The 71,716-nt window shown below is 39.0% G+C and overlaps 5 protein-coding genes and 1 long non-coding RNA gene across 10 annotated transcripts in view; 3 read left to right on the top strand and 3 right to left on the bottom strand.

Annotated features, from left to right (window-relative positions):
- fndc5b (fibronectin type III domain containing 5b) overlaps positions 1–23,277 on the top strand; it is a 30,167-nt gene extending 6,890 nt beyond the window's left edge. The window contains exons 2-7 of one of the 2 annotated variants that reach the window (XR_014534069.1): positions 7,971–8,086; positions 11,113–11,311; positions 13,513–13,602; positions 16,761–16,938; positions 18,585–22,539; positions 22,648–23,277. Coding sequence is in view for 1 of the 2 variants with exons in the window: in XM_083544435.1 (XP_083400561.1) it covers positions 7,971–8,086; positions 11,113–11,311; positions 13,513–13,602; positions 16,761–16,900 (545 nt within the window). In the remaining variant the exon portion in view is untranslated. Of the gene's footprint in view, positions 1–7,970; positions 8,087–11,112; positions 11,312–13,512; positions 13,603–16,760; positions 16,939–18,584 lie in introns of both variants that reach the window. The other variant, XM_083544435.1, reaches the window with a different exon arrangement.
- Positions 20,240–24,039, bottom strand: LOC310727714. Its single transcript, XR_014534079.1, has 2 exons — positions 22,661–24,039; positions 20,240–22,555 (listed from the first exon to the last, which is right to left on the bottom strand). It is a non-coding gene; the product is annotated as an uncharacterized lncRNA (long non-coding RNA).
- Positions 24,040–30,646: 6,607 nt separating this feature from the next.
- On the bottom strand, positions 30,647–39,833 carry ldlrap1a (low density lipoprotein receptor adaptor protein 1a). 4 transcript variants are annotated; one of them, XM_083544417.1, is made up of 10 exons: positions 39,696–39,833; positions 36,944–37,086; positions 36,484–36,596; positions 35,261–35,375; positions 34,476–34,548; positions 34,226–34,306; positions 33,184–33,287; positions 33,074–33,108; positions 32,764–32,795; positions 30,647–31,359 (listed from the first exon to the last, which is right to left on the bottom strand). In XM_083544417.1, the coding sequence occupies exons 1-10, from the start codon at positions 39,775–39,777 to the stop codon at positions 31,313–31,315; spliced, it is 825 nt and encodes a 274-aa protein (XP_083400543.1). In that variant the 5' UTR covers positions 39,778–39,833; the 3' UTR covers positions 30,647–31,312. The 4 variants fall into 4 exon arrangements, with proteins under 4 accessions (XP_083400543.1, XP_083400544.1, XP_083400541.1 ...); XM_083544418.1 differs by having other exon boundaries at positions 33,074–33,105; XM_083544415.1 differs by lacking the exon at positions 32,764–32,795.
- Positions 39,834–41,233: 1,400 nt separating this feature from the next.
- maco1a (macoilin 1a) lies at positions 41,234–53,366 on the bottom strand. The gene is made up of 11 exons (XM_083544280.1): positions 53,093–53,366; positions 52,212–52,353; positions 51,112–51,238; positions 50,054–50,177; positions 48,562–48,740; positions 47,602–48,055; positions 46,233–46,391; positions 45,918–46,100; positions 45,515–45,635; positions 44,873–45,047; positions 41,234–42,755 (listed from the first exon to the last, which is right to left on the bottom strand). Exons 1-11 carry the CDS (start codon positions 53,170–53,172, stop codon positions 42,553–42,555), a joined length of 1,947 nt encoding a protein of 648 aa, XP_083400406.1. The 5' UTR covers positions 53,173–53,366; the 3' UTR covers positions 41,234–42,552.
- Positions 53,367–53,397: 31 nt separating this feature from the next.
- On the top strand, positions 53,398–58,310 carry srfbp1 (serum response factor binding protein 1). The gene is made up of 3 exons (XM_083544279.1): positions 53,398–53,515; positions 54,818–55,448; positions 56,750–58,310. The coding sequence occupies exons 2-3, from the start codon at positions 54,843–54,845 to the stop codon at positions 58,130–58,132; spliced, it is 1,989 nt and encodes a 662-aa protein (XP_083400405.1). The 5' UTR covers positions 53,398–53,515; positions 54,818–54,842; the 3' UTR covers positions 58,133–58,310.
- A 3,327-nt stretch (positions 58,311–61,637) lies between these two features.
- On the top strand, positions 61,638–69,886 carry e2f3 (E2F transcription factor 3). Its single transcript, XM_083545383.1, has 7 exons — positions 61,638–62,138; positions 64,740–64,842; positions 66,805–67,024; positions 67,104–67,271; positions 68,104–68,218; positions 68,306–68,444; positions 69,176–69,886. Exons 1-7 carry the CDS (start codon positions 61,890–61,892, stop codon positions 69,421–69,423), a joined length of 1,242 nt encoding a protein of 413 aa, XP_083401509.1. The 5' UTR covers positions 61,638–61,889; the 3' UTR covers positions 69,424–69,886.
- The last annotated feature ends 1,830 nt before the right edge of the window (positions 69,887–71,716 follow it).

Below are 71,716 nucleotides of genomic sequence, written 5' to 3'. Positions count from 1 at the left end.
AAACCATCTCAATCTCACCTCCCTCACCTTGTCTCCAAAATATTCTACATGTGCTGTCCCTCTAATAAACTCGTTTCTAATCCTGTCCATCCTCATCACTCCCAACGAAAATTTCAACATTATAGAGCAATAGTGTAAAGAACTGGTGAATTATTTACATTATTACAATGTAAATAATAATAACAAACAAATATTATTATTGTTTTGTCTTTCCATGCTGCCAGTTGTGTCTATGTTTAGGTTTATTTAGTCTTTTGTTTAAAAGGTATAGTGTTTTAAATTTTTTTTGCTCTTAATACATGACACTAAATACATACAAAAAGATACAAAAACGTACCTTGTTTTGCTTTTGTTTGTTTTTTTTTATACAGTAAGATGCACTATACAGACAAACGTTTTTTACTTATCCAGCCATATCTGGATCTTCCCCAAACAGTTACCACAAAGTGTGGTACAAGTGTATGGGATGTCTTTAAAGGCAGTATAATTACATTTTCACTAAAATACGAGACCCAAACATATTCCAGCATGACAATGCCCCTGTGCCCAAAGCCAGCTCTTAAAAAAAGATATGCATTATCGAGGTTGGAGTGGAAGATCTTGAGTGGCCTGCTATACGGCTCTGACCTCAACCCTACTAAACACCTTTATGATGAATTTGAACACTGATTGCACCACAGGCCTCTTTTCCTACATCAGTACCTTACTTTATTAAGCCCTTATGGCTGAATGAGCACAAATCAGGTTATTCTCAGCACATTTCATGCTCAGTCAAACATTGCGCAAGTTATCTACAGTCACAGAAGTTGTCAAAGTTGGATATTTGCCTATTCTGAACACTCTCTCCACAGTAGCTGAGATAGATCAGGGCAGATACAGACACTTTGAAAAGATCCATAATTACATTTCACTCTCAGCATCTATTCAAGGCTCTCCATTTTGGGGCACATTCTCTGTATAGGAAGTAATTGGTTTCAGAATTTTTCTCTAGAAACTAACAACAAAGCTCATTTCTGTGACGATAATTTACATTCACCGCTGCTATTTTTAGGGTCCTGACCTTTCTCTTGATTTGGTAATATGTAATGGCTATTTCAAGGCTATTTTATTCATGTAGTTTCTTTTTTGTTAGCACAGCATTTATTATCCTATTTTCTGTCCCTTAAATTGTATATACAGATAATTCTACTTTAAAGCAAAATGTGTGCATTTATTACAAAGTACAACATGCCTTGATATACACTACACTGACATCTGCATCGCCTGCACTGACCTTTACATACACACATACAGACACACACACACACACACACACACACACACACACACACACACACACACACACACACACACACACACACACACACAATCGACATTCATTGTTTTAACACCACAGACATTAATCTGAGGGATGCAACTTTGTATATATTTTATTTTGATTGTAAAACAATGTATTTTTTTAAATCTATTAAATTAAATTGATTTCATTCCATAAAATCCAAAGATAGAAAGTAACTAATTACATTTACTCGTGCTACTGTAAAGGAGTAGTTGTAGTACTTCTACTTTTTAAAGTAGTTTTTAAAATTTGTAATTTTACTTTTAATTAAGAATGTTTAGTTTGATGTATTGTACTTAACTACATTTTATATCCTATCCGTAACATCCGCAGTTGAAAGTTGTTTAATGCTTTCGTTTACTGTCTGAATCTGAATTTGAGATTTGTCTCATTATCATAAATGACATTACAACAGGAGATCATTTCTTCTGCTGCGAAAGAAATGCACATTAGATTTGTCATTGTTTTTTTTTGGGGTTTTTTTTTTGCACGTTACAAAGTAAAGTGCAAAAAAAACAAAAAAAAAAAAACAATGACAAATCTAATGTGCATTCCTTTCGCAGCAGAAGAAATGATCTCCTGTTGTAATGTTTTTTACTTTTTACTTTACTGTTTTTACTTTTACTTGAGAAGATTTTCAGTCCAGTAACTTGAACTTAAGTACAATTTAATTGAATAACAGTACTGTTACTTGAGTAAAATATTTCATTACTCTTTCAACCTCTGATGAAATCAATATTCACAATCTAACATCTTGATTTGTGTAATATTGTAAATGTTATATTGCTGCAATTACACCCCAGGATACAGTGAATAACGAGGATGGACAGGATTAGAAATGAGTTTATTAGGGTGATGGAGCATGTAGGACGTTTTGGAGACAAGGTGAGGGAGGCGAGATTGAGATGGTTTGGACATGTGCAGAGGAGGAACATGGGGTAAATCGGTAGGAGAATGCTGAGGATGGAGCCGCCAGGAAGGAGGAAAAGAGGAAGACCAAGGAGGAGGTTTATGGATGTGGTGAGGGAAGACATGCAGGTAGTTGGGGTGAAAAAGGCAGATGTAGTGGACAGAGGGTATGGAGACGGATGATCCGCTGTGTTCCATCTTTACTGTGCACAAATGCTAATAACAGTGAGTTGACGAGATGTGATTGTATCCACTAATCAGGCAGGTCTGCTCCCTCTCACGTCATCCTCTTGTGGCTGATTGTTCCGTAGCATTGTGAAAAGCTGTCTGCAATCACGTTTTGACGCACGAACAATGCAACATTGTGCTATACTGAATGATTAACTTTGACACGCTGCCTATACATTTTGTGAAACTTCCACATGCTTGTTTTTTCACTTGGCAAGAGCCTTTTGATTGAGGTTTTTTTTTTGCAAAATAGCACTAAGATCTCAACACGTTCTGTGTTAGTGGGTTTTGATGCAGTAAAAATACCACCATTTGGCTTCACAGGCCAAAGAAATATAACATTTGGATGCATATTTACAAGACCTAGCACTGCCAAGGGCTCAGGAGGAGGAAGTCGATCCATGCCAGGAGCCTGAGCTTTCAGTCCTTGCAGAATAAATCACTGCAGCAGGCTCAGGTGGTGAAATGGTGACCTGGCCATGTATCATCACCCAATCACACTTACACACACACACATACAGTACTGCTGAAAAACTGGGGGGAAGGAAGCAGAAGATGAAACTGTATGAAACTGTGGAAAAAGGTCTTGGCATGCTTTCGAACTGACCATATGTGTAACTTTTAGTGTGAAAACGGACACCCTGTAAAAATTCAACGAGGTCAGTAGGTGAGTGCAGAGTTTATCCCAGAGATGATATTAGTGTGAAACTTGGTAGTATATCCAGGGTTTTAAATTTAAGACCTGGTGCTGCTGCTATACTCCAGTTGTATTACCAATATTTATAGCAGGGGTCACCAACTTTTTAGAAACTGAGAGCTACTTCTTGGGTACTGATTGATGTGAAGGGCTACAGGTTTGATACACACAGTTTTCAGTTTGATCTGAAATAACACATTTTTTCAATTTACCTTTTATTATATGTTATTATTAATAATTCATGATATTCATCTATGTGAAAACACTGATCATGTTAATTATGTCTCATAAAAATTATCAAATATGATTTAACAAAGTAGGAAACAGCTATATTTTAGAAAACGTGGGCTACTCATGTGGTCCTTGCGGGGCCACATTGGCATTGTTGCCATCATCTAAATTCTAACAACAATTTGTGGCGTTCCACAATGTTGCAGGCACCTGTGTGACCCCAAAATCTGCTAAATACACCATTAATCAGATTACTCTCAGTGTACATTGTTTATCTCTGTAACCTCTACACAGAAAGGGAAAAATCTGGGCTCTCATAATTAACAAAACACAACACAATGCACAACAACCCCCACCCAAAAAACAAAAAGAAGAAATTGTTTTGTAGTTAGCACATCGGTATAAATGTAATTGTCTTTTGACGTAACCAGGAAACCAACATGATGAAGAACATGATGGATTAAACATGATATAAACAAAAGTTTGTGGCCACTCACCCATAAGATTTGTGTATTTTTTTAATATTACTATCGACAAATTGAATAATTAAATACAACATTGTGCAACAAAAAGTGTTATTTTTAGCTAGGGCTGTCAATCGATTCAAATATTTGATTGCGAATAATCGCGTGATGTCATGAGTTACAGTAACTCACGATTAATCGCAACTTATTCATACATTTTTATCTGTTTTAAATGTACATTAAATTAATACTTATCAAGTTTTTAATTAATCAAAATGGGCATAAACAAATATAGATGATTTATGCAAATGTATGCTTATTATTAGTGAAACCGTACGCAACATAGAGCATGAATAAATATTTTTGTAAATGTTTTAAAGTAATAGTGTTGTTTTAAATTAAGTAAATCATCAGGACACAACACGGACAGTTTTAATTGCCGAATGTGTGCACCATGGTGGTTTTGGGTGCTTGATTTGAGACTAAACAAATGTTTATTAATTACAAAATGTTTTTCGGTGGAGTTTAAAAAAAAAAAATTTGGAGTAAAGAACAAATCTGTTGCGTTGAAGGTTTAAATTTCGCCTCTTTTATATTTATTTATTTATATTTTTAATAAAAACGGTCAATCAGAAATTCGCACGCATTAATCCAGCGCTAATAAAATGTGTGCCGTTTAAATTCATTTGCGTTAACATGTTAGTTTTAACATATTGTGTATGTTTATTGTACTTTGCTCATTTTAATGCATGTTATTTAAGAAAATATTACCCACAGTCAGAAACCAATAGTAAATGTTTAGAGTCCTACAAAAGAGCACTACAATTGAAAGCATTTAAGTAGTGTTAAGGCTAATACTTACAACCTCACTAATTCTACCAGTGAAGCTCCCAGTAATTCAAATGTATAAGTATAGGAAAATATCAAATACAATAAAAAACGCATTAGGTTTAGAAACAGTCCATTACAGTTTGCTTAAGTACAATGTGTACTCACCGGGGGGTATACATTGACCACCCATAAACATCGACTGAGACAATGAAACTGTGTTAATTAAATGCACTTTATATTATTCAAGTCTTAAATGAACAACAAAGGACAGGAAGTATTGTCGCTCAGCACTTGATTTTATAGAAACTTTATTGCCATGTCATAAACTTTAATTGCCAGGCAATAATCTATTTGGTAGAAATGGCTTTGTGTTACAAACTGGACAGCCTTAATTTCTAATAAATCAAACAGTCATATAGTTGCAATTAATGAGGATTTTCTTTTTTGCATTATTTTATGTTTTTCAGTAAAACTGTACTGGGTATTATTGCTAAAACTCTCAAAATCTTTTGAAATCTTCGAAGAACAAATTTAGACATTGTGCTGAAACAAGGTACAAAGCAGGCAACATTACATCCTTAAAGGTCAAGAATCCTCATCATTACAGCTGTAATTGTCAACTTCTTTTAACTCTCATTATTAACGTTTTCCACTATATAATGGAGACACCTTGCTTTCCAGCCATATGTGATTCTTCCCCAAACATAATTCAAGCATAAAAATGCCTCTGTGCACAAAGTGAACATCATAAAGATATAGTTTATATGGGTCACATCATTAGCAGCCTGCTATAGAGCTCTGACCTCAACCCTTAAGACCTTAAGATGAATTGGAAAACTGACTGCACCCCAGGCTTCCTCACCTCACCTACATCAGTACTTGACTTTACTAATGCCCTGTGGTTAAATGAGCACAAATCTCCACAATCACACTCCACAATCGAATCTTCCCAGAAGAGTGGAGGCTATTAGAACAGGAAATGGAGACCAAATGTGGAATGGGATGTTCAAAAAGCACACATGATCTTATAGACACATAAGCTATATAGATACAAAGCCTAGAAATGGCTTTGTAACCGTTTACAGACTGATACATGTTAATGTTGTTTCTCATCTGTTCTTAAATTTCTCTAGATTGTGGCATGATATGTTGCTTTTTGAGATCTTCTAGTGTGCTTTACTTTGTCAGACAGGTTCTATTTAAGTGACTTCTTTATTCAATATGTCTGGCATTAACCAGGCCTGGGTGTGGCAAGTTAAACTTAGATTTCCGAAAAATTTGGTTAATCACCGTTAGTAAATGATTTAGCAGGTAGGGGGGCAATTACTTTTTTTTTTTTTACATAGGGGTAGGCAGGTAAAAACAGCTTTTATTCCCTTTAAAAAATTAATTATGGTTTTAAAATAACATTTTGTATTTACTTGGATTATCTTTGTATAATTAAAAATGTTTTATAAACTTTATAATGTGTGTCACAAATTTACACAAAAAAGAAATCAGCAAATTCTTTCATACACACATGCTATATAGATAAAGATATATGTATATAAATATACATATACACAATAGGGCCTCACCAATTTACATTTATTTTTATATAATTATTACTAGATGTGCTATACTTTTATTATTTTGAAATTGACCAATGATATGTGACCATTATTTTCTATGCAGCTTGATTTCTCCTCACTCAACTGTTTCTCAAACGCTTTCTCTCAGCACCACTGCAGCTACGTAAATATGACAATAAATGGCAACACTACAGAGACCGAGGCGTTTCCTCCGAGTTACATAATATTACTGATATAGAATATAGACTGTCTGGTTTAAATATAATTTTTGTTTGTTTGGTTGTTTTGCACTACAGAAGCCTGTTTGTGAAAGGGTCATGCATTAGAAGTCTGAAGGCACTTAAGTAAATGTATGATTTGCTGTCTGTCTGATTCAAAACAATTAAAGTGAGCTATCTGTACCATACTGAATTTACATAGCATCAAAACATCATTGCATCCAAACACATAAAGTTGGAATCAAATTATGCATCATAATAGGGGTGAATTGTATTGCGTCTTATCGGTAGCACGTCCCTAGTATCTATCTATCTATCTATCTATCTATCTATCTATCTATCTATCTATCTATCTATCTATCTATCTATCTATCTATCTATCTATCTATCTATCTATCTATCTATCTATCTATCTATCTATCTATCTATCTATCTATCTATCTATCTATCTATCTAAATATCTAAATATAAATTAATATTTTGAATATTGAAACCAATTAAATTTTCTTTGTTGGCATTGAAGTTTTTTCCTCAGTATTTTCAGGTGTATTGTAATATTACTGTATTATAATATAAAAAATATTGTGCATCTTGCATTTGGCCAATAAAGGATTTTGATTATTTTGGCCAATAAAGGATTTTGATTATGTTACGGAAATAGCATATGCATTCCCCACAGCATGAAAGCAGAAAGTCTGAATTTTGGCAAAAACAACAGTGTTTGTGTGTGTGTGTGTGTGTGTGTGTGTGTGTGTGTGTGTGTGTGTGTGTGTGTGTGTGTGTGTGTGTGTGTGTGTGAGTCTCTGTGAAGCTTCTTAATGCAGAGGACACATCTTCAAGCTGGTCCCTTTTCATTTTATCATTAATTATTTTTTCGTCCATATTTTAATAGATGTGAATTTAGGATGGTTTTATGAATTATGCAGCGCTGCCTATTAATGCACTGAGAACTTTAGAGATAACTAGGTGTCAACAGCAGTGATTTATTTATCACTGCATTATTATGCAGACAAGCAACACACACACACACACACACACACACAAATTCATAAGAATGCAAAGCCTTTTCTCTGCATGATGCCTTTTCTGTGCATACAGACAAAATGTACCGCCAAAAAGAAAAAAAAATGTCTGTGCGCCTTTTATTTGCAGACTGTTTAACACTCGAAGGCACTTTCAGATATCAATCGAAGAGCTCCCACATGAGTAAATAAAAGTGGAGTGTAATGGAACTATCGATTGACCGTGACCTCAAGACCAGGTGGAGCAGTGGAGTGTTTTCCACAATCTAAAGCTCACACACTCAAATGCACACACTATTTAATTTGTTGATAGAAATGAGGGAAGAGAAAGTAGTTCCAAAAAGAAGTTATATATATTTCCAGCTTTTACTTTTACTGTTGTCAGTCAAAGCTGTGGAAAGGTATAAGAAAACTTTTTTTAACACCTTTCCATGTCTGCTTTTCTGATTTTTGCTTTCAGACAGCCTATCCGCCCCACTGAATGTGACCATCAAGACCTTAGAGGGCAATGCGGCTTTGGTCACATGGGACATCCTCGAGGGAGATCCGGTCATCGGGTTTGCCATCACACAGCAGGTATTGATGTACTGTATATCGACAAAAGTTTGTAGACACCTGTTCAATTTAATTCAATTTCAATTCATTTTTATTTGTATAGCGCTTTTAACAATGAACATTGTCTCAAAGCAGCTTTACACAGATAATGTGGTGATTAAAAGTAAATATGTTCTTTGTAAGTATGTTTGTCCCTGATGAGCAACTGTGGCAAGGAAAAACTCCCAGAGATGGCATAAGGAAGAAACCTTGAGAGGAACCAGACTCAAGAGGGAACCCATGCTCATCTGGGTTGCACCAAATGTCTATTTGAAGCAGATATACAATGTTGCGGGGTACAGTGATAGTGATCAGAAGCGAACTGTAGTCCTGAGTCAGTGTAGGAGACTGTTGACATTAACTACAGTCCAATCTATCCTCAAAGCACCCGTTCTACTCCGGAATTACATGGAACCACCCAAGGTGTTGATGAGAGACCGTCCCAAGCTGCACAGAAGTGTGAAGATCCACGGAGGGGAGAGGGGCAGGAACAGTGGTCACTGGAGCCTCAGGAGCATGTTTAACTCGACCGAGAGAGAGAGAGAGAGAGAGAGAGAGAGAGAGAGAGATAGAGAGAGAGAGAGAGAGAGAGAGAGAGAGAGAGAGAGAGAGAGAGAGACAGAAGACGGTGATGGGCAGAGAAGGATATGGATTATTAAGTGTCCCTATTGGTGTTAAAGTTAATGTCACTGTGCAGTTTGGACTCCAGCAAGACTCGCTATGGCAGCATAACTAAAAGGGAGAACCAGAAGGTAACACAGACATGAGGGATATCTGGGATAAGAGACGACCCACCACACCACCGTTAACAAACCCGAGTGAACGTGTGAATGTGAGGGGACGACAGCATACAAATATCCCAGTTCACCAAACACTCTATATCCATGATACCTCCAGATCTGAGCCTTTACCTAAGAAAAATCTACTGATAAACGACTTGACTAAATAAATACGTTTTCAACCTCGACTTGAACACTGAGACTGTGTCTGAGTCCCGAACACTGTTTGGAAGGCTGTTCCATAACTGTGGGGCTTTATAAGAGAAAGATCTGCCCAAGATCTGTACATAAGATATGCATGCACTTTGAACATACCATTCCATGTTTAATCTCCAGTTACTGTTATAATAACCTCCAATCCTCTGGGAAGATGTTGACTAGATGTTGGAGTGTGGAGATTTGTGCTCATTTAGCAACAGGGGTATTAGTAAAGTCAGGTAATCATGTAGATGAGGTGAAGAGGTCTGGGTTGCAGTCAGCATTCCAGTTTCTCTTAAGGGTGTTCAGCAAGGTTGATGTCAGAACTCTATAGCAGGGCACTTCTTCATTGAGTTGGCTTTGTGCACACAGGCATTGTCATATTAGAACAGGTTTGGATCTCCTAGTTCAAGTAAGGGGAAACATTTAATGCTACCATATTCAAAGACATACCGACAGGGATCCAAGGTTGGATGGGCACAGCTAGGTCTAAGAACAGAGGGGCTAGGAGTGGCACTCCTGCATGGTTGGTGATGCAGCTCGAGTTTCTGAAAGGGAACTGCTTACAGCTGGAAGTATCAGGTGTCCCAATTCTGTTGTTCATAGTTTATGTTGAACGTGTTTTAGTTAATTTTTGTATGTAGATACAGTGCACAGTGCTTTTGCAGTATATATGTGCTGGAAATATTTTAGACACCATGGCGAATTGCAGGCTTGTGAGTGTATATGTGATCTGCGGAAATGTGCTGTAACTCTGTGTCCCCCAGTAATGGAGAGTAGAATCACCATCTGTTGGAGCACAAAGTCATTACAGCCTTGTCACCAAAGTCCCTGACCAAACGCTATCCCTGAGTTTCAATAACAAGCCAACAATGGCCTGTTCTATTTCCTTTCATTCTGGTTTGCTTTTTACAACAGTGGTGTTTTCCCAATCGGTTCATTACTTGGCTGAGTGCTAACCGCAAAGTCATCACCTTATTACATAACCACACATTTGCAGCCTATGAAAGACACTTTCTATGTCACTCTTGTTCATTCTCACATTCTTTTATTCCTCAAGAAATTGTATTTAAAAAGCCTGAATCTTGTTTTTTGCTAAATTCCATATTTTAAATATATTCCTTGTCAGTCCATAAATGTATATCTAATTTTCCATGACCGTGTCCTGGATTTTCCACAAATGTAATGTATGTACAGATTCATGACATTAAATCCTAATCGAGTATAGTTCAGTTCCAGTTTGGAACACTACACAATGCGGAAAAGATTGAGAGGGTAAATATTTATGACTGCAATGTAATACAAATTCCCAACAGCTAAAACTTCCTTTTTAAATCTCTGTTCTGTGTTATACCAAATGCCTGTTTTCTTTTGGGTTGCCACTGTTATTGGATATACATATTTTTGAGTTGTTGAGGGGATTTATTTTCAAAATGGTACTGAATTACATACAGATCAGGCATAAAATCATGACTGGTAAAGTAAATAACACTGATTATCTCTTCATCATGGCACTTGTTAGTGGGTGTGATATATTAGGTCTCAAAGTTGTTGTGTTAGAAGCAGGAAAAATGGGCACGTGTAAGAATCTGAGTGAGTTTGATAAAAGCCAAATTGTGATGGCCAGACAACTGGGTCAAAGCACCTCCAAAACTGCAGCATTTGTGGGCTGTTACTGGTCAGTATCTATTAAAAGTAGTCCAAGGAAGGAACAGTGGTGAACCGGTGACAGGGTCACGGGCGTCCAAGGCTCGTTGATGCATGTGGTGAGTGAAGGCTGCCCTATTTGGTCCAATCCATCAGACGAGATACTGTAGTTCAAACTGCTGAAGAAGTTAATGCTTAATATATATTTAATTTATTAAATTCCACAATTCCCCTCAATAGATTTTTTTAAAATAACATATAAAAGACATATAATTGAATGCACACGTGACGTACATAGACCTGTTGTGATTTTCTAAAGAAATATTTTAAGCGACACTTTGGTACTGATAACTATTTGTCGTCTTCCCATCTTGTGTATTTCAGAAGAAGGATGTGCGCATGATGCGCTTCATCCAGGAAGTCAACACTACCACTCGCTCCTGTGCATTATGGGATTTAGAGGCTGATACAGAGTATATTGTCCACGTGCAGTCCATCAGCATGAGTGGCACGAGTCCACCTAGTGACCCCGTCCTCTTCCGCACACCAAAGGAGTCAGAGAAAATGGCTTCCAAAAGCCCTGGTAAGTCAAAGAGAAACTGTCCCTGTGTTAATATATATAATTGTATACAGTATATATTGTCTAAATCTGCTACTTTATTAGAACTTATCTAATGGCAAAGACAACAAGGTTAAGGAGCCACTTAGGGTCGAAGAAGAAATATATATCGCACATAGACCAATAAATACAGTATATTAGTCTACTATCACTGTTATGCTGACTGTCCAAAAATTCACATCCTTTTTAACTAAAGGACTAATTTCATATTGTGAATAAGGTTTAGAAATTAATGTAAATGTTATATCCCTAACTTAGGTTTCCTTTATGTTCTCTAGTTTCATCCCACCTCCTCCCAAATAAGATCCCAAATCATAGCAAATATCAATTTGTTTTGAAGTAAATGATGTAAGTAGGCCTGGAGTGCAATCAATGTTACGATTTATCCCAAAGGTGTTCAATAGGGTTGAGGTCAGGGCTCTATATCTTCCACTCAAGATCTTCCACTTTAATTAATAAAAACAATATATTTATCAAGCTGGCTTTGTGCAAAGGGATGCTGGAACAAAGACATCCTATATAATTGTGGGCCACTGACTTTGTGCTAATATCATGGATAAGAATGATATATGGCTGAAAAGTAAGGTGTCCTAATACCTTTGTCTTTATAGTGTATAGATACAAAAATTTGTTCTCTATTATTTCTCCAAGATGTTAGACCTTAGATTTTGACCAGCTAAATGAAAAACTGGGTCAAAATACAAAGAAAAGCTGGCTGTAATAAGTTTGCAGTCGGATCATTAATGTTGATTCATGCATTAACGCAGCAGGGTTGCCGTTATACAGCAACTCTAAAAATACACTAATTCGAAGTGAAAATGTCAGCAGGACAGACCGCCCTGTCTACACAACCCGTAATATTTCCACGTTTATGTTTGAAAAATCCGTTTAGTGACCCACATATTTAGATATTCAACATTGCTCCAGAGAATGATGCAAAACCATTATAGAAAGGTGAAAATATGGAAATGTTGCCAGACACCTTTTAACCGTGTAAAGCCAGAGAATGTGCCAGGTTTCTTCTCACTCCCACATTCATTTCTAAGAATGGTCCAGTGATGTTTTCTTTTACTGTGAGTCATACAAAGTGGCTTAGGCTTCAGGAGAACTTCTCAAGTAAAAAAAAAAAAAAAAAAAGCAGAACATTTCCTGTAGGCAGTTTGATAGATGAACAAGTGATGTGTCAATCGCTTCTTTTAAAATTAATTACAAAGCTGAGTGTGCACATAAGCAGCTGTGTTGTCTTGATCATAATGAGTTAAGTCATTAGCATTTGCATTTATAACAGTTAAGATGTAAATTTCAAACTTGTTGCTTTTCTCGACTAAAACAGACAATGTACGCAGAATTATAACGAAATGAGAGTAAACCGAGGTCAATTCCAGGCTGGTTTACACTAGGTTGATGCAATACGTCAGCGGCGACAGGCAGGCGTTCCCTGAAAAACATTGTTTGATAATCAGCCATTAGCACTCGAGTTGCTCTCCAGTTAATCAAGCAAGCGGTCTTCCGCTTCACTTCATTTCAAATAGCTCGAGGGTGGCTAATGAGTGCAGACAGTTAATCTTTTTCACCATACGCCTCCTGTTTCAAGGTGAAGTGGCTTTACGTTGCTTTTCTGTTCTGGACTTATGACATGTATCCGCATTGACAGGCAGAGTTAAAAATTTTACAAAAAATCACATCGCAAAATGACAACTTTTCAGCTATAGCAGAACTAGATAAGAGAGTTCCTTCGTTACGAGCCGCTCCATAAGTCCAGCCGGCCTGTCCTTCAGCGCTCATCAGAGGCTAACACAAATAGGGAATTCACAAATGATCTTAATTACCACCAGGCGCGTTGCATCTGCTACCAAGAAGGATGGTCTCGTTGTAGGAAACAGGACTTTAAAGACAGGAAGGAAAGAGGTATAAAGTGGAAGAATTTTCAGTGCCTGATCAAAGTCTTCTGCTTCCTTTGAGTCATCATAGCTACCACTTCACATCTGGATACAAAAATAGGCACTTATAGTGAAAACTACACTGTAGGAGAAAAAAAAAACATTCTTAGAGAAGGATTGGAATGTGGCCATATTATGTGTCATGTTCGCTGTCATAGTACCAGAGGTGATTTCTTGTGTAGTTTTTCTTTATATGCATGTCTATGTGTTTGTGTATCTTGACAGATGAGGTGACAATGAAGGAGGTTGGCCAGGCTGCCCAGTTGAGGGCTGGAGAGCTGATCATCATAGTAGTGGTCCTGATCATGTGGGCAGGTAATACATTAATGTCAAGAGTGTTCTTGCGATAGCAAAACTAGTAGTAATAATAGTTGTCGTAACAATCGTTGTAAAAGTAGCCATATTAAGAGCAATAGTAGTTGTTAGGAAGTTTTCCTCTCTAGCTCGAAGGACCATATAAGGATTTTCACTATCTAGGTGCGCTGATTAGGGGATTGTACTCGCCCCAGAGTGTCAGTAAAAACACGGTACAGGATTCAGAACACTCAACTTTACTGGGTATAGAATAGATCGTATATGAGAAGATTCTTGCTGTCTTCTGTTAGCTGCTGTTCGGTAGGTTGCGTGATGCATGCTGAAAGGTTACTGCTGAATGGTCAGTGCTGAGTGACAGGTTGCACGATGTCGAATGGCCACTGGTCAATGACGACTGCTGCTCGGTGTAGCTTGTCATTGCTTGGTAAACTGTATGTCTGCCTCTAGTGGTGAAGTGTGAAAATACAACTAAATAGGAATCCTTTCTTACAGTAGTAGTAATGAAGAAAGAAAGAGGGTTCCCCTTTTGAGTCTGGTTCCTCTCAAGGTTTCTTCCTCATAACATCTAAGGGAGTTTTACCATGTCACAGTCGCCATGGCTGCTCATCAGAGATAAATACACATCGTTCACCTTAACTGTTAATTTCTGTAAAGCTGCTTTGAGACAATGTCTGTTGTCAAAAGCGCTGTAGAAATAAACTTGACTTGACTTGACTTTTACTTCACCGTGAAAATCTTTCAATTAGTTGCTAAATGTTTCTACAATGGTTTAATTTGAATAACACTTTTTGATGTTCTATTGTAAAGTATACAGTATTGGTTTATGAGGTTTGCAAATCGTTGCATTCTGTTTTTATTTATATTTTACACAGTGTCCTAACTTTTTTGGAATTGGCGTTGTTGTAATATTATTATTATTATTAGTAGTAGTAGTAGTAGTAGTAGAAGTACCTTGCTCTAATCTTTGAAGTCAGAGACCCTCTGTAGTCTCCACCAGGTCACAACCATTACTTCTCATTGTATTGCAAACAGAAACAGCACACACAAACTATGAAAAAAGGTTTTTTCTTAGATATCAGTAAGAGTGGAAAATTGTGACTTTTCCTTCACAGTTTATTTAAATTGACATGGAAAAATAATGTACTGTATAAAGATGAAATGAAATCAACACTGCATGGGTGCATTTAAGGAAAACGTTGTGCCAGTTCTTCCCAGTTAGTGTAGTAGTATTTGGTAGTGTAAGGTAGTATACAGAATTTAACAGTTAAGATGCACGATGTGTATTTATCCCTGATGAGCAGCAATGGTGACTGTGGCAGGGAAAAACTCCCTTAGATGTTATGAGGAAGAAACCTTGAGAGGAACCAGACTCAAAAGGGAACCCAATGTACCCAAGAAAAGAGAATACAAATAATTTTTTTAAGTGGCCCTAAAACCCCATTGTAATTTCTCACATATATACACATGTATATTCAAAGCATCTTTCCAGCCAGTTTGATTAAATTAATGCTTTTGACCTACTCGTTTCAAGCCTTTTACTGTAGGAGTTTGATTTCGGATCATAATTTACCTTCATCATCACAATGACATTCAATCTAAATGTAATTCAATAGGAAGGAAAGCCGCTGATCGTGAGATTGTTTAGACAGGCCGCTGTGGGATTGTGCAGTATTGTGTTTTTAAATCATTATTGCAGTATTGCAGTTTGTATTTCTGAATTCTTCTGAGAATTTAATTCATGAACAGGCCCACTAACCCACATATGTCCTGGGCTAAATGGTATGTAAGAGATACAGATAGAAAGGAAAAGAGAGAGAGAGAGAGAGAGAGAGAGAGAGAGAGAGAGAGAGAGAGAGAGAGAGAGAGAGAGAGAGTGAAAGAGAGTGGAGTGTCTGAGTTTCTTCTGTCTAATTGAACCACGGGGGTTTTCCATTCTCTGTGCAGTCCATATCATGCAGGACAAAAGAACCGGATTAGTGTTTCCCAGGCATTCAAAATGAATAAGCTTCTTGTTGTGCTGTGTGTTAGTCTCTTCCCTGCTCTACCACCTGACTCAGCTCTGGATTATTGGCAAGCTCTTCAGTCACGTGGATAAAACATGCGCAGGATGAAAACCCAAAAATGACATTTGCTCTACAACGAAAAAACGCAAAACCTATGCTTACACTTCTAGAGTTTTATTCATAATCGGTTTGTAAGGTTTGCCCAAATGTAAAGCGATCCATCTTCGGATTCTCTATTATCTTCGTTCTCCTTCTGACATCAACCCATCCATCACTATCCCTGACTCCCACTCTTTCCACCTCAGCTTTTCCCCTGAAGCCCAGGATTTCCAATAACTATTTCCTCTTGAGCAAACTCCCGATCGCCATTGTAACGGGAATGAATGAATAGATGAGTGTTGGATGAAGGATGAAGACTTCAGGAGGAGACATTTTCCCAGAAACCACTTTAGTCTTATGTCTTTTTCCTTTAAAAAGCACCAGATTCTTATAGTGATAATTTTCATATTTCTATTGTATTGTCACTGAATGTGATGTTCAGAAAACCAGGCATAGTATTCTCTTTATTTAATGTATCGAACCTGGGTCTTATGATGCCGTAAAAGAATATCATACCTGATTGGCTAGTTAAGCTTAGCTAGCGTTGGCTAGGTAGCATGCTAGCTCTTTAGACATTGACCCTGTGCCCATATTTAAAGTAAACTGCTGCATAATAACATGATTTATCATATGAAGGTCAATTTATAAGTAATGCGTTGCTACTTTTATAACATTCTAAAAGCCCCAAAAAAAAAAACATTGCCATTTAGATTGACAGCATTTAGCTTCTGTTCTATTAGAAATATATCTTCATGCTAGTTCTAGCAGAAGCACCTAATAAACATGACTCAGTAGAAATTTGAAGAGCAAAAAGATCCTCAAGGTGTTGAACATCAAACAAGGCTATGAAACCAAGCAATGAAATGGCTTAAACAGTCACATGTTGGGGTCTGTTGAATGAAAGGAAGGGGTCTCAAACTTAGGAAAGCTTTAGAACCCCCTGCCATTGATAACAACACACATGCCCAGTCTTAGTTTCTCTTTTTGTTAGGTGAGGCGCTGTGACCACGACTGAACTTGAGACTATTTAAATTTGAGCTTTCTCTTTTTTTTTAGGCGTAATAGCGCTCTTCTGCCGTCAGTATGACATCATTAAAGACAACGAGCCCAACAACAACAAGGACAAAGCCAAGAACTCGTCGGAGTGCAGCACCCCCGAGCATCCTACAGGGGGCCTGCTGCGCAGCAAGGTCTAACCAACCACAGGCAATAAAAGGCTTCAGCCTCAGGACATGTACGTTTATTCAACCTTATATTCTTATTTTTATAATTATCATTATTATTATTATTATTATTATTATTATTATTATTATTATTATTATATGAAGTGAATGAACCATTGACTTAAAAAATAAGACAGAATTCTGTCTATTTTTTTGGATCTAGCTGCAATTTATAAACTGAATTTTACTATAATTGTTAATGCGTATATACGGTGATGTTATACAGCAAAATCAGATGTAGCTGCAAAGATCAGTGGCAACACATAAAACAGAAACTAGACACGGGGGGTGGGGGGATGGGTGATTGGAAAACAGTGTAACAAAGTTTACCCAAAAATCCCAAAACTAGGAACAATAGTAAAACACTGGTAAAAAAAAAAAAAAAAAAAAAAAAAGGGCCAATAAAGAAAGCCTTGTCAGGTGTCAGGTATGAAAACAGTCTGGTGACTATGAGTGTGACATTGACAGTGCAAGCTGAGAGTCGAGGTCCACGACAGCCATCTTTGAAAGGTGGGACATTATGGGAATTGGTGTCATTCTGCCATTTGTTTGACAAGCAAGCACTTTAACCTCTGTGGTTTACCTGGTAATACCTGACTAGATACAAAACAATAATATTCATGCAGAATATCTTTATTTTTTGAGGTGATAAAACTTTTTTTTTAGGAATGGGCACGGTGAAATTTCATGGCATATGACCACCATAATCCGATTTTGATTAGCTTGAAATCCATAAAAGTCCCTCTGGAAACATGCGATTGCTAAATGGACGGATATTAAGGCCCATTTAAAACCACTTTAAGCCAGTCATGATACACCTGTTCTGCATGACTGCAATGAGATTCATCTCATTTAGATGCTGAATGAGCAAGGAAAAAAAATAAATTGTGAAGAATGCTTGAGAGGAACCAAATTCAAAATAGTGATATTGGGCGAACCAGAATTCCACATAGTGGGATTACAGAAGATTACTTAATACCAGGGGTCCCTAAATATGGCTCCCAGATTTGTAACGGCCCTCTGAACAATGCTATAGACATTTTGTACAAATACATTTTGAATATATGCTTTAATATTAAATTATGCTGAGTTATTAATAGAATTCGAGTCACCGATAGTTGATTGCTGAAACAATCGGCTAATGGCAAAAATCCATACTGATAGTTTTTCCGGCTTCCAGGTCAGTCATTAAGAGAGCGACCTCTAGAGGCAAATTAATGATGCCACGTGCTGTTTGTTCTTATAGGCAGACTGTGTGCTGCACAGAGGTTAATTTATTAATTACATAATTGTATTTATGAATGAATATATTCATATTTCCTTTAGCACATTTTTGTGATTCAGTACTTAATTTTTTTTGTAGAAAAGTAGAAAACTATTTTACATGTAGTTATGTTTTTTTTTTTTTTTTTTTTTTATATCCATTATCGATTGATTGGTTATCGGAAAGTATGAGCCAACATAGATATCGGTATCTGTAAAATCCACTATCGGTCGATCTCTAGTTATTAACATAGCCTAATTTTTTGTTAGATTTACCCCCCCAACCATATGCATAAGAAAGTAAATGTTTTGATTTAAATACAGTAGCAATGAATATATATATATATATATATAGCTTTTCTTGGCTTCTTACTGTTGTTGCGTCCTCCCACAGAGCTGAGACATACCCAGAAAGCCATCAAATGACATTATTGTGAAGCAAGAGTGTCCATCTTCATTTGAAAAGGACTCGTTATTAATATCGCATCCTATCATGGAATACGGACCCCCTTTTCTGTTGCTTGTCAACGAAAGTACACAAAGACAATGGCACACTCGAGCACATTCGACGAGATCACTTGAGCACACTGGACGACTGAAGTGAAGACCTGCTAATTAAAGAAGCGTATGGCTGGGTGTTCCCTCGGGTCTGGCTCCAAACAGAGACATTCCCTAAGCTCTGAGAAGAGAGAGCTAGAAATCCCAGGACACTCTGCCTCTAGCGCCGCCTCGTTCAGATAAGCAAAATGTGTCACCACCTTTGAGGGAAGACGATAATAAACCTTGCTATGAATGAAGGGGAACAATCTCCCCCTCATATATATATATATATATATATACACACACACACACACACACACACACACACACACACACACACACACACACACCCAAGCTTTCTCTTCTTATCATTGCTGCAAAAGGATCATATAAGGAAGGAGATAAACTGAAGCTATTTCACATATCGCTCTGTCTCTCTCTCTCTCTGCATATTATCTCTTTTTTTTATCTCGATGCTATTTTATGGCAATTGGTTCCTCTATTTTCCGTCATACTCCCCCCTTTTCTTTCCATCCATTTTTTCTTGCTCAAAGGTTCCTTTTTCACCGTGAAAAGGAGTCACTGCTGTAAATGTGATAATGTGTATTGGTGCAGTGCAATCTGCATCTCTCTCTCTTTCTCTTTTCTCCATAAGCACTCTCTCGCTCTCAGGGCATCCGAGTTCAAATCCCGAGGATGAATAATACAGTGGCTCCACCGAACCTCGTCCGTCACGCCATCCTCCACACCAGTCCCATCGCCACCTACAGACGATATATTCGAATATTATATTAATACAGTGAGAACCTATTTAATCACTCGTGCGTCTTGAGTAACTCAACAGCTTGCCTTCCATGATGAGTATGTAGAATATAAGTCGGTTTTTTTTTTGCTCCTCATTAAACTCTAATCGGTCATGTTCTATGAGTCCTGCTATAATTATGCTTCTTACTGTGACGTATGGCTCCATTAGAGACTCCGGTGCCTTTCCCACTAAAAAGCTTGTCACGTCCCCTTTCAAGACCTTCAGCTCCCTCATAGCTCGTCTCATTCTCGTGCAGTAAATTTTTTCCTTTGACAGTTTAAGTGAAGTATGCGAGATGAGGGAGCAGCTTGACAGCACGTTATTGGACTGTCAGGACAGATGGACTTGTCACTTACAGCATGGGCGCTGACGTGGACGTCGTCCTACTGGGACGAACTCAACAAGTCGACGCTTTGCGGCAAACAATATAAACATGCTTAATGGGGGCCCGAGGTCCTGAAACAATCCATTGTAGGACATGCAAATATACAGTAGTATCACATGACCATAAAACGGGGATTTATTTCATTTTCAGACCCATTTGTATGCTGTAGAATAAGGACCAAACTATTAATCGAAAAAAAATAATAATGCTTTTTTCGTAATCGGTGTTACTTATCAAATCATGCTGATTAACTCTATGTGAGCCGATATTTGTTAGGAAATATGGCCTACCATTTTTGGGCCAAATTTGAGTGTGTAGCTTTTTATTTTGGGGGGGGTACCAATTTCAAAATGCCTGAACTTAGTATTGAATAAAATCAGGGATGTCAGGGAATATTTCTTTTAGCTCTGCTTATGTTTCTGTTTTATATAGAGGCCATGAAAAGCACACATACATGTGTTTGCGGTAACTTTTTCCGCTAGACTTGTTCATTTTAAATAGCCTGCGTTAGCTAGCTAGTTACTACAGACCCCGTTGGAATCGTAGTGCCAAGTCGTTGTTTGGAAAAAGCACTCATGTACGGCTGCAACTGAAGTGCGTCTTACATCCAAGTCCTTTGTTGCTGATATGTGATCGAAAAAAAAGAACAACCTACTGGGTAAGTGCTGCTATTTTCACCTAGCCACTGAACTCTTCAGGCTGGCTTTTATGTTCAAGCAATCTGTTTGTTTTTTTTAGGTTATATTGCAGGAATATGTTGTATATGTTGTAGCTCCTTTTCACAGAGCACAGCTTGAAGTCTGCTTGGATTAATATCGTTAATCAGATCTCTATCGTTTCCTGTTGTCTGTTCATTTGCGTAACAACCTACACTCTGCTCACGTCCCATAATATCACGTGGTACCGGATGTGGCTATTAGAGCAATTTATGAATATGAATTTGAATAAATGAGCATGCTATACCAGCATTGGGTAGCGTTCCTAATCATTATAATTATTCTAATTTGTATGCATGATGTACTTATTAGCAATGATAATATTGCTACATACCAACATTGAGATCTTCCCTGTAATAGGGTTCAATCCTGAGGAAAGATTTTTCTTAGACTTCGTAGTAATCAGGATAAGAGCACATTGGTGGCATGCTCAAGGGCTCGTTTATTTATTTATGGCGTATTTCAGCCGTCGGAGATATCAGTGTGTCAAATATCCCATATTGATATATATCATTTGTGGAACTCCATCACGACCTTCTCCGGCAACAATTTGCATTTGCTTCTCTGATTGATGGCGATGTTAATCAAGTCGGTTGAAGGGTACATGAAGGAGTCACACTGCATTAAAACACCCCCCCCCCCCTTCATTACCCCCAAAACCCTGTCCAGACATACAGCCATTACATTATCATGGCGGCAGTCTAACAGACCGTCCCCTCGCTCCGACGAGTCGCCTGTTCCTTCATTTTTCATGCCATTCCCTCCCACTGCCAGCAGAAGAAACTCAATACTTCTCCTCTAATGACTGCTAATTAACCTTGGCCGTGGGGAGAAAGCAGGAGAGCTGCTGGGTGAAAAATGGCTGGCATCAATGTCATGTCTGGGCAGCTTACATAAGGCAGAAAGGATTATGTTTTTCCTTCTGCAGATCGTCACTTTCCTACTGCTAGTTTCTCTTCCAGCACATCTAATGAGAGACGGTGAAAAAGAACGAGGCCACACTGTTCCTAAAAGCAAAGTTCTGCTGTGCTGACCAGAGACGATATTCCACTCAAAATCAAAGAGGCAAACTGTCCTTTCGCTTCCAAAACTGTGTTACAATCAGTAATGGATTTGTTATAGGCATTTACTCTGTCTAACCTTTCAAACCGTCTGGCTCTTTAAATTTAAAATCAATTCCGTTATAAGTAGCGTTTGGGATTCTTAACGTGATGCATTGTAAGCAGTGTTTAGAACATAACATTGTTCGGAAAGTATACTAGGTGCACTGATTAAATACATGGTTTTGTGTAAAATACACTGTGGACAAAAGTATGTGGACATCTGACCGATCTATTATGGTTATTATTTACTATTATAATAACCTTCACTCCTCTTGGAAGATGTTCCACTAGATTTTGGAGTGCGATTTGTGTTCATTCATCTACAAGGGTGTTAGTAAAGTCAGATGGTGATGTCGGCATTCCAATTTATCCAAAAGGTGTTTATTATGGTTGAGGTCAAACTCGATAGCAGGAGATCTTTTACTCTAACTCCATATCTTTACGGATCTGGCTTTGTGCACAGGAGCAATGTCATGCTGGAACAGGTTTGGGTCTCCTAGATTAAGTGAGGGGAAACCATAGCGTGCTTCCAGCTTTGTGTCCTAATACTTTTGGTGATATAATATTATCTATCTATCTGTCTGTCTGTCTGTCTGTCTGTCTGTCTGTCTGTCGAAACCACTTGCCGTTATTGGAAAAAGCTCACACTTCTCCTCACTGATGCGTTTTCTATAACGGCATGCCACAATGTGTTTTATTTCTAACCCATAAACCCGAATTGTGTTTACAGCAGTGCCTATGAAAAATCTAGCAGCACAGCCGAATGTAAAGATGCCGTAGAACTGTAACAATTTGCATATGTGGGAAAGGTTTTTTCTGTAAAATACATATTAAGATTCAATTCGATCAAATTTATCACTGTTATACAAGTACATGAGTTTTTTTTTTTTTAAACTTGTAACAAGAAGGTGATGAGGTCACATACACTGCCTCCCAGTGAGCTACTGATGGACACTCGAAAGAACAAGATCATTATCCAGCATCTGCTCATTCCTGTGCTTAGACTGTAAACTGTTTGTAAGTAACTTATACATCTGAAAGGAAAACAATGGTAAAGCTTTGATTTAAAAAAAAAAGAAATACGGTTTAATAGGTGTTATATTATGTACGCTGGATGTAGACAATATATTTGTTGCCACACTGATCTCCATCATGCCTTTAAGGTGTTAATGATTTTAAAAACACACTTCTTGTACATTTAGCCGTGTCGTGGCTACTTCTTTAGCATTCCCATCTGTGAGATCAGAGCCCAAGCCTTAAAGCACTTAATAGACAGCGAGAGAGACGCTAATAATGTGAAGGTGAAAACTGGCATTATGTTGCATTGTAATTTAAACCGAACCGAGACGGTCACTGAGATCATTCGTCCCACATATTTACTCTGACGCATGGGCTTCAAAACAGGATGAACGTTCAGTGTAAACCCACAGAGTCTGTGTTACTTGATGTTCATTAAAAACAAATGCTTCATGAGGGCTAGCATGTTTCTGCAGTGCTATACAAACTTATACAATTTATATGGATTAAAGAAAAATAAACTATTACATGTCTACTTATGTACTGCCACAAAAATAATAAAGTATTAAATATTTTCAAACAGGCTGCAGTGCATTTATTCTGTTTACTACAAAGATCTAGGCTAGTTTATAACATTCTTTTGGAAATACACTCTTTACCACTGCTAAAACCACATGAGTATTGATTGAGTAAAATGTATTCGCGAACTAATGATTTGGGATTTTCTGAGGTAACAATTTACAATTTAACAATCTGGATGTAGAATAACTGATCAACCATCAGAGCATTATCCATCAGTGGCTTTAGTGAACGTTCTGTCTTCACTCCAAGAAGTTCATATGCATCACTCACTGAATTTCAATAGGCAAAAACAGAACAACATCCCTTTCTTATTATGTTATGCCGTGTCTAAATCTTGAGACATTTATTGCAAAACAACCCCCCAACACCGTCCCCTGCCCTGCCCTGCCCTGCCCTCCCCCATGTTCTACTACATTTTCTGCAAACTCTGTATATGTTGCTCTGGTTTGTATCATATTATTCATCATTTGTGCCAATGTCTCCAGAGTGGACATTTAAGAAATGACAATAAAATGAAATCCATTGCTTTCAATAAATGAATTATAATAAAAAATGAATCGTTATCGTGGTATTGTAATTCACATTTTGTTTTTTAGTTGAGAATCAAAAAAACAAATTAACACAATATACACTGATCAGGCATAACATTATGACCACCTGCCTAATATTGTGTTGGTCCTCCTTTTGCTGCCAAAACAGTTCTGACCCATCAGAAGCAGTAACAGCATTAACTTCTTCAGCAATTTGAGCTACAGGAGCTCGCCTGTCGAATCGCAAAACACGGGTCAGCCTTCGCTTCCCACGTGCGCCAATGAGCCTTGGCCGCCCGTGACCCTGTCGCCAGTTCATCACTGTTCCTTCCTTGGAGCACTTTTGATAGAATCTGACCACTGCAGTCCAACAAGAGCTGCAGTTTTAGAGATGCTCTGACCCAGTCATCTAGACTTCACAATTTGGCTGATTTTAAACTCACTCAAATCCTTACGCTCGGCCATTTCTCCTCCTTCTACTACAACTTTTTCTAACTTTGAGGACAAAATGTTTACTTGCTGCCTAATATATCCCACTCACTGTCACATCAGGTGCCATGATGAAGAGATAATCATTGTTATTTACTTCGCTTTGGTCATAAGGTCTAATGTCATAATGTTATGCCTGTTTGGTGTACACAGACCAAGCATCAGTTCCTGAAGCAGAAACACCTTGATGAATGAGGTCAGAGGAAAATGGTCAGACTGGTTTCAGATGACAGAAATGTACCTTAAATAAATTACTTTTTGCCACAAAGGTGAGCTGAAAAGCATCTCAGAAAACAAAATGAGCCACGTCAGGACACCACATCAGATGCCAAGACACTGAGGCTACAGCAAGCCAAGGTAAAAAGTATATAAATACAAATATTATTAGATAATGTTTGTCCAATCTTTTATTTAAACCATTGTATCGGCACAACTAAAATGCTAACAGGGGCAGGGACGAGGTGGTATCAAAAAGAGATATCATGAAGACCACTGACCTTCATGAGTGATTTTGAAGTCATAAGACATCGCCCTGTCCTGACACAGGAAACAGTTTCTCAATTCCGCACCCACCATACTCACCAGATTTGGTTCTGCAGACTTCACCCTCTTCCGAAACTCTTCTCAAAACCTCAAATAGGTGCAGAAAAAAATTGTTTTTATTCACTTGTAATTCATTTACTTATACCACTGTAATCATGGTGAAAGGTTCACTAACTGCTTATAGACCACAAGTCAAATTCATTCATGTCTCATATGGTGCTTATGAAAGCTTTGCACACATACGATGTTACAATCGTATGACACACTTTAAGCTCTGGACTCGCACAGCACAGTGCACTTTATACTTTATACCACACCATACCGCACACGGACACTTTAAGGACAATCACATAAACCACCTTAAATTGTTTACTGTTTACTGCCATAAGCATACCTTGTATATACACCTTTTTTCTCATATATATCTTTATATATTTTATATAGTTTTATACTTTATTTATCTGCCTTTTCCTTGGTTTATTTTTTTGACTTTATTTTTATTTTTTTCTCCCCATCCTATTCCCTCGTGCCGGACCGTGGTAAAAAACATTTCACTGCATGTCGCACTCTGTATGAATGTGCATGAGACAAATAAAATTTAATTCGATTTGAGGTAGGTCTGCAACTAACGATTACTTTGTTAAACGATTAATTGGGTGATAAAACAAGCTCAGCTTTGCATAACTTGCAGGTTACAGTCTTCTTTGTTGCGTTTAATATAAAATGCTCCCATGCCTTGGATGGCTTGGGACGCACAGCTTTTTCTCCTGCCGGTTGTCATGTACTCTCTGCCATTACGCAAGCGGTTGTCTTATCTTGCCGTCACACTACCCTGTAGCTTGAGCAGCTCAACAAATCGATTTGTATCGATAATTTCATCGATTAGTTGCTGCAGCCCTATTTGCATGTTCATGTGCTTGAAACATCAATCAAATCTGCTCTACTTCTGTAGCACGGTCACGGTCACGGTCAAAGCCATCCCTCTGCCTGAAACGCACAAAAAAGGCATGCGATTCTATTAGATCTGTAAAATAGGACTGTTTGTGAAACAAATGTGAAGGAGTGTGCCCTAATCAGGACTAAATTAGGGGGTACACACAGGAATAAGCAGAAATGTAAGGAGTTTGTGTTTGTTTTATTATCAATGGTTACCTGATGATACCCAATCAATCAGCCAATCGTGTGGCAGCAGTGTGTTGAGTAGAATAATGCCGATACAGATCAAAATCTACAGTTTGTTTTCACTTCAAACCATGGTTGATGGTACCGGACAGGCTATTTTGGGGGGTTTGACAGAAACTGCAGTCTAAGAGTTTGTTTAGAATGGTGCAAAACATCCCATTGGTAACAACTCTGGGTAGGAAATTCCTTGTTGAGATGACAGTACTGCAATGCTAATAATCACTCTTAATGTGCAGAAAAGCATCTCAGATGGCATAACATCTAGGACTTAAGGTGGATGTCTTACATCAAGAGAATCCGCATAACCTCTCAGCCAAACCAGGTGAATTAGAGGGGCCTACAGTGGGCACAGACTCACTCAGTCTAAATTGTAAAAAACAAGTATGACATTCATCAAAACGGGCAGAGAAAAAGTACACACCAAAAAAAAAACATTTATCACTCATGCATCAATTCCACACATTGTAAAAGAAAGTGCACAGAACACTCTCATTTGCATAATATAATGCGCCCTAAATTGCCATCTATAGTTTCCTGCTAATGGCAACAGGAGTTACTATAGAAACAATAACAAATGATCACCTGAGATTTGTGCTACTTTCAGAGCTGCTGTCATGCTTCTGCTTCTGACCATCGAGATTCAAGAGTTCAACAGCACTGTGGCTTTGTTGCAACAAAACAGAAACATGAATCACAATAAAGAGTCACTCAGGCGTCTTCGAGTCGTTCTGCTACCTATGAACTATAATAACTAAATACAAATCTCTGCCTGTGAATATAAAAAGTGATACATTTCTTTATTATCATATACACTATAAAGACTTAAGTCATGTGACCACAAGATTCCTATGTGCTTCTTGATTTGTGCTCATTCAGCCACAAGGGAGTGTGTAAAACTGATGTAGGTGAGGTTTGGAGGTCTTTAAAACAGCAGTTTAAATCATCTTTTTAGTACGGATGAGGACAGGGTTCTATACAAGGTCACACAAGATCTTCCATTCAAACCATGTACACATAGAGCTGGCTTTGTGCACAGGGGCATGTCATGCTGGAACAGGTTTGAGTCTCCTACTTCACATGAAGGGAAAATGTAATGCTACTGCATCCTATACAACTGTGTGCATTAAACTTTGTGGCAACAGTTTGGGGAAGAAGCACATATGGCTGGAAAGGTCAGGTGTCCCAATACCTTTGTCATATACTGTATGCCTAAGATCATAATGTGGCGTTTCGGCATCCGACATCCTAATAAATCTTAAAAATCTTTACAAATGAGAAAAATTTGCTATAAACATTCGGCTAGACTGCAACATCGAAGTTAGCAAATAACATTTGTGATGTTCTGGTGCTTCTTGGCCGTACGACGTGTCAAATCTACTAGTCGTTTTTTACACAAGTTGCCCGAGACCTGTCAGTTTTAGTGCTTTGCCTGAAGCGCTATAATAAAGCAGTAACACTGTTGCATTAATAATGGAAAAAAGAAACTTTATTGGGTGAAACTGCTATGAACAATGAGTGATTGAATGGTCTATTGACAGCTATGATGAGAATGCTGAAGCCATGGCGATTCAGAGTATGTGTGTGTGTGTGTGTGTGTGTAAGCATGGCAGGGAGACAATAAACGTGCCAAGCATCTCTGCCTCCCACACGTTTTCAGATGTTTGACTGCGCGAGTCCTCTAGAGGGCCGTGCGTCACACGGTTCAGCCCACACACACCTGCACTCAGACTTCACACAAACACACAAAAACAAACACACACACACAGATGGTTTGTGGACTGGACCGCATTATTTAATGCTGCACCGAGGACGGCTGCAACGCAGGAGACTGCGAGGACGTGCAGAGATCTCTTTATTTTTTAACCAACGCACTGAGAGGCAGATAAATAAGATACACACGTGAAACAAAGAAAGTAACACACAGGCCCGTGGGATATTGTCTTACATTTGGAGAGCAAAACAAAACAAAACAAAAACCACACTTGTGTTCATTAACACTCGCAAGCATGAACACAGACATGCAAACATATCAGAGGTGAAAAGCAGGATAAAGTTGTGTGTGTGTGTGTGTGTGTGTGTGTGTGTGTGTGTGTGTGTGTGTGTGTGTGTGTGTGTCTCCGTATGAGACAGGTCACATGAAAATGTCAATAGTGCAGAGCTGCTGCCCTCTCCTGGTCTAAAAGCAACATCCCACGTCATCACATTGTGTATATTTCCCTTGCTGATAGATTTCTCTATAGAAATAAGCGGTTCTCAAAGTGTAGGGCGCGGCCCTCTAGTGGGGATTCAAGGCATGACAGGTGGGGCGCAAAGAATGGCAGGATTTCTTTCATTTTCATTAATTCTTTTCTCTTTTAATAATTTTTTCAGTGAAGTTTTGCATTTGTATAACACTTTAACTTTGGACCGTGTCACTTTATGTCACATTATACTGCACATGGACACTTTAAGGACAATATATCTTAACCTTATTCTTATACTTTTTAGTTATACTATATGTAATACTTACATTTATCTACTTAATTTTTATCCTTATATTCTATTTTTCATGTTTACAGGTTGCACGGTCGTAAAAAGCATTTCACTGCATGTTGTACTCGGTATGAACGTGTATGTGACAAATAAAATTTGAATATGATGAAGCCTTGTTCCTTTTGCCACATCTGTGTTAGATGTGCTTTTCAGATGTTGCTTCACTGAAAACAAAGTACAGATCTCAAAGTACAGGTATTAAACATGTGGCAGTATCGAGCCTGCAGTCGTGTTTTGAAAAGACATGCGGTGCAAAACAGGCGTATTGCAGCCACTAACGCAATGATAAGACTCACATACTGATGTTCCATTTGTCCTTGACCTGTCCATCGTTCTTGCCAAATGCATTTTTCATTTTTGCACAGATTGCAATGTAGACAATAATGCAAAATGATTCTTAGAAATCGAGAAAAACCCAGAAAAACCCAGTGACTTAGAAAATCAATAATGGACACCTGGTTACAGTTTAAAATACGCAATCAATATCAAGCACACTGAAAACATCAACAGTTAAAGTCCAGCAGCTGGATATGACAAATACATTCAAGAGTCTTTCTAAAGCTTGATCTTTTTTTGTATTTATTTTTATTTTGGTCCAACATTATTATAGTGGAGAGGTTTTTGTGGTGTCCATGCATGTGAGAGATGCATCTTCACCGCTCCTACATTGTTCCTGCTGACAAAGTACCGGAATTTCCGGACTATTAAACGCACCCAAATATAAGCCACTAAATTCGACAAAGATGTTTATTTTGAACATAAATAAGCCGCACCTGTCTATAAGCCGCAAGTGTCTACACTGAAACTAATCACCTTTACACAGGCTTTAATGAAAGACAGTGTCTGTTACACGGCTTGTATCTAAACAGTAGCCTACCAAGAAAATCATTGTTCACTGTCTTCCTCCTTCCTTTCACAACTATTTTATCTTTTGGCATCGTCGTGCATTTAAAAATCACCATCGGTGAAACTTTTCTCCCGATGCCGTGCAGCTCAGAACACAGGTGCAGTGTGTTTTCATGCCCGGTTGTTTTCAGCGGGACGAATGATTCGCATTTCCTGTAGACAGTCCGAGTGAACGGCAGGTCAAACGTCAGAGGAACATCATCCATATTTATGATGTGGTGCGACCCGATTCAGTGGGAGCGCATCTGATTTAATATAAAGAGTTTCATTGGTTCACCTGAACCCGTTCTGCAATTTCATTGGTCTAATGTTTTGGTGCTCAGTTTTTTGGCTTGAAGTTTGTGAAACCGGGAAAAACCCAGGAAAAATCCATAAATTAGACGCTTCATTGTTTAAGCCGCGGGGTTCAAAGCGTGGGGAAAAAGTAGCGGCTTATAGTCCGGAAAATACGGTAGTCAGATCATTGATGAACAAGTTACGTAAGGGTAGGTCAGTGTTTAAGGTAACTTCTGAACAGAAGGTCCTGAGTTCAAATCCCACCACCACTAAGCTGCCACTGCTGGGCCCTTGAGCAAGGCCCCTAACCTTCTGCCTGCTCTGTTGTATGGATAATGGTGTCTGCCAAATGCTGAAAATGTAAAATGTAATTATCAGAACGTTATACTATACTTAATACTTATTATATTAGATACTATAATATTATCACTACATACTAATATCTGTAATCATCCAGTTATAGAACATTTCCTTTCTTTTTATCTTGAAGAAAAAAAAAAAACAACTGCTGCCAGGAAACCAAACCTACTGAGATGAAAAAGCTGCAAGCATTCGGTCTGAAGACTCCGTCTATAGATTCTAACATGAAGCTTGTTATAACGTTTTGTCTCAGGCTTTCATTATGTGGAGTGTCTGTCGCTGTGAACGATCGGTTACTATAGAAACCGTAAGAGTTGAGAATGAGCACCTTGATATAAAGCTGTATTTTTCTTTTTTTGTCACCATTATTTAAAGATTTTTTTTTAGATTTCACTGTAAAAACAGTTTCCAGGTCTGTTTTTTTCCCGGTTCGAATGAATTCGTTCTTTATAATGCGTGAGGTCCTAAAAGCAGAAACGCTGCATCTGCATGCACCTTAACAGATCATTTTTATTGATTATACAGGTCGTTATCTACAAGAATACGTACAGTATACAGTGCGCTATGTTTCTATTTAATTCGGTACACATACCTTAGTTACTTTAGACCACAGAGTTTCTAGCACGTCTATGGGAAGGATCCACCATAGTACTACTGCTGGCCTGATATTATTTGAAAGGTGTTAAATTAAATGCATACCACAAGAAAGTAAATAAAATACTGGCAGTAGTGGATAAAGCCAAGTACTGAAAATCATCTGTATTGCTTTGGCAGGAGAGAGAGACTGTCTGGGTCACTCTAGTCTATAGTATTTAATAACATAGACAATAAAAGTAAACACAAAAAGGGTAACAAACTGGCAACCCGATCTACTGTACTGCTTTTGGATATGACAGGACGCATCCCAATACTGATTCAAAAGGCAAAAAATGAAATCAGAATTGAAAAGAAAAGAGGTGGTGGTGTTGAACAGGATAGCTCCAGTGCTGAAAAATAGACTCTTGCCTCGGTTTAGAAGGAGAGTCTCTGTAGGATGGACTGTAGTAGGTTCATCTCGAGTCTTTCTGAGCAGTGCTTGGAGATAAAACGGCATCGAATCCAAACCTCTACAATCTGCTTTCAATGGCAAAAAGGTTGTCAGTGTCGTGTGGTTCATTTAACCCAGTGTCCAGGATCTGAGGGTGAGGATAGGACTCGGCAAGTCTACAGAGAGAGCGAGAGGCAGAACGGGAAAAAAACAAACACAAAACAACACCACGGTCACCTTTTACTGCTGGTGTGGAATCGTTATTGCTAGGGCTACGGTAGGGCCCAGGCGGACCTGCTTACGAATTATTTATCAACTGCGTAACCTTGAAACTGCACGAAACTCTTCTGAGAAATGTGAAATTTACTGTATGTGAATGTACACTATGTTTCGTTCTATCGACTGGCAGCGGTGGACGGTAAGGAAGTCAATGTAATTGAAGTATTTCCATTTGGGGAGATTTTTACTTCACTACATTTCAAAGTCAAATATCTGACTTTTGACTCAACTGCATTTTGCTGAGTCAGTTGTTCCTTTTTTATTGATTTTATTCATGGGTAAAAACTGAACTAGTCAAGCACGCAGCAAGCCACCAGTCAGGGAACTTGGTGGTATCTACTTGGCGTGAACATACAGTTCAGCAGTTTAACAGCAAGCAGAACATTTAGAGAGGAATAAATGATGGAAGAAACTCCTGACTCGGACTCGCTAGCTAGCTTTAGGCCTCATGACTATTCTAATAGAGATCAATCAGTGTTTGACTCATTAATATCATTCTATTAATAAATTGGTGTGCAAAGAGTAACAGAGTCTTTTCACATAAAGTTGATTAGGCGAAGGTTTTGTGACAAAAATAATAACAGGAACGTTATAGACATATTAAATCAGAATACTTTGAACACTTAAGTTGATTTGAAGACTCAAGTTTTAGTCAAGTGAAAGTTTAAAGGGAGCACTTTTACTTTTACTGGAGTAATATCTCTCTACTTTAACTCAAGTACATGTTTTTTTTGTACTTCGTCCTTCACTGATCGATTGTGTCGATGCGACTTGCGACTGAAGGAGCACAAATCTCCACAAACACACTCCAGAATCTTGTGAAACATCTTCCCAGCAGAGTGGACGTTATTATTAACAGCAAACGGGGACTAAATGTTGAATGGGTTGTTATGAAGCACATACGTGTCTTACAGTCAGGGGTATAGTAATACAGTCAGTATACTAATGTCCATATATTTTCGTCTTACAACTAACGAGACATCAAAGATTAAAAGCGGCAACCTGACAGCATTAACAGCTGATGCTTAACAAAAGCTTTAATCCAACTAAAACAAGACAAAAAAAAATGTAGAGATGAAAATAAGAACATATTTTTTACATTGAAAATGAGCTGCTAAAGTCACTATAGGAAGCTGGCAGCATTTACAACATCCCTGCTTTAAAGAATTATGAATAATGATGGGATGGAGGAAACCATACAGATTGATGAACATGATTAATAAAGCAAGAAAGGTTATGCCATTGGAAGGAAAGGTAATGAGGTACTAAAACTTGATTATTTTAAGACTAGACTTTATTACCTGCAGAGTACACAAAGCTATCCAAACTGCAGCTAAGGGCAGAGAGAGAAAAGAATTAGGGCCTGTAGAAATGCACAGCTATTAACTTCCTGTTTTCCCAGTCTCACTCCTGTGCTTGTTATACAAAAAAAAACATACATACAGGATCACTTTTTCTGGTGTTAACATCTTCATTTTTTTCCTTTATTTAATTTATTATAAGCAATTACTTGTACTCAGGTTCCTGCAAACTCTGAATCAATGGTTCCACTTCTCTTGGTTTCCATCTAATACAGCTGAGAAAAACTGAACGCCAAGAAAAGTGTCTCACCTGGAAAAGGCTTCTTCCAGACCATCACTGACCTCCTATAAAAAAAAGTTAATTAGATTTCCGGTTATCTGTGTTTAGTGTATGGCCAGTAGGCGAAATGATATTCTTACCCTGATCTTCTTGTGCTTCTCAAGATGGTTCTCCAGCTTCTCAGGGCTGTCCATGTGCACCTTGGAGCAATCCTCAAAATCCAAAAGGTTCTCTTTAACAGAATCTAAAAAAATGTAAAGTATATACAAGTTTTTTTTTTTTTTGCATAAACCTTTTGTCTGGTCGTTTTAATCACTTTTAAGTGCACTTCGTATTCTTAAAGAAGGAGCAATCTGGCTTGTATCCACTTGTTTTTCTAAGCTCCATGACGCTTTGCTCAAACTACGATTGGTATCAACAAGTTTCGAGACTAGTTTTGTAACCTGCCAACAGGTGGCAGCACACGGCTGCACGCACAGTCACAGGGAGCACCGTCCTGTGTACATCGGGAGCTGCTCAACTGGTGCTATTCTGACCATGTGTGTGGGGGGAACCTCCGGTACGACGTAAACAATCATTCATTGCAGAAATGATAAAGGACAAAATTAGCACCCTTCCTTAATAGAAGAATATGAGGATGACTTGGAAAAAAATGTGGGAAATGCTTTTGTTTAATTAAGAGCTGATGCGGAGCCGATTCACTTTAAATAAAGTGTGTTTACCGTCTATGTACTAACATTGAAATTTATTATTTGATACGTCTGGTTATAAGAGCAACCACGAACAGCCTGGGGGGAAAAAAAAAACGCACATTAAACTTATCAGTGCAAGTCAGTCAACGCTGCTATTATTTCTGATGGACGTTATACCCAAAATATAACAGTTTTACAGTGACGCCCCCAGGAAGAGGTGATCTGAGGATGAAAAGCCCACAGAGGTATTGAGAGAAATGCTTGTTAGAATCTCCAATATGAATGCTTTTATTGATCCTAAAACATATGATCAAATGTTTAAGGGAGATCTGGTTATTCCTACATCTCATTCCGAAATGTGACAAAAAAATATAGTTTGCCAAAATAACAATACTACAAATACTTTCACAACATATGTAACCTGTGTGTTAGAGAGAGAGAGAGAGAGAGAGAGAGAGAAAGAGAGAAAGACAGACTGTATCTTCGTTACCCTCAATTCCACTGAGCGCAGAGGCGGATATATCCGATTGTGTGTTATTACTAGTCTCCAAGCCTGATTTTTGTTCTTTCTCTGAAAATATGAGAGAAAAGTGAGATTAATCATTAAGGTCATTCAACATTTTTTTTACAAAGCACAAATAAATGTATCAGTAAGAAAGACAAATCATTAAAAGGCTTGATCTAAGATGCTCTCAGAGCTGAAAGCAAACTGGGGCGAATAGTTTCTCTTAGTGATGAACCTCCTCTGTCGAGCTGCCAGGATTCGAAGGCCACGTTGAAGGCTTGTGCTACAGTGAGTGTCACAGCCTGAGCCTGGGAAAAGCAAATAAGAGAAATAACAGTGGCACTTTTACACCATAATATTGCAAGAATGAAACATTTGCAGACAAAGATTGATGTGTGCATTCAAGAGGATAGATAGATAGATAGATAGATAGATAGATAGATAGATAGATAGATAGATAGATAGATAGATAGATAGATAGATAGATAGATAGATAGATAGATAGATAGATAGATAGATAGAGATTCTACAGACAGACAGACAGACAGACAGACAGACAGCGATTCTTTAGATAGATAGATAGATAGATAGATAGATAGATAGATAGATAGATAGATAGATAGATAGATAGATAGATAGATAGATAGATAGAGACAGCGATTCTATAGACAGACAGACAGCGATTCTATAGACAGACAGACAGACAGACAGACAGACAGACAGACAGAGCATTTACAGTAACACTAGCAAAATTGTTTTGTGTATCTTAATACCCATAACCGATGCGTTAAAATTTTAGTATAATGTTCTTCTTTATTTACAAAACAAATAAATAAATTCAATCCTCCACAAGGCCAATAACAGCTGTTACTACGACTTGTTTAAAGAGAATCTTACATCTTTCCCATCTTTAGTCTCTGCAGTATGATCTCTGCTCCCACTGAGCCTAAGATGATGTATTGGTTTGATTAAAGGTAAAAAAGAAACAAATCCCACGCAATTATACAGGAAGTCACTCACCACTTTCTTCTTGGCACAGAGGAACGCGTGACACTCCAGGGTCTCGTTTCGCTCGTTCTGGGCGATGTACGCAAACACTTTGTCGTGCATTTTGTCGGCTGTGCAGTACGATATTCTGAATGGAACGAAGTGAAGAGAAAGGTCACGGCTGAGCTGAACTGTGGAGCATTAGAGCGATTACTATTATCACAATTCTATGCATGTGGGAAGGAAAGCATTTGTAAGACTGATGATGCCTGATGATGATGACTGGTGTGTTTTAGGGCTGAAACGAAAAAAAAATCATCGAGGCAAATAATTTGCTTCGTTTAGTCCATTTAACTACACACGGTGCACTGTGTTCCATTATTATTACCGACGCACCACTCGCTAAACTCTGGAGCGCTCCGGACAGGTAAACACAGGAAATGCATCAGGATGGAAAAATAAAAGAACGAGGGGAAAATTGCAGGGATGCACCAGTTGCCTGGTCATAAAACCGAAAGCTAAAATAAAAATGCACGGTATCAAACTGAGCCTCCGATCCCTTGAGAGAACTCTGTCTAACAATGAGGAGAAGACAGAACAAGCTCGATGAACTTCAGGCAGACAGCATGGTTACCTCAGAATTGCGAGAAAATCTCGGAATTCCGAGAAAAAAGTCGGAATTTAGATTCTAAAGGATTCAGGTCAAAGAAAACGTTTCAGTTCAAACCCGTTCAAACCCACTTTTTTTAAGTAATCTGAAATGTATTTTGATATTTTAATTCGATTTTTTTATTTATATATTTTGTATTTGCATTTTGATGTAATATGGAAATTCAATGCACAGTATTCCCAGATATTCTTGAATACAATTTCAGCAATTAAATGTACATTTTTCTGAAAAGGAAACAAATTACTTGTTCATTTTAAGAGGCGTGTCTTATTTTCTCTTGTATATTTAGTATCGCTTTAAAAAAATATATTATAATAATAAAAAGAAATAAAAAAAAAAAGGACTTCTTATTCGATTATTTGATTAATCAGCGGAATAATCGGTAGAATACTCCATTACTAAAATTATCCAAAGCAACAGCTTTAGTGTGTTTTGGATTCTGTCTGCTTTATGTCTACTTTTAAACAAATGTATCTGAGTGAATTTTTACTTTCACAAATGCAGTCTCAAATATACTTAAACAAAATCAGCTCAGTCGTTCAGTTTTATTCTATATGAAGTCTACTGAAGAATCCGAGACTTTCACCTGTATATCGAGACGCGCTCTAGAAGCCGATTGGAAACGCGGTCGTGGATGAGCATTTCCTGAGGAGAGACTGTAAGCGCCACCTTAGGGAGCTTCTTGCCGCCAGCTTTAGCCTAGGAATAAACAGATTTACATACGAGAATTATTACAAAGAAGCATGAAAGATCAAGTTTGTCAACACTTTTCATAAATATAACACAGACCGATGACAAATAACTTCGATTCTTCTTGTCATGGATTCTGCACATCAAGCGATGATCACTGGTGTCACGTGTCAGTGGTGTTTTGCGTGTTCCCCTCACTTCCCCCCTCTGTTCCTGCACTCACTCTAGGCCTTGCCATAGTGGGAATGTATCTCTGTCCTTCCTAATGCAACATACGCACTTAAACCAATGAAACCACGGCTGAATTGTGCTCTGGTGTGTATCAGAAAACTAAGTGTTATTGTGAAGATGAGCACCGTTGAAACGATCCGTTTAATAGCAGCAGCCGACACGTCTTCGCCTTTGGGCTGGTCCACGAGGGTCATTCCTAGCTGCTTGAGATTAAAGGTCATGCCGTCCACAAGGGTCTCCCTCGTGTCTGTCCAGTTCTCTGGAAGCTCTGGGAAAATAGGATGATACAAAAAGGATTATGAACCAGAGAGTCCACACACATATACAGAGTACAAGGGATTAGGGATGGCTCAATACCATAATTTTGGCTTCGGTATGATAAGAGAATGTAATATCACGGAATCGATACTAAACCGATACCGTATGTGACAAAAACCTGCCTCAAAAGAAAAAAAAAAATATATCAAAATAGATTCATATCTTAATACCTTTGTATCAAACTGTAACAAGAACAAATATATAATTAATAATAATAGATATATAAAAAAATTAAATAAATAATAAATAAATAAATATATATTTGATCTAATACAATGAAAATATATTAAAATCGTATTTTTTCAGGGCAAACACATAGTGCAAACAAAATGTCACAAAAAACCTACCATTTAATTATAGTTCATAAATTTTTTTTTTTTTTTTTTTTTAAATGCAACTGAAATAACAATAAATACGTGTACATATCATTTGGAAAGCACTGCCGCCTACAGGTGAATTTCGGAACAGCAGCGTATGCAAATGTATGATATGGTACCGTTTGGTACTTTTTCAGTACCGGTATACCGTGCATCCCTACAAGGGATTAAAAATACATAGGGAGGACAGTAGGAAGAAATATTGCAAAAACTTAAAAAAAAAAAAAAAAGCTTAAAACACAATAATAACAACTCTAAACATAGACCTCAAAAGCAAAGCGGACTAGGGTTATAATCAATAGAACATTTATACTGTAGATCTATTTCATGGGTCACACACACACACACACACACACACACACACACACACACACACACCTCTGTATAAGAAACACCATTGACGTTCTCGAAAAACCAAGAATCTGATATAATTTGTAAACCTTCCTAGTCTTTTTTATGTCATTAAGTATTGATGAATTATAGCTTCAGGAACTAGAATTATGCATTAATGTCTGAATATTGTACGTTTCATTCTGTGCATTTTCTATCCACCCTGATTTCACTTCATTACCATAAACCACTTCATTATTATAAACTGTTTACATGCTGTTTTTGCACATCTTTCCTGGACTGCTGCTATTTGCTCTTTTGCACAATATTTTGTTTAAATTTTTGCTACTGTTCACTTTGTCTCTTTACAACAGGTTTACTGGCGGAGCTATTTTGTGTTTTGTGTATTGTTTGCTCTGTCTTGTGTTGTCTATACACTGTCTTGTGTTGTCTTGCACCGTCCTGAGTTGTCTTTGCACTGTCTTGTGTTGTCTTTTTGCACTGTCCTGTGTTGTCTTTGCACTGTCCTGTGTTGTCTCGTTGCACTGTCCTGTGTTGTCTCTTTGCACTGTCCTGTGTTGTCTCTTTGCACTGTCCTGTGTTGTCTCTTTGCACTGTCCTGTGTTGTCTCTTTGCACTGTCCTGTGTTGTCTCTTTGCACTGTCCTGAGTTGTCTTTGCACTGTCTTGTGTTGTCTTTTTGCACTGTCCTGTGTTGTCTTTGCTCTGTCTTGTGTTGTCTTTGCACTGTCCTGTGTTGTCTTTGCTCTGTCTTGTGTTGTCTTTGCACTGTCCTTTGTTGTCTTTGCACTGTCCTGTGTTGTCTCGTTGCACTGTCCTGTGTTGTCTCGTTGCACTGTCCTGTGTTGTCTCGTTGCACTGTCCTGTGTTGTCTCTTTGCACTGTCCTGTGTTGTCTCTTTGCACTGTTTGCACCAGGTTGCACACATGCACTGTATGTGGCGAGGACACTTTCTAGTCCTTGGCCCTGTGTTTTTCTGTTTCTGTGATTGTTGTTTTATGTTGTTGTATGTAGCATCAGGGATTAAAAGGAACGTTGTCTCATGACACTGTGTACTGCGTCAGCTATATACGGTTGAAATGACAATAAAAGCTTCTTGACTTGACTTCAGTTACATTTCTTCCAAAACATTTTCAGGATTCTCAAGAGGAGTTTTTGTCCTCCATAATGATTGCTGTGGTTCTGAATGCTTCTCTGCAGGACTGTAAAGTCTAATCTTGTTGGAAAGTCTTCGCAAAACGACTTAACGATACACGTGAGAGTTTACACCTGTATAAGACATGATGTGAACACTTTTAGATTTGTAGTCGCCATGCCAACAGTTGAAATGCCAAGCAAACAGCTACAGAAGAATATGATTAGCTTCCCTCCCTGCAGTGTGAATGAATTCTAGGAATTTTAAGCCTGTGCTCGTGATATTAATTCGTTTTTAAACTACTATAGGTAGCTTATGAGAGAGAGAGAGAGAGAGAGAGAGAGAGAGAGAGAGAGAGAGAGAGAGAGAGAAATTTATTTTACAGCTGAAGAATTACAGATCTGTAATTGGAATGTAGGTAATTAACTCATGGCTGTGTCCTAAACCGCGTACACTAAGTAGACTGACAAAACTAGTGCACTTCACCTGTCTATAGTGAACCGTTTAGACTTATTATGTAGTGCAATAACACGTTTTTTTGGACGCGGCCTGTGAACTCTCAGAAAGAAATGTACAATAAAAAGTGAAGTCAAAATTATGAACTTGAAAACACACACACACACACACACACACACACACACACGCAAACTACTTGAAACTAAACCAATGGTAGAAATGGCAGTAAATCTGCACTCACTTCTATGTTTGGCGGAAGGCCACAGCTGCCTGGAGACACTCGGACTCCGGATCACCTTTCTGGCTGATTTCAACACGTCCATCCTGAATACCAATAGATTTTTTTAAAATATAAAATATATATAAATATATTGTGTATATATATATATATATATATATATATATTCGCAGTCTCTTCGTCTGGTCCTCAGTGTGAACTTTTTCTTTTCTGGTTTGATGTTGTGCTCTAGTGGGCGGGGTTATGGCTGTCAATCATAGAAGATCAAAGGCACGTGCCTTAGGTCTTAATACACTTCCTATTAGGGATAACATTGGATTTTCTCACTGTGCTATACATTTCACTGAATTAAAACTGAAATTAAACATTGAAATGGTTTAATTTATTTTTTTATTTCATTTGATATATTATGAAATCATAAATGAGAGGAATCATGGGACATTTTATTTTAATATAATAGTTGGTAGTAATATTAATAATAATAATAATAATAATAATAATAATAATAATAATAATAATAATAATGCAACATTTATTTTTTTAAGTTTTTCCAAATGGCATTTATTTATTTTTTACTCTTGTAGAGAACATACATACACACACACACACATATATATATATTTATAATTTGGAATTTTCTATCTAATTTATATATATATATATATATATATATATATATATATGTGTGTGTGTGTGTGTGCTGGAAAATGTTTATTAAAAGGTTTTATTCTAAAGTGCTGACACTGGAGACAAAATGTAAACACATAGACATTGTAATTGTTTTTGGAGTGTCATGTCCCTGCAAATGAGCTTCGAGCACATTAGAAATGCATTGATGCAATGCTGTGATTTACGTTAGAACTAGAATTAATGTAAGCAACAGCATTTGAATGATAAAGAATTAAAAATGTAAAAATGGCGTAAATCACGGGGGGGACAGGGGGGACATTAGTTGCTGCAAAAATGCTGATTACTGATGTAATTTTCCATGAATCTGCTCTATTAGCGATTAAAATAGGACTTATCTAGTGAACGTTAGCTTGTTTACAATAGCTTGTAGCATAGTGCACTGTAACTAACACACCAAAGCCGTTTCCCATGCAGTGTTTTATTTGGGGCGACTTGGTATAATGTTAATTTAACATTAACACACAATTAGTATTTTGTTTATCTGTGCATTTACAATAATAATGATAGAAACAAAGTTTTTCACTGTGGAGACAGATCTTTATACTGTAAGTACAATTTGACTGTATTATTTGTGTCCCCCTTCAAAAATTGCTCATGAGAAATTTTATATTTATTGTCCCCCCTACTGTTAAATGAAATTTACGCCCATGCCCAGGGTTCCTCACTGGAGGAGAGAATGCACGTCAAAGCGCCCTCGTGTGGCTAATAAAAATTGTACATCATGCTAGAGTTCCTACATACAGTATCTAAATACAAGTCAAAAACTACTCCTAAAACATCTACAGCAACATGCTCAAACAAATGGATTGTTTCTTTAGTAGGGCAGAAAGAAAATAAAAGAGCAACAGACAAGTGCTTTAGTCTTTATTCTCAACAACACCACCCTCAGGAAAAAAAAAATTCAACTCCATTACATTCCACAGAAATACTTTACCAAAGGCAAAATCAGAAAACAAAACAAGTGAACAACTGAAATAAAATTTTTTGCAGCTTTAGGTGTAGAATGTTCTGCCTAGCCGAATATATAATACAATGTTTTTTAGTAAATCATCCTTGCTGCACAATGAGATTAAACCAGGTTGAGAGAAATTCAGAGCAGTCACATAATAAATTAGGGCTGTTAAGAGAATACGTGAACTGTGCAGGTTTGTTATGGCAAACGATGCAGAGAAAGTACTTGGCACTTATGATTGGAACGCTGTAACCTGGATGTTTAGTGTTGTAAACGAGTCGAACTGGGAGGAAGCCTGAAGAGAAGTACCAAGTTTCCGTGACTGAGCGTGGAGATACAGTCATGTGACAGGATCATAAACTTTTTGTGTAAAGGAAAACCAGTGGAGATCAAATCGGAAAAAGATTCAAGGCACCGCATTAAAACAGCGGTGAAATCGATCAGCTATTTCCATTTTAATACGCTTCTGCATACAAGCTTATTTTCAGTTTTGGTCCGGTTATAAAGAGAAATTGCTTTGATGGCCAAATACAATGTGTTTTCGCAAAATATCGATGCAGCATAAAATCTTTGAATACGTCGAACTCCTTCCTTTAACAAGGTGTAAACGAAAACACTGAGGAGGGAAATAAACAAACATTTAGTTGCTTATTTTAAATAGAAACTGTAATACCGCAGTTAGAATGAAACAGAAATATGTTTCAGATACACAAGAGAAAAAAAAATGGCAACCCATGATAAATACTGTTCTTTTGTGGGAAAATAATATGATAAACAGTTTTCTAACACAAAACTGTGCCACAGCACCTTAACTGAACACACAGAAAATCCGACCCAAGAAGCTTTCGTTTTTTTCCCCTGGAGTTTAAATCGACACCAAATTACAGATTACAGAACAGTGATGATCATTAAGAAAAAAATTATAATTACTAAAAAAAAATAAATAAATAAAAAAAAACCCTCACAAAGGTCAATTCAGTAAAGGGGGGGGGGGGGGGGAGAAAAAAATATATAATAAAAAATAAAATATATAAAAAAAATTAAATATAAAAACTCAAAAAGGTCACAGTACTGAACCTGGTCAAATCAGTAAGAGGTGGAGGAAAAAAATTGGAAAAAAATTAAATAAAAAAAAACCCTCAAAAAGGTCACCGAACCTGGTCAATTTAGTAAAAGGGGGGGGGGGGGAGAAGAAAAAAAAGAAAAAAAGGCATGGGGTCATTTTGAAAGCGGCTGATACACAGACGCATTGGGGTCCAGGCTGGATGGACTCGTGTCCATAAACTTTGATGAGTAGTGAGGTGAAATAGGAGGCATGCTGTTGGAGTCAGATGAATAGGTGATGCTGGGCATGACAGCCATGACCTCTGCTATCTTTTGCTTCAGCTCCTTGATCTCCTGCTCCTTCTGCAAGATCTGACCTGCACACAGATCCGATGTGTTACAAAAGAGGTGTGTGATATTGAGAAAAAAAAAATATGTATGAAAATTAAGCAATGAAGAGGAAACAGAAGCTGAAATGGCATCTCGATATATTTTTTGGGGGGATTTTATCGATTAGACGATATTCGACTGAGCGCGTTATTGTGGTATTGGGACGTTAAGGACTACGGTGGACAACTGACTCCTTATATTTTTTATATTCTTCATATTCTGAGTGGTGGTCAGTTCACAGAGATTAATCTTTTCGAATAAACTGAAATTGATTTTTTTACATTTTATGGGCTTTTTAAAATAAAAAAATAAATATTTTTTTAATAGCCAATACAAGTTTGTGTGTATAATCATTTGTTTTTTTTTCTTTGTACAGTGTTTGTTCCTTTGTAGCTTTTTTTTTTTTCCATTCTTTTAAAAAATAATTATTTTGATGGGACTGGGTTTCACTTCATCACTTAACACTATAACACCTGTAATTATTGCCTCGATTTTGGAGATCTTTTAATTTATTTATTTTTTATCAGTGTGGGTGAACCCATTTTTCGCCTGACAGCGGGCCTACGAAGACTCGTTGTCTCGCAAGGATAATGTGACATTTCAGCTGTTACCTAGCAAATGAAATCAGTATCGACAATATTCCTCTTTGCAATGCAGAAGAAACAGGAGCTGCACCTGAAGTGAGATTTCGATGTATTTACACACTGTTTAATGCGGCTCAGAGGGACATGCAATGCTTTAACCTGCATAAATAATGTTTTCATATTTTAAACATAAAATGTTGAATACTGATATTAAATTTTTTTTTTTAAAAGATCGACTTTAAATGGGAAATTAAAACGACCAGTAAGTCGATGTTAATTAGTGAGTCATTGCAATTGAACCGAATCGTTTAAACAGGTGATTCGTTCAAGAACTAAACATCATGTTGCTCAGAGATGCAAAGCAGTGCTTTGTTTGAAAATATTTTTGTTGGTGAAATAGAGCAAAAACAGGGGGTGTGTAAAACACAAGTCTCTTAATATTGAATTCTTGTTTATTGCCTTTTTTTTTTTTTTTTTAAGAGGAAGAAAAAAAAGAAGATTTTTCTTGTGTCACTATATGAAATTATATAAAACAATAAAAACATTCTGCCCCATATCTTGAATTTTGTGATAATTTTAAAAACATTTTTAGCAGTACAGCTTTACAGACTTTAAAAAATACAGCCATCAGTGTCTAAATAACAAAACTGAGTGCACCATAAGTGTCAAAACTGTGTCCGAAGTATCAATATTTTTGTGTGAGCGCCATCTTTATGTAGCACTGCTTTAATCCTCCTGTGCAGGGAATTCACCACAGCTGCACAGGTTGTTGCTGAGATCCTCTTCCACTCCTCCAAAATGACTTCATGGCACTTCTCCACCTTAAACTTGAGGAAACCCCACTTAGGTGCTCAATAGTGTTTAGGTCTGAAGACATTCTTGGCCACTCCATCACCATCAGCTTCCTCAACAAGGCAGTTGTCATCTTGAGTTGTGATCTTTCTAAAGGAAGGGGAATCTCGTTCTGCTTCAGAATCCATGCTTCCCTCAATGAACCGCAGCTCCCCAGTACCAGCAGCACTCATGCATCCCCAGACCATGATGCTACCACCACCATGCTTGACTGTAGGCAAGAAACAATTATCTAGTAGTCCTCACCAGGGGGTTGCCACACATGCTGGACTCCATCTGAGCCAAACAAGTTTATCTGAATCTTATCAGACCACAGGATATGTTGCCAGTAATTCATCCTCTTGGACAGGTTGTCTTTGTATCTCTGTATGACCCTGGTCACTGTACTGCAACTCAGTTTCAGGGTGTTACTGATCTTCGGCCTCTTTGTAGAGAGCAACAATTCTAATTCTCAAATCCTCAGAGGCTCTTTACCATGAGGTGCCATGTTGAACATCCAGTGGTCAGTATGAGAGAATTGTACTCAAAGCACCAAATTTTAACTGCTCTAATACAAGATACACAACTGTGTATGGTCCTGACAAGCAGACAAAAACAAACATGAATAGGACGTGTGTCTTTGTTGGCGGGGAGAAACAACCTTTTAACTACTGAGAATTAAAAAATACCTTGTGCAATCTCAAGCTGCCTTTTGGCATCTCCTAGTGCTGAGAAGAGATCCAGCTTGATCCTGGTCTCGGCACTCAGGCTGTTCTCCAGGTGCTGCGTTTTATCCTGCATGGCCGACAGTGCTGACATGAGGACCTCTGTGTCCTTCTCGTTCTCTTTGTACTTGTGCAATTCCTGACAAAAACGGAGAAAAGTGGAAACGTCATTTTTTTAATACTTTATAGGGGTGAAACGGTACACGTATTTGTAATCGTTTCGATACAGGACTTTCGGTTTAGTGCACGTGTGTACCGAAGGCAATCCTTGTTGCTTGTGGAACATAAATAAAACCGAGAGTTTCCTCACGAACGTATTGAGTGGCGAACCGCGGGTTTGTTTAGTCTCTGCCTCGCTCTTTAAACGCATTTTTAAAACTGATTATTAAAACTACTATGCTGATTATCTGATCGGCCCTTCTGGACCGCCCTTTATAGAGACCGCCGATCAAAGTTCCTAAAACGATTATCGGCTGATTACGATCGGAGACCGATCGATCGGAGGTCCCTTACCTAAAACCAGTCTGTACGTCTCCCACTTGTATTTATTGTCTGCGGTGGAAAGGAAAGCGGGGTTTTATTTGGGAAAAAAAGCTTGCGGCTCACCTGCACTTTGCCCTCTAGCTCTCGGAGCTGCTCCTCTTTAAACTTGAGGTCGAGGGAAAGCTTCTTACATTCGGATTCCAGCTCTCGAACTCGACTCCTCAGAGAATCTGGACACTCCCCTCTGCAGCGATAAAAGAAGTCAAGGTCATTGTAAAAATTAGGGTCACGTCATTGTGCAGGAGAGCTGTAACACCAAACGTGTGATTTCAACAAATATGATGTAGCACAAAAAGTACTCTTTGAGACATATATTATATGAAAGAGCCATAACTTGTCCCTAAACCCTCTCTTTTCCATGCTATTCCTCACAGATCTGCACCTACTTAAAGATTCATATGTTTGTAGAAGCTGTTTGTGCAGGGGCGGAGCTTAAAGGTAATCTTTCCAACTCCTCAGGCTTTACCTGGACGCAGCGGTCAGAGCGACAGCCCGGGCGACTGATGCCTCTTCTACCTTTTTCCTCTTTTTCTCATCGTTCAGCTGCTTCTCAGCCGCCGTCCGGGCCTCCTGCTCGGACTTCAGCCGCTTCTCTAGCTGAGCGATGGTCTGCTTGTCTTTCTGCTTGGACTGCACTGTGTTATGAAGTCTGATGCAAAGACACAAGGCAGCATTAACACTTACATGCGATATTTTAAAGAACAACAATCCGGTGATAACTAATTGGATATTGACCTGTGCATGGTACAAATTTTTTTTTTTGTGAGCATTGAATCCTCACTTGTTCTGGAGCAGCTCATTCTCATGCCGGAGCTGGCTGAGCTCAGCCCGAGTGTTCCTCTCGGTGCTGTTCAGAGAGCTGATCTGAGAGCGCAGCTCCTGCTCCAGCTGGCGACTCGCCTGCAGATCCGCCTTTAGCTTCTTCACGTCTTGTTCCAGACTGCACACACAACCGCAGCAAGTTTTACTCCCATTATTTGGGTGCATTTGTGGCATGCGCCAGTGGTTTGTGTGGCTTAGAACTTATTATTTTTCCCCACCACAGCTGGCAACGTTCTCAGATCCATACCTTTTCTTTTTTGCACAACTTAATCTATTTAACTTAATACTAACTACCTTGTCGTCCTTCTCATTTCTCGACTCAAAATGGTTTTCAAAAGAAAAACCCACCACTGGTCGACTCTGCACCGGGGCCATCTGCTGCTGACATTTAAATATTGTGCGGAAAAGACGGATCCAATTGGTTATACAGATGGAGAAGTCAGTTGATGTTGCCATGTGTGCCAAGCCTGATTGGCTGATGATCTGATCTGCTCGATCGGCTCGCGGTGATTGCGTGTTAATGCCAAGCGTAGATTTCACTTCGGGCAAATCCAAGTCTCGAATAATGATTTATTAGTGATTTTTCAGAGACACGGTCACGCAGCAGCTCGAGCCCAAGCATGAAGTCTCTGCTGAGAGTTCATGCTCTGCTTCTTCATGTGGTTTTCCTTTTGGTCCTCTAGTTTCCTCCACATGACTTGGTGACTCTAGATTTACTGACATCCTATTTAGTGTTAATTCCTACTTTTTAGCTCTTGATATTCTGTAAAGATTAAACGGTTAATGAAATATGAATGAATGAATATTTGGGGTCTCCGCTTTAGGTTTCTTCCTCCTGTCGTCTCAGTGAGTTTTTCCTCTTGCTATTGTCGTTAGTGGCTTCTCTTTGAAAATGTATTTATTGCGAAATTTCTCTTTAAAAATCGAATTCTGAAAAGCTGCTCTGGACAAAATACATAGTCAAAAGCACTATACAAATAGACTAGAATTGAACTACAATGCCCATGAAAACATAATAGTGCAGCATTTTTATATACAAGAATATAAAATTGCTCCTTTTATTAATTATAAACTCATTGCACAATGCTAAAGAAGCATCAGCTCACAGCTGTGTACTATAAAAACAATAATATATTCGAATAAAGTGCATGAATCCAAACCTGTAATTTAAATCACAACCATCGGATTAAAAAAATTGAAAATCAAGCAGAAAACAACAGGGAAAAAAAAGATTTTCCTGAAAAAACCCCCCAAAAAAACAACAACCTGTGTGACAAAGATAATAAATAAATTACATATTAATCTGCAATTATTAAAAAGCTTCTTACCGCACTAAAATGTCTGGTTTACTGAGCTGGTTGTTGGGTATACAGTTCTCCATCAGCTCTCGATGAGCATTCTTCCCTATGCCCTTCTGCTTCTTCTCGCTCCTATTGGACGAGGATGGCACACTGCCATTGGTGGAGCTGTGGCTGCGTGGGGAGGAATTTTTGTAATGTCTGGAACAGGAGGAGGAGGCGGAGCCTGCATCTGCACCACCCACGTCCTCCACGCACCCGTTCAGCTCGTTGTTCAGTCTCTTGCTGCTCAGGTAGTTCTCCATGTACTCAATGTCCTGCAGCTTCGACTCCACATTGTGAAGGATGTTGTTGTTGATTCCGATGCTGTGCTGGTGCGGTTTCTTAGCCCGCTGCTCCAGCTCGGGGAAAGAGATGGGCAGCTTCTTGGTGCCGTTCTGTGCCAAAAGCGTTGGATCTGCTTCCAGCATGGATTTAGGGGCTCCTAGATTGGAAGGGAGGAGAAGAAAAATAAAAAGGAGTTTGGTTCACCAATTACCGAGGAATAATGTGGAGATTTTGGCAGCCGACAACATGAGATCAGAAGTAAACATGAGGCAGCCTGATGCTACATTTCCACTTCCAAGCAGAAGAGACGCTGAATTTTAAATGCCATGCTCATTTGCATAACAATTTGCAATAAACAGGTCTATAGAGACGTCATAAAAATGGCCAGCAGCAGTAAATTTAGCAGCATGTGGTGACTAAAATAAGAACGTAGCCACACGTTACTGGTGAAAATGCTTACAAGGCGATGTTTTATAATTTTTTTCTTTACACCAAATAATTTCTTTCCATATTAAAAGACAGACTTTCTGAATCTCATCCCCATGGTCCCTTTACAGTTTCCCTTTACAGTGTAATCCAACACCTTTTTATCCGGTCGACGATGACTTCAGCTTGTATAACACATTAAAAAAAATTTCTCGCTCCAAATCATGTGTTGCTTACCTTCCTCTGCTTCCCTCTCCTGCCTCTGGAGCATCTGCTGTTCCAGAGGCAGAGCCTGATGCAGGAGCTGCATGTAGAACTCGTTCTCCTTCTGTACCTCCTGCTGCTTCCGTAGGCGCATCTTATAGCTCACGTAGCTCTTAAAGCCGAAGCCTAGCGTCACCACCGGGTAGCCAATGCTGTGAAGAGGAGAGGAATGGCTGAAAATTACCCACAGAAAAAACATTTCTGATACATTTGTAGTTAAAGTTGTGGAGCAGAAACAAGTTAGTCCCTGTGATTGCTTACATTACATCTATAAAGCTTTGTTTCTTCCTCACACCCCTTTACATCTCACTTGACAAGGCTCAGGTAACTTTTAGCAGTCATGGCAGGGTTTTTAGACACGCCTACCTCACTGGTGCACCTTCTAGCTACAATTACACATTTCCCCATTGTGTGTTAATCAACCTCAAGCTCTTCAACAGTGTTTCTGATTGGAGTATTTTTAACCAGCAGTAGTGACACTGAAGTGTTTCAGCATAGCAGCACCTGCTTGGGTTTCAACATGTTCAGCGTGGAAGTCTTTATAGTATTGTGGCTTCACTCCATCAATCAGCCATAGAGAGAGAGAGAGAGAGAGAGAGAGAGAGAGAGAGAGAGAGAGCGAGAGAGCGAGAGAGAGCGAGAGAGAGCGAGAGAGAGCGAGAGAGGAGACTTTCGTTCTTCTCATGATAGGAAGCCAGTGTCAAAGTACAGTTTAATTAATGATACATTGCACCTGGAGCTCAAGGGCCAAAGAGTGACAGCTTGGCAATGCAGGGGCTGGAGTCCCTGAGCTTCTGATCAGAAACCCAGAGCGATCATGTCCAAACAAGTTGGACCAACTTGTCTTTTTAAGACCAATGTTTCATGAATTACGTGAAGGTAAATGCAAGGAAAAGTGGTGCTCCAAAACAAAGAAATTCAGCGGTGAGGTAACCATCCAATCTTAAACCATGACTACTCATGAAACCAGAACAACCCCAACCAGAAGCACACATTTTATTATGTCTATCACTGATATGCTGCAAATCGAAATAACATCATAATAATATGTGTAAGCACATGGTATGTATTAGGGCTGCACAATATACTAAAATGATCAAAATATCAAATTATATACATATTGGAGCGACTTATTTTAATCAGAGATTAACCTCATTTTTATTTTGAGCACCTGTAGTTGATTATAGTTGGCAAAAGCCATGCAGATAGTTTTTCCGGGTTCCAGTCCGCTGCTTTTTTTGAGAGCGGCCTCTAGAGGCGAATTACTGACACCGCGTGTTTGTTTTTTCAACCCATTGCACACGGTGCATTATTGTATCACACATCACATCTGTTTTCAACATCATGCAGCACTAGTAAGAGTAAGTATAAAGCAGGCCTACAGGAAAATAAAGTAATAAATCCTGATTCCACATTCTAGAATTCATGTCTTTGTGAAAAGAAAGTCGGCAACAGACAGCTTTACCAGTGAGCAGCAAATGGACGGCACAGGCCCACGTGAAAATTTTTCAGGTCTTTGAATCGGATGGCGGCTTCGATGTAGACGAAGAGGATCCATAGAGAGACCGTGGGCAGACACACACCTCGCTCTGAGGACACAAGACAACACAAGCGAGTTAGCCAAACTCGCTCTCTTGAACAGCAATGGAAAGGTTTTCGTTTCCCATCTCGGACAGTGCGCTCATGTTAGCGACAACAACAACACGTACACAAACACGGACTCCTGAGAACGCTTACAGAAATCTCGACCATGTGGCTTTCTAGTTCTTTAGTTGCATAATATATATATATTTTTTTCGTTTCTCTTTTCTTTGAATTCGTCTTTGCTCTGGGGGGCACTGAAAGCATTTTGAAGGATTGCGTTTTTTCATTCATTGCAGCGTCACCACTTATTCATTTTTTTTGTTATTATGTTTTTAAAAGCCCCTTACAGTCCCATTTCTGGCTATTAGAGAATTAGGAGAATAATTCTTGTCATTCTTTTAATGCGAGGTTAATTATAATTGTGCGCTAAATGATTATGATGAGGGTGGAGGTAGAACAGAAATAAAAGCAGGAAAAAGCAGCTTCCATTTCAAGCGGAGGCCATAAAAAACTGCATTTGAATAAAAGGTTTTTTTTTTTAATATAGATTTTTTTGTGAGACAGACTTTTGGATTTTATGAATATTTTATAAAATAAAATTGCTGCTGGACATTTTCCAATGTCGAAGAGAAGTAAGCATGTTTGAACAGCTTGAACGGCACGTCTTGAAACCCCAGTCAAAGCAACAGAGTAGCAGAGTTTGGCTGTTCCTCATCCGGCATGAAGCCTCCTACACATCCCTTTCAGTTTCTGACTATGTTTCAACTTAGATATGAAATTGACGATTAGCGCCTGCTTGGTGGAATTGGTTATTCATACACCAGACTCCGATCCCCCCAAAAAAATGTGTCCTTTCGCCACAACAAATGTCCGACAACGAAAACATGCGAAACATTATACGCACAACAAACACGATAAAGCAATCATTACAACACGTACCTGTGTGCCAGACGTATTGTACCCAGACGTAAGTGCTGGCGGCGAAAAACAGCCATTGCATAGGGATGAACAGCAGGCAGATGATGTCTGACGTGAACGTGACGCACACGAAAAACACAGAGAACGCCTGAAGGGAAAAAAATAAAAAAAAACAGGAGGAAAAGTGCGTCGATATGCGAACGCTTTAATGGACTGGAAGCTTTTAGTAGCCTAAACAGTGCAATTTTGGATTTGCAAACAAGCTCTGAGATATGAATTCCCATAAGAAACATTATTAGCTTCCTACACTGGAATACTCACGCAGATATAAAGAAATATATATATACACCAAACCTCGTCGAATAATAATATACAATCATATTCATAGCAACTTACACAAGAACTTATTTGACAGACAGCCCATAAAAGCGAATAAAAACTGTATACACGACGTATAGAAGAAGCTTCGACTGTGCTTCCGATCAGGTATAACATTATGACCACTGGACTAATATTGTGTCGGTCCCCATTTTGCTGCCAAAACGGTCTTGATCCGTCGAGCATTAACAGCATGAACTTTTCAGCAGTTTGAGCTACGGGAGCTCGTCTGTTGGATCAGACCACACGGACCATTCTTCGCTCCTCATGTGCATCAATGAGCCTCGGCAGCCCACGACCCTGTCCCCAGGTTACCGCTGTTCCTTCCTTGGAGCACTTTTGCTAGATACTGACCACTGCAGATAAGGAACATCCCACAAGAGCTGCAGTTTTGGAGATGCTCTGACCCAGACGTCTAGACGTCACAATTTGCCAAACTCGTTCTAATCCTTATGTACTTCTAACACACAAACTTTGAGGACCACACTAACACGTGCCATGATGAGGGGATAATCAGTGATTCATAATGTTATGCCTGATTGGTGTATCCCTGGTATAACATAACCTTGTTGTGTAGACGTTACACATTCATGCATAAACACCCTTCAGGATGGCAACCGCACAATAACACACTGTTGTTGAATATTTCCCAATCCTGGGAACCTGGTCCTGATATTTCCCTCATCCTTGCACTTCCACGCTCAACAGATGATGAAACCCTTTGACACGACGACGTCACTCACCAGTCCCTGGTACCTGAAGGAGTCGTACACACTCCTGATAAAGAGCCAGAAAGGCCACAAGTACTCGAAGCGAAACTCCAGGACAAAGTCTGCCAGCAGCACCAGGGCCCACACGAGCAGGAACTTCAGGTAGAGGAAAGAACTACGACACATGATTCATACACAGAGAGCATTTTTCAGAAACATGTTTATAACAATGGGGGGGGGGGACACATTGCTTTGTGCTACACAAGGCAGATCTTCCATAGAATCGCATGCCATGATTTCATTCTGCACCAGTTTTTTTTTTAGGTTTTGTTCATAATCCAGGCCAGGAGCAATCCGTAGCTGCTATCAGGGATGAGATAAGAAACCAAGCAACCATGCCGTAGACTTATTACCTGGCACTGGCTGAACTTTGAAGTCGGCCCTCATGATTTCAGGGGGGGTTGCATTTATAATCCTTAGATAACAGTTTTTATAGAGATCATAAGTTGCAGGTCATATGATATGTAACATGTATTAGAAGTGATTTAGGAAGGTGTGATGTTTTGTTTTTATGAAGTTCTAAATCTAAGAAGAGGTTAGAAGGTAGGATCTGGAGATATTTGGACTAGGATGGTCCAGGATACAAAGCAAGTTAGGAGCTCAGGATGCTGCAAAGCACTGATTCATTGCGTTGTAGATGTTATAATGTATAATAACAGATGCATTGAGCTAAACCTAGGCCAGGGGTTCTCGGGTTAGCTAAACCTGGACCTTCTCCTGCCAGCTGGAGCTCACTTTGGAGAGGGAAGAAACAAAAGAAGCGGCTATTTGAAAGTGGACCAGCAGCGTTGCTATCCGGCGCGGCGGTGTTTGATGGAAGCGGCCGGACCGAGGCGCGTCTTCTCCCCGCGTACCTGCCGTGAATTCCCTCGGCGATACGGCTCCGCTTTACCGGCCGACGGAGCTTGCTGCAGTCCGCATTGCGCCGCTTCATTCTCTCCTCCCTCGCTTTCTTTCTTTCTTTCTTTCTTTATCTTGTTCTTTCTCTCGGCCCGAATAAAGATGTATAACTGTGTGTATTATTTATTCGTCTTCCCCCGTTCAGGTTGAGCAGAAGCAGGAAAAAAAAACCGGACCTACCGCTGACCCACGCATCTGCACACGAAATGAGCCACAACAGCGCGATAAATAACAAGTCCAGCAAAAAACCCTCCTTATATCCAACGTGTCCGCTGCGTAATGACGTCACCAAGCCACTCCCTCTCAACGTCTACTGTCATGGCGGCTCCCAGTGAGAGAGTCTTCCACGCGTAAATGTGATACTTCTAGTTTTAAAGGTATGTAGATTACAACGGATGTATCGTCATATACATATGGAAGGAATGATACGTAAAACATTAACGATATACTTACTTGCAGTCGTCCATTGTATGAAATTAGCGGTGTTTTATTCCGTCCTACTACTATAACTTCAGTTTTGTATCAACCTACATTTGATATTAATTTCCATTTTCATGGTATCCTGTTTACGGATCTTTAGAACAGCATAGGGATTCAGTATTTTACTATATTTTCTAGATTGATCTGAGCTGAAGATACCATATTTCCATGCATTTGACTCCGCGTGCTGGCAAACAAATAATAATCCCCACGTTTCTTTCATTCGTCTTCAGTTTGCTCCATAATGTGGCATAATTTATTTTTCCGAAAGTTACTTGAATGCGTTGTTTTGATTCCTGAAAATCTGGAATACAGTCAAGTCAAGAAGCTTTTATTGTCCATATATAGCTGATGCAGTACACAGTGAAATAAAACAACGTTCCTCCTGAACCCTTATGCTACATACAACAACATAAAGCAACAATCACAGAAACAAAAAAACACAGGGCCAAGGACTAGAAAGTGTCCTAGCCACATAAAGTGCACGTGTGCAACCTGGCTAAGATCACAGTTTATTAAACTATCCTGATTAAAACTAACAGTCAAAATCTATGGCATTTGTAAAATGAATGTGTGTGGTGGTAAATTTGGGTTCAGATTCAGGTATTATACATACTAACATACATAACACGGCTTTGGATGTTAGTTTTTCCCTTTACACAAAGTAGGAGACTCAAAGAGAGACAAAGACAGCTCTATAAGGATATGGTTTACATGGGTTGGAACGGTAGATCTCCTGCTATAGAGCTCTAACCTCAAAACCACTGAACACTGAATGAATTGGAATGCTAATTGCACCCCCCAGGCCTCCTCACTCTACGTCATTACCTGGCTTTAATAACACCCATGCAAATCTCTACAATCACACATATAGTCAGGTGTCCAGTAACATTTATCTGTGCAGTGTATGTTTTTATTTTACAGCCCAGAACATTAATATCAGGATGACATGTTGTGTTTTTATCAAAAATCCAAGGCTACATTTAATAATGTGGTAAAATATTGGTTTTCAATGCTCAGATTGCATGAATGTATCTCCACGAATCCTTGTAATGCAAGATAATTGAAATCTGTAAATACCAAAGTAAGACCATTTAAACAATTTGAAGACGTGTGTCTACCAGGTAGCTGCTCAAGAGCATGTGTAACCCGTCATTTGAAATGCCAATGGCCGTAATATTCTGGTCTCCTTTCCCCAGAGGTCTACATACAGCCAGATTAAGGATGCCAGCAGCACTAAACCTCAGCAATGAGGTGGTAAAGATGAGAGCTGAGGTGAAGCGGGTAAAAGTGCTCATCATTCGCAAGCTCACCCGCCAGATCTTCGCGCTGAAGAAGAAGAAAGGGACCGAAGCCGACCTGCAAAGGAACCAGAGGAGAGCGGCGAGGTTGTTAGAGGAGATCCGCGAGCTGAAGGCGCTCGCACCGGACCGCGTCACTAAGACGGCGCTGCAGAGCGACATCAGCTTTGAGAAAGTGTGCCAGAATAAAGACTCCAGTTTGTCAGAACGTGCCACAGCCCGCATTGCCACGCACCCGGAGTTCAGCAAGAAAATCCAGAGCATCAAAAATGCAGTAGAAGCCTTTAAAGCAGAGAGGACAAGCTCTGAAAAGAGGGCAAAAAAAAAATCTAAAGACTCTGGCCAGCAAGAGAGGGAATCGGATCTAGATAGCGATGACGAAGAGGGTTCAGAGGAGGAGGAGGAGTACGACGACGACGATGATGATGATGATGATGATGATGGCTCCCAACAAAAGGTCCAGGAAGCAGATGACAAGAAAGTAAAGGAACCAACGAAGCAAAATAAGGATCCAGTCACATCAAAAGAGGTTTGCTAAATTTACCTTTCCTGACCCTTTCATGACACTTAAACGCTTCTTTCACTTTAAAAATTTTTTTTTTTTTATAAATAAATAAAAATAATAATCTTCATAACTTTTGTTCTCTTAAGACAGAGTACATGTGTGTGAATGAGAGGGAGGGCAGTGGAGTGGTGCGGTTGCAGGGAGAAGGGGTGGAGAAGGTGGAGGAGTTCAGGTACCTGGAGTCAACAGTGCAAAGTGATGGAGAGTGTGTTAGAGAAGTGGAGAAAAGAGTGCAGGCAGGGTGGAGTGGGTGGAGAAGAGTGATAGCAGGAGTGATTTGTGATAGAAGAGTATCTGTGAGAGTGAAAGGGAAAGTTTATAGGACTGTGGTGAGACCTGCGATGTTGTATGGATTAGAGACAGTGGTATTAAGTAAAAGACAGGGGGTGGAGCTGGAGGTAGCAGAGCTGAAGATGTTGAGGTTTTCGTTGGACGTGACGAGGATGGACAGGATTAGAAATGAGTTTATTAGAGGGACAGCCCATGTAGGTCGATTTGGAGACAAGGTGAGGGAGGTGAGATTGAGATGGTTTGGATATGTGCAGAGGAGGGACATGGGGTATATCAGTAGAAGAATGCTGATGATGGAGACACCAGGAAGGAGAAAAAGAGGAAGACCAAGTAGGAGGTTTATGGATGTGGTGAGGGAAGACATGCAGGTAGTTGGGTTGAAAGAGGCAGATGTAGAGGACAGGGGGGTATGGAGACAGATGATCCACTTTGACGACCCCTAATGGAAAAAGCCAAAAGATGAAGAAGAAGAAGAAGAAGAAGAAGGCATATATATATGTGTGTGTGTGTGTGTGTGTGTGTGTGTGTGTGTGTGCGTGTGCGTGCGTGTAGAGAATGAATCTATCTATCATCTTACGAAAGTCTGGTTTGTGTGTCTACTAAACCACAGGCCAGAGTGTATCATTATATAAACATTATATAAACTCTCTAATAAAGATGTTTAGGAAAAGGTGCTGCTATAGAATAATAATAAATGCCAAAGCAGTGTGATGGCATTATTGAACTAAAGTTTATTCTTTTCCAACAGTATCATGTCCTCAGGGGTTATTTTCCTCAATTGGCAGTTCGTTAAGTAAAAAAAAAGGGCATTAATATCAATTTATAGTTACATTTAATGTACAAGGTTTTCCACATCTGAACACTTTAGTTTAGACACTGAAGACTCCTTCCATGCATAGTAAATCTAAGATTATCAAGACTAATCAGATTTCACACTTCAGCCAATCTGTTAATATCTGTTCTTGTCTGTCCAGAGCTCCTCAGACATCACTCCAGCTGAGGTAGTGAGGATGAGGAAGGAGGTAAAGAAACTCCGAGTGCTGATTATCCGGAATCTCACCCAGCAGATCACCAATCTCAAAAAGTTAAAGTCTGACGAGTCTGAGCTAAAAGGGAATGTGGAGTGTGTGGCACGGCTGCAAAAAGAAGTGCAGGTCCTGAGGACGCTTTTACCCGACCAAGTAACCACCAGAGCCATTGAAGGGGGCATCGATATGGAGAAAGTGTTCCAGGACCCAGAGTATAGCGCTGTAGAGAGAGCGATTGCACGGATAGTCACACACGAGCGATTCGTGAAGAAGCTTCAAGACGTCCGACAATCCGTTGAACAAGAGAAGATAAAGGCCACAAAGGCTGGAGAAGAGAATAAGGTTGTTAATGAAATGATGAAGGTTGATGATAGTGATAGTGAGGTTGAGGAGGAGGAAGAGGAGGAGCAGGAGGAGGAGGGAGGGACTTGTGATGATTTCGATGAAGATGAGGATAAGAAAGTAAAAGAAAGGCAGCCAATCTTAAAGCTAATACCAAGGTTTGATACTGGAAAGCCTCCAGAGAATATCAACCTGGCTCCGGCAAAAGAGAAATCAAAAGCAGTAGATCTGGAAAAAGTTGCGAAAGGTCCTGCAAATCCAAAACCGAGTCCCAAACCAGCTGTCAAAGCAGTCCAGAATCTTCCATCCAAGAGCAAACCACCAGCACCTCCGCTTAGACAGGTTTCCAGACCTGACTCCAAGAAACCAGAAAACCGAAAGGAGAAAGAGGAGTCGGATTTGTCTGATTCAGATGAAGAGAAAGAGTATTTCGACGACAGCACCGAAGAACGTTTCCACAAGCAGTCTTCTTATTCAGAGCAGAGCGACGACGACGACTTCTTCCTCGGCAAAGTGAGCAAGCTGAGGAAGAAGAAAAGCGACACTGCACCCAGGAAGGAGAAAACGAACAACCCTAAAGAGGCTCGAGAGAATAAGGCTTGCGAGACTCCTCAGTTCAAAGTGGAGTCCGTCTTCTGCTCCTCTCTTTCCAAATCCGGAATTTCCTCTCGGAAGGGTAAGCACAGTGGTCTAGAACCTCCACTATTTTCAAATCAGAAGCGTTCACAAGGTGATGAGAAACCATCGTGGCCTAAAAACCATGGTCCTGGAAAGGGATTTAAAAGTCAGCCACCTGGATCCAGAGAGAGTTCAAAACCAAAAGGTCCAGGAGGATATAACACTGGTAAACCTGCATTTGAGAGGAAAAAAGCAGGAACCCATTTCCAGCAGGCCCTGCATCCATCGTGGGAAGCCAGCAGGAAGAGGAAAGAGCAGCAGGCTCAAATCACAGCTTTCCAAGGGAAAAAGATCAAATTTGATGATTAACTTTTCTCATTCTTTAATTTGTTATGACATTTACACTGATTTTCACAGCATAAAATAATTTTATTACTCTACTTTTCAATTTGAAGTTTATTAATTTTGTTAATGTTGACATGTTAGGATGGTTTAAAGCCTTGGCTGTGGATGTAAATCCTGAATAAAATGTAAATATTTGTTTTCATCCTGTGTCTGGACTTTTTCTTGACAAAACTAATCGAAAATGACTACGATTTTTTACAACAACTTCTTGTACATTCATTTTATTTCTGTGACGTAATTAATGAACTGCTTCTACATTTTCAGACAATGTTTCTGTGAACTTCTGAATTCATTCTGCTGCCATTTTCCCACTACCTCCACCATGTTTACAAGTCAAGTCAAATTTATTTCTATAGCGCTTTTCACAACAGACATTGTCTCAAAGCAGCTTTGCAGAAATCAACAGTTAAGGTGAACGGTGTGTATTTATCCCTGATGAGCAGCCATGGAGACTGTGGCCAGGGAAAACTCCTTTAGATGTTATAAGGAAGAAACCATGAGGGAAATCAGACTCAAAAGGGGAATCCATCATAATTTGGGTGACATCAAGAGTTTGATCATAAATCTTTAAACAATACAGAACACTGGAGAGAGAGAACTAACATGAGTACTGGAGTATAAGATTATAAGTAATGTTCTTTTTACAGTCTTGAAGGTCTTTAACACTCCAGGAGGTCTAATGTCAAATCTCCACACATGTAGTGGGATCCAATTGGCACTGGTAGGTCTCTAGATGGTACGGGATGTTTGCGAGTTCGACATCTACTTCTTCAAAGGTCCATAATCTTCATGAGGTGGGACGTGACTGGAGCTGGCCAAACCTCAGGATGCCTCGACAGCTGAACTTGTATGCTTTGGATCATGAACAGATCCTTTCCTTTTCTTCACTTTGGCTTTTTGTAATGGTTAAGCACATTTGTTTTCCTTAGACAACCTTTGATTTCTTTTCTCAGTACACAAATGGTTTCTTTCTTTCATTCTTCAATTCCAAATGCCTGTTTTTGGCTACAATGCCCATTGTTTTTGTATAAAGTCTCTGATGGATTTTCTGTGTCTTGCTTCTTTCCCCATTGACATTTCTCTGATCATGTTCGGTCATGGTACGTAACAACAAATCCCGTCTACACAGGTAAAACTGAAGGCTAAAACCATGAGTAGATGTTCAGAACTATTTATTGTTTAAATATTCAATCTAACAGGACACATAACAAGAAAACCCCATCAATTATGTTTTCCACTATTTTTGCTCAATGAAAGATTGGTTGAATACAAAATGGGTAATGTTTGGTGTAGTTTAAAAAGTTTGGGGGTTTTTTTGTATATGCTTAAGTACATGGAAATAAATTGCTTCTAATTTTAAACTCAAATGAATTCAGTCTACAATGAATTGGCCTTAGATGTGCAAGTTGCCTGTAGAACAGCAACTTGCACATGATTACAATATTTGATTTATAAATGACCACCTCCTGCTTTAAAAATATGTCCATATATTTATTTTATTTCTGCCATCTGAAAAAAAAATTTTCCTCACAAGCCTCTCTTTTTATATTTTATAAATGTTAGAAAACGTGTAGATGCTGATACTGGAGACTCCTTCCCAAAAAAATAAATAATTAAAGAGTAATGTTATTCCGATTATAATTCACCTTAGATTTGATTTGAAGTGGCTTACAAAAACTGTCAGAGCTTCTCTTATCAGAAATTAATCCACATTTGGAGATTCAGAATACTTTATTGATCCCATAGGGAAATTAGTTAAATTGTTTGTTTATTTGAGCTGCATTGTGCCATTTGGTAAACCTTTTAAGAGAATTTGATATTAAAATGGATCAATTTCAAGTTTGCAGTCTATATGTGCATTATAGGTTGATGATTCTCCAGACACACTGACAAAAGGAAACATGGTCTCTAAGTGTACACAGTGTTTAGATCCGACCACCAAATAATATTTGCTCAGTGCTGGATGTGGTCATGCTATACATACTGTGCTTCATAAAACATCTGATCAGGGCTGAAACAAAGGATATGTACCAAGTTGTTCTACTGGCTCATGCACAAGAGCTTGAACAAAAGGACTCAAGTGATGAGCTAAACAGGACATCATGATGCTAACAGTCACCAAAAGAAACTTCAAAGTTAGGACAATGTTATGAAATATATTGTATTCTGGTGAGTTTTGTGTCATTGTGCTAGCTCAGTGGTTAAGGGGTTGGACTTCTGATCGGAAGGCCTTGTGTTTGAATCGCAGCTCTACCAAGCTTCTACTTTTTGGGTCCTGAGCATAACCCATAACTTTCAAGTGGTCAGTGTATGGATAATTGTTGGTTACTTTGGATAAAGTGTCAGCTGAACAGCACTGTTCCCAATCACCAATCACTAAACAGTACTGTTCCCAATCACCAATCACTAAACAGTACTGTTCCCAATGATCTATCAGTGAACAGCACTGCTCCCAATCACCGAACAGCACTGCTCCCAATCACCAGTCACTGAACAGCACTGTTCCTAATCACCAATCATTGAACAGCATTGTTCCCAATAACCAGTCACTGAACAGCACTGTTCCCAATCACCAATCACTGAACAGCACTGTTCCCAATGATCTATCAGTGAACAGCACTGTTCCCAATAACCAGTTACTAAACAGCACTGCTCCCAATCACCAATCACTGAACAGCACTGAAGCACTGTTACCAATCGCCAAAGAGCACAGTTTCCAATCACCAATATTCAAACAGCATTGTTCCCAAACACCCTTATTGAACGTCACTGTTTCCAATGAACAGTCACTACTGCATGGTTCCAACTCACCAATTGCCAACGGCACAGTTCCCAAACACCCTCACCGAATGGCACTGTTCCAAATAACCAATCACTGAACAGCACAGTTCCAAAACACCAATCACTGAACAGCACTTTTCCCAACCACCAATCACAGAACTACACAGTTTCCAGCACATTTTTTATATATTAAATTGAAAACCAATTTATTTTTCTATATGAAAGACATTTCACATTATTTTTTATTTATATAAAACCGTGTGTGCATGTGTAAGTCTGAACATCTCCCTTCTTTATAAAAACGTCTTTACATGCAAACGACCACAACGACACCCTGAATATGCAAATGAACCTATGACGTTATCCGGCGGCTTCTAGCACATTTCCCCTGAAAAAAGACTTCTCAAAGCTGTTAATGATTGCCACTTGAGTCTGAAATTTCGGTCTTAATTTTATTAAAGTTTATGCATCAATTCAGATTTCTCCCAGAATACTTTATTTCCACACGTACCATGTCTTCATTCTCTTTCTTCGTTCCTATTGGCTCAGCTGTAATAACCATTTGACAAATGATAACGGGCGCCGTTTGAGAATCGACCAATCGGCTTGAAGATGCAAATTCCTTTCAAAATTTTCCCGGGAAATCTGAGTTTCGCGCTAGGCGGCTTTTCGCGCGTAAAAACCGCATCCCCCTTCATTCATTGTCCGCTTCCTGGAGCCATTTTTTCCGAAGCGGCTCCGAGGGGGAAGTTCGCCCTCTCGCTCAGTCGTCGTTCTCGCGTCCATCTGCCGCTTTTGCGCCGCTGATCTTCGGCGATCGCACTCGAAATGAACGCGTGAGACCCTCCTTTCTCGATATCTGCAAATATTTTGTGGCTGCGTTTGTGGGATTTCCAGAAAAATCTAATCGAAGTACGAGAGGTACAACAAGAGGGAGAAGATGAGGAAGGGGGTCTCGGTGGTGTCGGACAGAACGGCCGTGTCGGCTCCTCGCATCGAGCCGAACGTGGGGTCGATTTCGGGCTCCGATCGGCGCTCCACGGTTTATAGCACCGCGCACATCCAAGTGATCACGCCGCCTTCGCAGCAAAATCATGTCCGGGTGGCTTCATCCGGCAGCTTGTACGCGACTCCTCTCCAAGGATCTGCAAACGGAACCGGCTTGCGACCTGCTTTAGGACGACCTCCGGTAATCGGTTCTTTTAAGGATTGTCTTTCTATATATTATAATGTATATAAAGTAAAAACACTTTCAGGTCGAGTTTTGGACGAAAAAATGAACAGCTATAACAACAACCATACCGACGGCCACTTCCTGAAGATCCACTTGATCTCTCGGAGGTTGGAGCTCGGATCCGGTTCTGATCTTTTGGGTTTTACTAAAACTATAATGATCCTAAATTGTACGCCAATTTTTAGTGACGGTAAAATGCCTTAAAATGGTGTCCCAGCTCCAATACTATGGGCCTGTCTACTTCCAAGCTTGTTTTTTCTTTTATTATCTATCACCTAAACAAACACACACACACACACACTCTCAGAGCGTCTTTTATACACAACAATACAATCCTGTGGATGTATTATTATTGTTGTTGTTGTTGTTATTACTAGTAATAATAGTATTATGTCGGTGCCGCCAATTTTAGGACATGTCCCAAACATGTCCCAAAGTGTCCTGCCCCCAATAACACTCCAAAAAAAGTGTGCCAAATACTGTTTTACACACACATAAACACACTCCTATAAACTTTCCTTTTACCCAAAAGTAAAAGCGTTGGTTAGCTTCAAACCGAAAGAAAAGTTAGCAAAGAAAAAGTTGCTAGCTTTCTTTGCTAATAGTGTATACAAAAAAATATATATATAAAAGACTACACAAATAACACACTATGACAACAATGTATGGATATAAATATCCATATATATTTGTTTTTAATGTGTCATGCTAATCTTGGGAGCTACATGTTTTAAGAGTCTTTTTAAAGCTAAGTTAGGCTGCTACATGTAGCTTCAACACACACACACACACACACACACACACACACAAGGCCAAAGCTTCATCTTTAGAGACTGTAGAGTGTCTAACAAATTCATCTCTACTACACAAATATAGACTAGAGAGAGCCTATGGCCTATATATAGAGTGTGAAGAGAGATGTGAAGCAGCACAGTTTTAATTGCATCCACAAAAAAACCCTCAAATATATATTTATATCATCTGTTAATATTAAGGACTGAGACACACAAGAGCTTTGTTTTTTTCTATGTAATATATAACAATTACAGCTTCCTCCAGCTCTGTAGAGCATTTAGTCTTAAAAGGGAAGCCATTTGGGGATTCAGTCTAGGCCTTGTTTTGTGGAGATGGGGGATGGGGTGTGTGTGTTGCTTTTTTCAGTTTGAAGAAAGTCAAAGGATTCGGAAAAAAATGTCCTTTGCTATTGTACAGTTTATGCTTTTGTACTGTGGTGATATAGGAACGAGTGTCAGTGTTTTGGGTGTTGGCGTATTTGAAGACGTTTAGAGTCGTAACGTTTTGCGAATAATCCGATGTTTTGTTCCCCAAGATACGACGCGATGATACGAGAAAAAGTTTATATTCTAAGAAAAAATTAATAATACTATGACGACTAATAATAAACAATCGTTACGAGTATAGTAGCAGTGTTTAATCCTGAAATCGGTCTATTAAAGAAATCTTCAGTGTAACATCCAACAATTTTAAACAAATCTCCAGAATTGTTAATGCAAACAAAATCGCCGTCTGGATTAAGCGCATCGTACAAGTCCGTATGACATCGTACTGGATGTTTACTCTGTTGGATTGTTAATTTAAATGGCTGTTCATCCACACAGCCTCTGTGAAGAATCATGCTGTGGTATACCAGTGGTAGCTGTGAAGCTAAAGAGAGTTCTTCTCCAGCCGAAGGAACAAAAAACATCACCAAATTCTGTGTGGTTTCAACTCAAATTCACATCCTTCTCAAAATTCGTGCAATTGAACATTTTTGCGGTAAAGCTAAAGAGAAAATGGGGAACACTTATCTACATTCTCTTCCTTTGATGAATGCATGCGGCCTTACTTTAAAGGCTGTTTGTCTTGATTTTTGCTATGTAAAAATGCACAACGTAATCAGATTATTTGTCTGTTAATTTGAGAGTTCTGGCAATGTTTTAATAAAAGAAATGAACCTCTGAGATCTGCTGTAATGATCGTCTAAAACGACACCTGTAAAAAAAGACTGCATAGGATTACTAAAAACGTAGGAGAGCTACAAATTTGCTAATGTGAAACAGAACCTGCTAATAAACAGATACATATCTTTCTTGCCCAAAAACCCAGAATGTTTATTTCTGCTCAAACCCAAATCCGTTTGATTGCTGATATAAAAAGAACATTGAAGTTTCCTGTAATGCTGTAACCGTAGGTTTGTGTTGGACGAGTCAACATTACCCGACATAGTGAACATGTTATCATATGGTGTGGTATCTCGTCTAATGTTTTATTGAGATTGTCTTGTACCATATGAGTAGTACGACGTGCACAATATTAAACAGGATGCTTTTAGGTTCAGAGGTCTTCTCAACATGTCCATTCTCACCCGTCACTTTGTATTCCACTTTAATCTTAAGCTTTGTTTAGCAGTCTATTGATTTTTCACTCCAAACTTCATCACTGACGTGTCGATTGTGCTAAACGAGTCAGAAACCAGTTGTCGCACGTGTTGCACTTCTGCTTTGTTGCTGCCTTTTCTCATAAGGTTTAATTCACCATCAACGTATTTCTGTGCAGGCCAAAAGGCGCTTAGAGTTGGACATCGCAGATCATCAGTACAGTGAACCGGCCCGAACACCGAGGGGTCGCAGAGCAGCTCTCCGAATGAAGAGCCCTAAAGGTAACAAGATCATCGAAATTCAGACTAAACAGATTTATATTTGATTATTATCCTTTCCTAACAAAGGTTCTAATGTAGTACACATGGTACTGTATGACAATAAACAGGCAGAAGTTCTCATACCAATAATGGAATTCAAATGGAATTTAACCCAGTTATTAATTCAGAAAAACTTCTTCACCTGCCATTTTGAATCCAGACACGACCAGATCCTATACACAAGATGCCGTATTAGAGACTTCAGGCTTGCACAGGATTTTCCGCTAAATGAGCCCCCAATATGTGACCACTGCAAAACAAAACATGACCATCAAACAATTATTAACAGACTGCAATACTGCAACACAAGACTCATATATACTCATAAAACACACATATGTAGGAGTTCAAAATGTACCAGCAAAGTAATGACTGTCATTCTTACTGAGTATTCATCTCTGCAAAGATGCTTCGAGACAATGTCTTAAATTGTTTAAATATTTATTAAATTGAAGTATTTAAATGAAGGACTCGCAGTCCAAACAATGTAAGCCTTTTTTGCCATAATGTCCCATCTTACCTCCCTTGATCCTGCCATGAAAATACCCCTTGTTGATGGTGAGGCATTAAAAGAGTGATAAACAAACATGCAGTGCATATAGTGGTGGACAGTAACGAAGTGAATGTAATTTGTTATTGTACTTACCATAATTTCCGGACTATTAAGCGTACCCAAATATAAGCCGCACCCACTGAATTTGACAAAGACTTTTATTTTGAACATAAATAAGCCGCACCTGTCTAAAATTATAATCCTACATTGAAACTAATGAACTTTACACAGGCTTTAACGAAAGACAGTGTCTGTAACACAGCTTGTATCTAAACAGTAGCCTACCAAGAAAGTCATTGTTCACTGTCTTCCTCCTTCCTTTCACAACTATTTCTCTCGAGAGTTTATCTTTTGGCCTCGTCGTGCGTTTAAAAATCACCATCGGTGAAGCTTTTCTCCCGATGCCGTGCAGCTCAGAACACAGGTGAAGTGCGTTTTTTCATGCCCGGTTGTTTTCAGCGTGACGAATGATTACCATTTCCTGTAGACAGTCCGAGTGAGCTGCAGGTAAAACGTTAGCGGAACCTCATCCATATTTATGATGTGGTGCGGCCCGATTCAGTGGGAGCGCATCTGATTTAATGTAAAGAGTTTGTGTGATTATTTTGAAGGTTTTGGCTCATGATCATTTGAATAGATATCAATCAGTGTTTGACTCATGAATATTAATCTATTAATAGTCTTTTCACATAAACCGAGTTGATTAAGCAAAAGTTTTGTGATAAAACTAATAATAGGACGTCATTAGGGAGCACTTTTACTGGAGTAATATTCTACCTAGTGTATCTCTTCTTGAAATTAAGCACATGGTTTTTATACTTCGTGCACCACCGTATACGTCACATTTACACTCTCGACATAATCCTGCAGTAAATCGAGCAGCTTCCATGTGCGAGCACTGAGTACCGTTCCACACAAGCTGTGCTTTTCCTTGAAAGTAACTTAAGTCTGTTGTTCGAAGATATAGAATGGGTTTTAAGTCATGAGACAGTCTGTCTTATTCCTGCTCTCAAAAAAAAGTCTTCTTAACTTGATTGAAGTGTAGGAAATAGTTATCTCAAGTGTGTGCAATAAATAAAACCATTGTTTCGCGATAAGGCATTGTTTTATATTTCTTTCTCTGTTAACGTATAATCACCTCTGGAAAGTTGGATTAGGATTTGTCGAACCCTAGCAAGGCCAGGCTAGGAAGGAAAACACATGACAATTGTTCTTTATATTTGGATATAATGGCCCAATGCTAGTATGATATGGACCACCACTAGTTGCCTCCAATCTTGAATAGATCTCATGATAAATTTATAGACATAACTTTAATATATAATAATATAATAAATATACTTATATAACTTCTTATTTCTATGCGTCAGCTCCTAAAACCCCACCTGAGAAGTCCCGCTATGACACGTCCCTCGGCCTCCTGACCAAGAAGTTCTGCCAGCTCCTGGCGCAGTCCTCGGATGGCGTGTTAGACCTGAACCAGGCTGCCGACACTCTCAACGTTCAGAAGAGACGCCTATATGACATCACCAACGTACTGGAGGGGGTGCGTCTCATCAAGAAGAAATCGAAGAACAACATCCAGTGGCTGTAAGTGTTACTTAAAACGGTTGGTGGTACTGTGGAACATGGATGATATTTACATCTTGTGTTCGCCTGTATGCTTCAGGGGCTCGACTCTACCCTCAGAATCAGGGCCGTTGTGTCCTCTCGGCCCTCTGCAGAATCTCGGCCGAGAGATGCTGGCCCTGCGAGACGAGGAACGACGACTCGACGAGCTCATTCAGGCCTGCACTAACAACGTGCAGCAGATGACCGAGGAAATGCACAACCAGAAATATCCTTTACTGCCTGGCTTGATCAGATTGCAGGACTAATAGTGAGCGGGTTTGCTGTTATCGGAAAACGTAATGGAGGTATTGCAGATGCGCATGCAAAGACGTTTTCTGAACAAATAACGGAGACAAATTTTGTTCCACAAGTAGATTAATGGACATTAAACAGGTCAGGTGATCAGCAAGACAAGATCCATAGCAAAACTGGAAAATCTAAGCAGGGAACGAAGGTTTGGGTAAAAACAGGTTTCATTCACTAAACAAGACTTTGGAGAGATACAGTGGAAACGGGGGTGTTTATACATAAACCAGTCAACAACTAAACTCGAGGCAGGTGTACACTAGAGGTGTCTCCGACTAAGGAGTTACAAAGTTGAATTAGAATTGTCGAGTCTTAACTATTGTTGACTGATAGTGGAAACATTTGGATCAATAATCCTAAAAAAAAATAACAAATACCTACAGACAGGATATGCATTTTATTTCGTGTCGGCTTATGAAATCGAATCTGCTGAATTGCCAGCGCTAAAGTAAAGCGCAAATAATTTATTAGTGGAAAAACTGCCAGTTCTATGTGAAATCAGAGGTTCAGCACCCCTATATATCCAAAATGGAATGATCCTCATTTCATAACACCTCTGTGAGATTGGAAATTAGGCCCCTCCTATCGAAGCATTAACAATTTGGGGTCACCTCAAGTCTAGACAATAAGGACACCTAAAGGAAATAACCAATAAAACCAATTAGTGGAGACATGGCCCACTTTGCCGCCATTAAATAAAAAAAGAACTCTAAACCCGTCAAAAATGGCACCGTTTCCTTATCTACTCCCACGTATGCCTACGTCACGTACCAGGACATCCGGAGAATCAAAAGCTTGCAGGATCAAACTGTCATTGCGGTAAAAGCGCCTTCTGAAACGAAACTGGAGGTTCCTGATCCAAAAGAGGTAAGAAAACAAACACTTTCGTACACCTACTTATAGATAGTATATTCGATGCATTTATTCAACGGTGTGTGTGTGTGTCCGGTGTAGAGTTTACAGGTGCATCTTAGCAGCTCGAAAGGCCCCATCGATGTCTACCTGTGCACGGACACCGGTGAGACGGGGAGTCCGTTGCGGAATGGCGTAGACGTGAATGGAAACGACACTACCTTCCTGCGAATGTCTAAAGGTGAGCCACATCTGGTGATACGCTGCTAAACGTCTTCAGTCATATATCGGCAAACATCCTGAAAAATGATACGTATCACGATTCAGAATGTCGCGATACGATATTTTGCGCTACACCAAGAAAAAAATGATTTAACCAGAACCCAAAACCTTCCCATACCATGAAACCTGTGCCAGTCCTTACACACATCACACCTCAGTGGCATCAAGTGTATTGCAATACATGAACACAATTAGTATCATTGTACCTGACATGGTCATTTTTATTTATTTATTTTTTCATTTTAGCACATAGTTGTTAGACACCTAATACAAAGTGGGATTGATGACGATGATTATTATTGTACTGTATTATTATTAGAATGACCATTACTATTAGGCTTATAGTAGACGCATGATCTGAACTAGTGTTTTACATTTAAAAGCTATTTAAAATAAAACAAAGTGTAAGAAAGATAATTTCTACTATCGGCGCAAGTCGCTATCTATCTACAGGTCAGGATGTAAACTCCAAATGAAACAACTGCATTCAATGAATTTTGTATGATTTTTTTATTTATTTATTTATTTTTTTTCGGTAATGCATTTTTGAGAATTGACAAACAAAATATCACGATACTCACGCATATCGATATTTTCGTACACCCCTCTAAACGTCTGTATCACCATTATCAGCTTGTCTGCATATAGAAAAAAGACTAGTTACAAACATTAAAAATAATTCTTTTACAGAAGAAACCAAAGACATAGTAATCAGCGAGTATAACCAGCCGAACAGCAGCGTGACGCAGTCTGGGACAGCACCCTTGTCTCCCTTCAGCTCGTCTCTGTCGTCCATCCTGGGCCCGTTTGTGACGCTCTCGCCCACGATCCTGGGAGACGAGTACCCGCTGGGCATGGACGAGGAGCAGGGAATCAGCGATCTGTTCGACTCCTACGACCTCGACATGCTGCCTCTGGACGAGCTGCTCATGGTGTGAGGGGAACAGAAGACGCTTCACATCACGTTTTGTTACTATGGTGGGTTGTGGGTATGGACTTGCAATGATGAAATGAGACACTCCGGTACAGTCGGGATCAGACGGATTTTCGGAACCGCTCACGTTTGGTAGTTTTGATACTTTTTTGTTTTTGTTTGTATTTGTCATTCTGTACATCCAGATGAAATGTTTGTCTTTATCTTTTAAAGTGTGATGTTTGCATAGAGTAGTGGACATCGTAGTGGAAAAGTCTCGGACTTGAGCCGCAAAGCTAAAACCTCAGAAAAAACAACTTTGCGTCAAATCGGTCTGCCATTTAAGAGAAAAAAAAAACAGCTGTACACGATCAAAACTGCACGGTTATCTCATTTCAGTTTTTATTTTTTACAGGTTAAATACAAAGCTAAAGATTCCTACCTTATATTTGAAACCCATTACTGTATCATATAGGATGTTGCCCTAGCGAGCGACAGACGAATCGTTCGTTCTCTATATATATGTGGGGGGGTTTTAAATCTATTTTTTATGTATGCACTATAATTTCAGAAGGTAAAGGAACAGATAAATGGAAATCGCCTCAATTCTGTGTAAATGCAATGAAAAAGGAAATCCCGTAGGGATTCCTCGGATACGTCCCATGGTCTGGGTGGTCGAGCTGCAGTTGTATCCCAGTTGGCGTCTGATGCAGAAGCGTGGGACGATACGATCCGTCATTACATCAGCGATCGTTGATGTCTGGTGATCAGCCATAACATTAAAACCACCTGCCTGATATTGTCTAGTTACCTTTGTGCCACAACTGAGTTGTCTAAGACCTGGACTTAAAGTCCTGTGAGCTGTGATGTATATTGGACTTTAGATACGGATACCTGATCAGACTGAGGTTTGGAGTGTATGTTATCCTGCTCGTTGAGGCCACTGATATTAAGGAAGCCATGAAAGAGTGTAACTTGGTCTTCTCCTGACTATATTACAGTATCTCACAGAAGTGAGTACGCCCCACACATTTGAACAACTATTTAAGTATATCTTCTCAAAGGACAATACAAATTGACAGTAGTCAATGTGCAGCTTGTATAGCAGTACAGATCTACTGTGCTCTGAATAAATAACTCAACATACAGCCACTATTGTCTAAATAACTTGCAACAAAAGTGAGTACACCCTATTCATCATGTTCGTTTTTGTCTGCTTGTCAGGACCATACACATTTGTGTATCTTGTATTTGAGCAGTTAGAATTTGGCGCTTTGTGTACAATTCTCTCATACTGACCACTTGATGTTCAACATGGACCTCATTAAAGAGTCTCTGAGGATATGAGAAATTGAATTGTTGCTCTGCACAAAGACGCCTCTTCTGAAGCTGGCTTACAAGAAATCCCGCAAACGGTTTGCTGAGGACAACCTGTCCAAGAGCATGAATTACTGGAACCAGTGGTCTGATGAAACTAAGTTAAACTTGTTTAGCTCAGATGGTGTCCAGGATGTGTTGATGCCCTGTTGAGGAGTACTAGAAAATTGTATCTTGCCTACAGTCAAGCATGGTGGTGGTAACATTATGGTCTGGGGCTGCATGAGTGCTGCTGGTACTGGGTTCATTGAGGGAATCATGGATTCCAACATGTACTGTAAGATTTTAAAGCAGAAAATATGTCTTCAGACCTGAACCCTACTGAGCACCTGTAGGGCATCTGCAAGCGAAAGGTGAAGAAACACAATTTGTTATGGAGGAGTGGAAGACTCACTTTTGTTGCCAGTTATTTTGACAATAATGGCTGTATGTTGAGTTTTTTCAGAGGACAGTAATTCTGTACAAAGACAATGTTATTCATGTCACCTCACAGTGGTTTTAATGTTACTGCTGATCAGTGTTTACCTTCTCATTGACTGATGATTCATGGATCCTCTATTTGATTTTACTTACAAACTTTTCATGATTGGAGCCAAATTGAAAACACCACATCCTTTATTCGAATCAGACTGTTTGCAGAGCGTTGCCATTTTTTTCCCTCGTTTTTAACCCAATCGAACTTTGCTTGATTGGAAGAGTCCCATTTTCCTGCATAGATTTCTATATCCAAGATGTGTATTGAAATCACTTCCGTCTTCCAGTATTTTTATTTTTTTGCATAACAGGGTCACTATACATATGAATGCGCCGTGTACTACCACAGCACTGATTCTCTCAGGGCAGTTATCAGTTCACAGTTTTGTTCCTTATCGCTCTTGAAGATCATAATGCAATACATAAAGCTTTTTTTTTTTTTTTTTACACTTTTACACATTGTTCAG

Source organism: Silurus aristotelis (assembly GCF_946808225.1).
Source record: "Silurus aristotelis genome assembly, chromosome: 6".
NCBI classification, from domain to species: Eukaryota; Metazoa; Chordata; class Actinopteri; order Siluriformes; family Siluridae; genus Silurus; species Silurus aristotelis.
Note: the sequence above shows the minus strand (reverse complement) of the source record. Positions and strands in the feature narration are given on the sequence as shown.

Coding starts and splice junctions, on each gene's coding strand:
- ldlrap1a (XM_083544415.1), bottom strand. CDS start 39,777: ATGGACGTGTTGAAATCAGCCAGAAAGGTGATCCGGAGTCCGAGTGTC. Junction 34,549..35,260: donor TCTGTGCCAAGAAGAAAGTG/GTGAGTGACTTC, acceptor TGCTTTTCCCAG/GCTCAGGCTGTGACACTCAC. Junction 34,307..34,475: donor CTGGCAGCTCGACAGAGGAG/GTTCATCACTAA, acceptor TCATATTTTCAG/AGAAAGAACAAAAATCAGGC.
- maco1a (XM_083544280.1), bottom strand. CDS start 53,172: ATGAAGCGGCGCAATGCGGACTGCAGCAAGCTCCGTCGGCCGGTAAAG. Junction 51,239..52,211: donor CCTTCAGGTACCAGGGACTG/GTGAGTGACGTC, acceptor TTTTCCCTTCAG/GCGTTCTCTGTGTTTTTCGT. Junction 50,178..51,111: donor ACAATACGTCTGGCACACAG/GTACGTGTTGTA, acceptor TTGTGTCCTCAG/AGCGAGGTGTGTGTCTGCCC.
- srfbp1 (XM_083544279.1), top strand. CDS start 54,843: ATGCCAGCAGCACTAAACCTCAGCAATGAGGTGGTAAAGATGAGAGCT. Junction 55,449..56,749: donor ATCCAGTCACATCAAAAGAG/GTTTGCTAAATT, acceptor TTGTCTGTCCAG/AGCTCCTCAGACATCACTCC.
- e2f3 (XM_083545383.1), top strand. CDS start 61,890: ATGAGGAAGGGGGTCTCGGTGGTGTCGGACAGAACGGCCGTGTCGGCT. Junction 62,139..64,739: donor CTGCTTTAGGACGACCTCCG/GTAATCGGTTCT, acceptor ATTTCTGTGCAG/GCCAAAAGGCGCTTAGAGTT. Junction 68,219..68,305: donor AGGTTCCTGATCCAAAAGAG/GTAAGAAAACAA, acceptor TGTCCGGTGTAG/AGTTTACAGGTGCATCTTAG.